This window comes from Vombatus ursinus, unplaced genomic scaffold (assembly GCF_900497805.2).
Source record: "Vombatus ursinus unplaced genomic scaffold, bare-nosed wombat genome assembly UNPS02014810.1, whole genome shotgun sequence".
NCBI classification, from domain to species: Eukaryota; Metazoa; Chordata; class Mammalia; order Diprotodontia; family Vombatidae; genus Vombatus; species Vombatus ursinus.
The window spans coordinates 14,949,278-15,021,366 of record NW_020954588.1 but is presented as its reverse complement, the minus strand read 5'-3'; the positions used below and the strand labels follow the sequence as shown (position 1 = coordinate 15,021,366).

At 39.7% G+C, this 72,089-nt stretch overlaps 2 protein-coding genes across 4 annotated transcripts in view; one reads left to right on the top strand and one right to left on the bottom strand.

Annotated features, from left to right (window-relative positions):
* Positions 1-2,227, bottom strand: part of RNF13 (ring finger protein 13) — a 96,069-nt gene extending 93,842 nt beyond the window's left edge. The window contains exon 1 of one of the 2 annotated variants that reach the window (XM_027875851.1): positions 2,053-2,227. The gene's annotated coding sequence lies outside the window, so the exon portion shown is untranslated. The remainder of the gene's footprint in view (positions 1-2,052) is intronic. The other variant, XM_027875848.1, reaches the window with a different exon arrangement.
* A 27,015-nt stretch (positions 2,228-29,242) lies between these two features.
* ANKUB1 (ankyrin repeat and ubiquitin domain containing 1) lies at positions 29,243-69,316 on the top strand. 2 transcript variants are annotated; one of them, XM_027875948.1, is made up of 6 exons: positions 29,243-29,332; positions 42,650-42,793; positions 51,903-52,119; positions 60,434-60,548; positions 63,090-64,028; positions 68,271-69,316. In XM_027875948.1, exons 1-6 carry the CDS (start codon positions 29,243-29,245, stop codon positions 68,371-68,373), a joined length of 1,608 nt encoding a protein of 535 aa, XP_027731749.1. In that variant the 3' UTR covers positions 68,374-69,316. The 2 variants fall into 2 exon arrangements, with proteins under 2 accessions (XP_027731749.1, XP_027731750.1); XM_027875949.1 differs by lacking the exon at positions 68,271-69,316 and adding an exon at positions 66,630-66,751.
* The last annotated feature ends 2,773 nt before the right edge of the window (positions 69,317-72,089 follow it).

Here is a 72,089-nt window from a genome sequence, read left to right as displayed (position 1 = left end):
CCTATTGAAGATTAGATTTTTTTTTTTAAGGCAACTGGGGTTAAGTGACTTGCCCAGGGTCTCACAGCTAGTGTTAAGTGTTTGGTCTGAGGCCACATTTGAACTTAGGTCCTCCTGCCTTCAGGGCCAGTGTTCTATTCACTCGAAGATTAGATTTTTGTTGGAACTTAAATGAAGCCAGGGAGGTCAGACTGGAGGACAGAGAGCATTCTAGGCAAGGGGGACAGCCAAAGAGAATCCCTAGAGCCAAGAGATGGAATGTCTTGTTCATGAAACAGCCAAGAGGCTGGTTCAGCTGGAAAAGAATAAGATGTGAAGACTAGAAAGGTAAGAGGGGAGTTTGGGCCCAGAATTTACACATAAAAAAGTCTAAGAATTTTTTTTCATTTAAAATGTAATCATTTTTAAGGGAAAAGTCACACAAAACATAGGAAATCCTTTTACCCTTTTTGTTTTCATTATTTATATAGGAAGCAACAAAAAGTTATGTTCAAACATATTTATACTAAGCTAATTGCATTACACTGTCATAGGAATACAGATTTAGTGCAAGAAGAGACATGAAATATTACTTCGCCCAATTTCCTCATTTTACAGTTGAGAAAACTGAGGCCAAAAACTTGCCCAAGGACACATAGGAAAGGACCAGGTCTGATTCTTTCCACTACACCATACTGCTTAAATGGATTCAAGGAAGAGCGTCCAAGGCATGCCAGTAACCCTAACATCAGCCTCCTGGCATCAATATTTCAAATACCTTTGATGAGCCAGTGTTTATGAAGTAAAGGCACATTAAAAACAGTCCATAATGGTTAGGTCCTATTAATTTTAAACAAGGACATTTGATGGCTCTCCCAGAATTCTCAGGTTTTAAATCTCATAAATTTGGAGCTAAACCACAAAGACCATCTAATCCAATCCTCTCATTTTAAAGATGGGGAAACTGAGCCTCGGAGAGGGCAAATGACTTGGCCAAGGTCATATAGTGTCAGGGGCGGGATGTGAAGCCAGGTCACCCTGATGGCTAATGCTAGCCATCGATCCACTACCCCACACTACCTCTCTGACCAAGAGCTTGTCTCTGAGTGGCCAGTCTGATTTTACTTAGTCACACAGCGGACCACACTGTACCTGACTAAAAAGGAAGCTCCAGAGATTATCTGCCCTTGGAGTGGGAACCACACACTTCACCAAGTTCCTTTAGGGGCTGCCGGGACAAGGCTTTGCCCTTAAGAAATCAGCAATTCGCCCGTTCAGTTTCAGCCGACCTCACCGTCACCGTGTGTAACCACTCACATTTCTAGACACGTCTCTGAAGTTTGCAAAGCGACTCCAGGCAGTTCTCGGACTGCTAGGCGTCGTCCTCCTCGCACGGAGGAGGGAGTCAGGCTTGGACCGTGAAGTGCTTCGGCTAGGGAAGCTCAGAAGCGGGGAGCCGGCGCTCTCGGAGGCGCACCCTCCCGTCCCCGGGCACCCCGCGTCTCCTGCACCTGCCAGAGCCAGGGGAAAGCTGACGGACCCGGCAGCTGCCCAGGGTCCTGAAGCGCAGAGGGGCAGCCCTCGCAAGGGGCCACTGTCCTCCCAATACCCCCCCAAGCCCCCACTTCCAGCCGGGGGCACCCCGTGCTCCCTCCTCTGTCCCCGCGGGGTCCCTCGCGGCACTGACCCGGCCGAGGGGCAGCCGACCCTTCCCCGGCCCGGCGGACACCGTCTGGCGGCCCCCTCCGGCCCTCCCTTGGGGGCCCCCAGCCCGGCTGGGGGCGGGGCAGAAGAAATCGAAACAAATGAAAACTTTACTACTCTCCCCGCCCTCAAAAAGGCGAGCGCGGGGGAGGGGCGGAGCGCGGTTCGGCTGACGGGTCACGGCAGGGGTCAATCCCCGCAAGGGCGCCCGCATCCGGCCCCGCCCCGGGGAGGGCGATCGAGGGAGCGGGGAGCCCCACTTCCCCAGGACGGACGGCAGGGCGGGCGGACGGACGGACGGACTGACGGACGGAGAGCGTAGGCCCCCGCCGAGGCGCGGCCACGGCGCCCCGCGCTGCCGGCTCTCACCTGAGGGAGGAGGGCCCAGGGGTGGGGGGGTGGACCCTCCTGGAGAAGAGCGAATTCGTCCGAGTCCTCCTCAGTGGCGTCAGGAGATCCTAAGCGGCGTCCATGACCCCGGAGCTCGCTCTGCGGGCCCAACGGCGGAGAAGCCAGAGAAGAGACGACAACACGGCGGGGAGGCGGAAATCCTGCCTTCCTGGCGCTCTCATTGGTGGAGGCGCGGAGGGAGAGGGAGGAGCTGGGGAAGAAGATTGGCCGGGCCGGCTGTCCGTTAAGAGAGCAGGGCGGTCTAACTCCTTTTCTCCGCCCCTTCTCCCCCTCCACCCCCCCCTTCCTCCGCCCCTGCTCTGCTGCTGCTCTGCTGCTCCTGCGGCTGCGGCTCCTCCTTCCTCCTTCTCAGCCTCCCTCCCTGCCGCAAGACCGCGCTCACGAGTGGACGGGCAGGAAGGAAGGCGGGGGAGAGGGAGGGGGAGGGGGAGGGGGAGGGGCGGGAAAGGAGAGGGAGAACGGGGTGGAGGCGGGGGGCTACTGCATAGGGGCGGCTGGGTGAGGCTGGGAGAGAGCGACCGCCCGCCCCGGGTGAGAGCGAGGTCGCAGGAGCCGTCGCAGCTCCTAAGCGCTCAACTAGACCCATTTTACAGATGCGGACTCTGGAGGCCTGGAGAGGGCCAGCGACTTGCTGAACCCAGCTAGGCGGGACCTGTCGGGTCCCCCTTTTTCGGTGCCCACGCCGTTGGCTGACTCCAGGCCACGGCCTGAGCAGGACTGGACCGGGCTGAGATGAGTGGGAGGCTGGGCCACAAGACTGCTCCCGGCCCCAGAGCTAGGGGAGGCGGCTTCTTTGTTGGCTTGTGTGGGTGGCGAGATCCCTGGAGCCTGCCTCTAAGAACCGGAGCCAAGATATGCCCGACGGCTGGGGTGGGTTAGGGTCTGTTTGGGCATCGGAGGCGGGGCGGCATGTAGGGAGGAATTTGGAGATCCGATCCCAAGACCTCGTTTTAGGAAACACAGAGTCCGGGAATCTCGAAAGTGCAAGAGATGTCCGAGCCCTCCAACCTATATCATACAATCTACCGCATAGATTGCAAAAGCCTTTTTGAAGATTTCCAGAGAGGGGGAACCCGCTATCAAATGAGACCATATTTGCAAACCGTTGAGCACTAAACTTTCAGAAATGAGGCCATCCATTCCACTTTAGGGTAGCTAATTGTCATGAGACATTTCTTCCAAGTGAAAAGTACTATTTCCACTTTCACCCATTGTACCTACTTCTGCTTTCCGGAGCCAAACAGAATGAGTCGAATTCTTTTTTTTTTTTTTCTCTGAGCCAAACATTCCTGCTCCTTCACCTTATCCTGATACCATACCCTCTCTGGGCTGTTCAGCACCTTGACGGACATTCTCCTGGCACAGCCTAGCTCACAAAACCTCTCTACAATGTTCCTCCTGGCTTCCTTCAAGTCACATTAAAATGCCACCTTCTGCAAAATCTTTCCCCAGACCTCCTTAATGCTAGCGTCTTACCTCCGAGGCTCCTCCCCGATTTAGCCTGCATATCTTGTTTGCTCTCAATTGTTTGCATATTGTCTGCCCCATCTAACTGGGAATTGCTTGACAGCTTGGACTAGTTTTTGCCTTTCTTTTTATCCCCAGGGTTTAGCACAGTGTCTGGCATATACATAGAAACTTACCCAATGCAAGTAGGGATTGTTTCATTCTTTGTGCTTGTATCCCCAAAGCCTAAAACGGGTTTGGTATGTAGTAGTCACTTAATGAATACTTGTTGATTTATTGATATTTCATTATCTTTCCTCAAAATAACTTACGCATTTAAAGCCATGATTTTTTGTGTGACCCTGATAGAAAACTAGTAAGATTCTCCCTTCCCCCCATTGTATAGATAGAAAAATATAAGGCACAAATGAGGTAAATTTCTTTAAATTTATTCAAATCAAATAAAGATATGAAAAAGTATCCAACATTTCTCATTCCAAATCTGGTATTCAGGAATATTATTTGACATAATTATGAACAGTCAATCAATAAGAATTTAATACATACCTATTGTGTGTTGGGCACTGTGCTAAGAGCTAGGGATACAAAAAATAAGGGCAAAAGTCAGTTCCTGCCCTTAAGGACCTTACAGTCTAATGGGGAATAATCTAATGAACAAGATGACATGCTGTTGTGCTTTCACAGCCTAATTATCCTCTACTTCTCAATGACATTAGTTAGAGGAAGAACAAAGGTCATCATAATATAAATTACTCTGCTTAACCAAATCAGTAAGGCTGAAAGGAGAGCAAAAAGGAGAGGTAGGAAAAATAGGTCTATAAAATGCAAAGAATTGAAATTACATAATTTGGAGAAGGACAAAGGAAACTCAACAATGGTCTTCAAGTATATGAAAGACCTCCACACCCTCAATCTGGTAATGAGCTTAGACTCATACCATATTGTTTATAATCACTTCCCTTCTCCCTTGGGTGTAAACCTAGATTTTATCAATGTAGAAAACTCCCTAGAATTCCTGGAAGACTTGAAGTAAGAGTATTTGGAGTTGTTTGTGTTTTCTTTTAAGAGCTGTCAAGATAAATCTTTGATTAAGGGAAACTGAGACACAAAAATCTGAGCATAATCTGTTTATTGGTAAGGCTAGCAATTACCAGTAATGGAGGTCAATAATCCCTCAGTGATCAAAGACTCACCCACACAGAATATCCTTTTATTCAGTGTGGTTGTGTAAATTCATTACATGATGTCAACTGGTGCCAACTAACCTAAGGCTGTGATTGGTCCATAATTACACTGACTTGCAAAAGGGGTCTTCCAGAGCCAATGGTAACAGGAACACAGAGTTAGTCAATATCCTTGGAAAGTCCCTAACCCCACACTTCTCTGTACCAAAGAAACCCAGTGCTAGGAAAAACATCCCATGACCATATTGAATCATTGTCCATTTGTCTTCTTTATCTCCTTCAAGAAGTAGGTTCACTCTCAGTGACATGCATAGTCTCATATCAAGTATTACACTGCTCAAAGATACACACATAGTTTTCTTTCAAGCACCACACTACCAAAGCCTATACAAAATAGTTCTAGATCTAAGCCTTTTAAAATTGATTGCAATGGTTATTGTTGTGATTAATAAAACTCTTAACTACTAATCAATCAATAATCTATTTCACAGTAAAAATATTTCTTTTATTTTTTTATTAATTTATTTTGAGTTATCAACAATCATTTCCATAAGCTTTTGAGTTATAAATTTTTCTCCCTCTTCCTCCCCAAGATGGCATACAATCTGATATAGGCTATACATATACATTCCTATTAAACATATTTTCACATTAGTCATGTTGTAAGGAATAATTAGAACCAATAGGAGGAACCACAAGAAAGAGGAAACAAAACAAAACAGAAGAAAAAAGTACAAATAGTATGCTTTGATCTGCATTCAAACTCCATAGTTCTTTCTTTGGATGTGGAGAGCAAAAAATGTTTCTCGTAAATAAAGTGAGGTCGTTAAAGAAAAAAATTGGAAAAGAAGTGAGAGCTATGGAAGATAAGAGTTGGAAAGGGAATTAGCAGCTTGGCACAACAAGGTTACAATTTTTTATTTATTTGTTTAGGCAATTGGAGTTAAGTGACTTGCCCAGAGTCACACAGCTAGTAAGTGTCAGAATACAGATTTGAACTCAGGTCCTCCTGACTCCTGGGCCAGTGCTCTATCCACTGTACCACCTAGCTGCCCCCAACAGGGTTACAACTTGACAAAGCAGAAAAACTCCCGGAAAATTTTTATTGTTGTTGTCTTGTTGAGTCATTTCAATCGTGTCCAACTCTTCAATTGTGTCCAACTTTTTGTGACTCCATTGGGGGTTTTCTTGGCAAAGATACTGGACTTGTTTGCCATTTCCTTCTTCAGTTCACTTTACAGATGAGAAACTGAGGCATATAGGGTTAAGTGACTTGCCCAGGGTCACCCAGATAGTTAGTATCGGAAGCTACATTTGAACTCATGAAGATGAGTCTTTCTAATTCCAAGCCCAGTGCTCTATCCACTGAAAATTAAAATGGACCAAATAGAAGCCAATGGTTCTATAAGAAAACATGAAATAGTAAGAACAAAATCAGAAGACTGGATAAAAATAGAAGAAAATGAAAGATATCACAGAAAAAACAACTAACCTGGGAAACAGATCATGGGGGTAAAATTTTAGAATCATTGGACTACCTGAGTGACATGACCAGAAAAAGAACTTACATATATTTCAAGAAATCTTAAAAGAAAACTGCCCAGATCAGTTAGAACCAAAAGGCAAAGTGGAAATAAAATCCAGTCACCTGCAGAAAGAAACATCAAAATAAAAACTCTCAGGAACAATGCCCAGAGCTTTCAAGTCAAAGAAAGAAAAAGACAAGCAGGCAGAAATGAAGAATTAATGTACTGAGGGGCCATAGTCAGGATCACACATGACTTAGTAGCTACCACTATAAAGAAGTAGGGAACTTGAAATATAATATTCCAGAAGACAAAATGTATAGAATTAAAACCAAGACTAACTTACCCAGCAAAACCGAGTATGATCCTATAGAGGAAAAATGGACCTGAATAGAGGATTGCTAAACATTCTTGATGAAAAAACTATAGATGTATAGACACTCTGAAGTTCAAATACAAATGTTAAGAACAGCATAAAAAAGTAAACTCAAATTAACAACCATAAAGGATTAAACAAGGAACAAATGCTTCCGTTCTAACATGAGGAAATGATACTTGTGTCCCTTCTGAACCCTAGCATCATCAAAGGTCATAGAAGGATTCTAATTTTAGACAAGGTCTGGGAGTGGTTCCATGATGTCTTGATGATCTTAAGAGAAGAATGGAAAGAAAGGAAGAAGAATATCCTGAGGATGAGAGGAAGGGAAAGGAAGATTAGGGAAAATTTTCCCACATGATTGGGGTTTGCAAATAGAAGTCTGTACAAACAACGAGGAAGGGATGGAAGAAGCAGCTGACACTTGAATAGTCACCCTCATCTGAACTGGTCAAAGAACACCCACATAGATTGGGAAATAGAAGGGAGAACTAGAGGAACAGTAGATTTAGGTAGGAAGTAATCCTATGGAAAACAAACTCTAATTAAAGATGTACAAAAATATTTATAGTTCTTTGTGATGTAATAAAGAGTGGGAATCTGAGTGGGTATCCATAAATTTGGGAAATGGGTGAACAAATTACAGTATCCACATGTGATATAATACTAATGTGCTATAAGAAATGAAGAAATGAATCATTTTCAGAGAAATATAGGAAGACTTATATGAACTGATGCATAGTAAAGTGAATAGAACCAGTAGAACAGTTTATCCAATAACAATAATACGGCAAAGACAACTTTGAAAGAATTAAGGGCTACTAACAATGTAATGACTAACCACCATTGCAAGGGACTAATGATGAAACATGCACATGCTCTTCCTCCTGATGAAGAAGTGAAAAACTCAGAGCATATGAGAAGGATTTTTTTGGACTTGGCCGATGTGAAATTGTTTTGCTTGACTATCCATATTTGTAAAAGGGTTTTTGTTTTTCTTTTTTTCTCAATGGGGAGGAGAGTTTTGGTGTGAAGGAGAGAAGGCAGATTTTTTTGCTAATAAAAAATATATATTTCTAAAAAATTAATTGGAAACTAAATTGCTTATTTTTAAAGAACAGTTGGGTCAAAAAGCAAAACAAACAATAGAAGAAAATAGCAACAATGAGACAAACATAACAACACTTTGGGGATGCCATCAAAGCAATTCTTAGAGGAAAATTTATATCACTAAACATTTGAGTCATTTAAAAAAAATAAATCAATGAATTGAGCAGGCAACTAAAAAAACACTAACCCAAAAAATTTAAACTCCAATAAACATCAAATTAGAAATTCTGAAAAAATCAAAGAAGAGATTAACAAAATTATACGCAGAAAACCATTGAAATTTTAAAAGCTTTTTAAAAAATGTAACTATTAGCTAATTTGATTTTTACAAAGAAAAAACATTACTAGTATCAAAAATGAAAAAGGAGAATTAACAAAATTTAAAAAAAGAAACTACAGTTTTAGAAACCCTTTTGCCCCATTACATGTGAATAAAACTGACAACTTAAGTGTGTATAAAACAATTTTGAGGTTCTGCCTCATACCCTTCAGAATGGTAAAGATAACAAAAAAAGGAAAATGACTGTTGGAGGGACTTCAGGAAAACAGGCACATCCACTGTGTTGGTCAAGCTTTGAATTGGTCCTGCCAGTCTGGAAATTGATTTGGAACTATGCCCCAAAAGGTATTAAACTTTACATCCCTTTTGACTCAATGATACCACTACTAGGCCTATACTGCAAAGAAATCAAAGAAAGAGGGGGGAAAGTATGTACAAAAATGCTCACTTACAGTAGGAATTGCCTGGAAATTCAAGGAGTTCCTATCAATTGGGGAATGGCTGGACCAGTTATGGTATATGAATGAAATGTAGCATTATTTCACCATGAGAAATGATGAAAGGGGCAGTTTCCAAGAAATCTTGGGAAAGTTGTATGAACTGATGTAGGGAGAAGTGACCAGAATCAGAACAATTTACTTAATAAGAACTATGATCAGTGCAATAATTGACCATAATTCTATAAACGTAGGTATGACTTATCTAATCCTTCTTCCATGTAATAGTCTTTAAATTCATGAAGAAGCACTATCCAGCTGTATCCAGGCCCAACATCTCTCTTCAAATCTAGTCTAACACTGTCAAGTCAACACATGCTGCCTTTTTAAATTCGAGTCCTTACCTAACTCTCAGGCTCAGGTCCCTTTCTTCTCCCCATCCAAGCGGTTACATTTCCCCACTCATGATTCTCAGCGTGCCCTTGAGGGATCAGTGATTCTCTCTAATGCCATCAGATCAACACTCATTCCAGTGGGTTCTTCCCACTCTTAACCACCAGGCATTAGTGCCCCAGTATCATTTAACCAACTTACTTCAATTAGCTATTACAACAAGATATTTCCTTAGAAATTATAACAAGAACAGAGGTATGAATACTTCCCTCCAACAAGTGGGGGCACACTCTCCTCTACACCACCTTGATCCCTGGACAAAGTGAGCTCAGATTTAAAATGACTGCTCTTCAAGTTCACTTCAAAGTGTGACACAGTCAATGATTTGCTCTTATATCCTCTTGGAGGCCTCTAATCCACTTCTGTGCCAGGTCAGACAGATTGCTCAGGACTTTGTTCCTCAGTGTCTGGGGAACAAATCTCTGGGAAGCTCACCCTCCTGAATTTTTTTTTTGCTTTTTGGTGTGGCAATCGGGGTTAAGTGACTTGCTCAGGGTCACACAGCTAGTAAGTATCAAGTGTCTGAGGTCACATTGGAACTCAGGTCCTCCTGACTCCAAGGCCCATCCACTGTGCCACCTAGCTCCTGACTTTTTAAGGCTCACAAGGTTGTAGCCTGGTCTGTTACTCTACCAATGCAAAGAAGCAAGAACAGAGGCCCATATTCATTGGCTACATTTCAGAAGCCAGGTAGGGAAATAAAGGTCCTCTCAACTCACACAGAGGTTTCCAGCATCTTATCTCCATGGCAGGCAGCAAAGAAAGAGAAAAGCTTTGGCTGATTAGTACCTTCTGAATACATTCTCACTTCTCATTCAACAGTCAAAAGACTTCTTTATGCATTAAAGGGACCACAAGCAGTCAGAACACCTGTGCATGTTCTAAATTGGGGAGCAGGGCCTTCTATTCTATATCATAATGCTTTTCCAGAAATAGGCTCCCCAGCCTCTTCTAAACAGGCTGGCAGCAGGGAGAACATGCTGTGCATGATGGAGCCTCCCACTGGCCAGGTTTCTATTATATACCCAAAACAGAATTCTTCATCTTTCCCCCTAAATTTGCCCCTTATTCAAATTTTCCTCTTTTTATTGAAGGCTTTCCATCTTTCCAGGTGCCCCACTGCCAGTTTATAACATCAGGCTCATCCTTGGTTCTTCCCTGGCTTTTTCCCCACCTCTCAACACACACACACACACACACACACACACACACATACACACACACACACATCCCTAACATGTTGTCAACTCTTATGTATTCTATTTCACCAGTATCTCTTACATCATCTCTTTTTCCTCCACTTACTAGGCTACTTATCTTATCACCTCTCACCTAGTCAATTATAATAGCCTCCTAATCTAACTCCTCACTTCCAATCAATCCTCCACACAGATGTCAAAATAACCTTCCTAAGACACAGACCTGACCAAGTCACTCTCCTTTTCAAGAGCCTTTAGTAATTCTCTGTTGACTATAAAATATAAACTTCTCCAAAAAGGATTCAATATCAATATGATGTTTTTCTACCTTTTCAGGCTTATTTCCTTTTACTCCTCTTCATACACTCTATAGGATCAAAAGAGAAGACATTTGTAAAGTAATCTGCAAACCTTAAAGCTCTATATAAGTGTTAGTTATGGTCGTTATTTTTCAGCCAAACTGAACTAGTAGCTATTTCCCAAAATCGACATTCCATCTCTAGCCTCTTGGTATTTTCACAATCCATCCCCAATGCCCAGAATTCACTTCCTACTCATCTCTGCCTCTAATGATCCTTATCTGCTTTTAAACCTAAGTGTCTGTGAAGTGGAATAAGGCTGGCCTTGTAGTCACATGACCTGGATTTGAATTCTATCTCTGCTACTTTCAACTTGAGCAAGTGTCTTAAGCCGTCTGCGCCTGTTTTCCTCATCTATACACAGAAAAGGCTGGAGAAGATACTCTCTAAGGCACCTTGCCACTCTAAATCTATGATCAAAGTTACTAATGCTTTTTTCCCTCCTCAAATTAATGTATGTACTTTACCTATGTGCTATCAAATACATCATAATAAATTGGCAAAGTGTCTTAACACATGAAATTGAGAGAAACGATTATTTATAACCAAAGATTCGAAGAGATCCAGAATTCCGCCTTTTTCTAAAGTCCTCATTTCAAAGTTCAGTCTCTTGAAGGATATTACTCATAATAAGATTGGATTAACTTTCTTAACAATCTTGCTCAGACCCCACCAAGGTTGGGAAGCTATTGTGCTCTACTCAAGTTTGGGTGGGGATGAATTCTTTGACTAGGTTGCCCAAGGCTGGGGGTAAGTGACATAATTAAAGCTGATTAGAATAGGTCCAGCCCCTCATTGTAATATTCATTCTCTCATTAATTGTTAACCAATCAGAGTTGATGACCACCCTCAGGAACACCCCTTTTCCAAAGGCATATAAGCCTGAAACCCTCAGCCATGATTGTCCTTGGCATTTGAGAGTGCCACTGACCTCTTATTAAAATGCTAGCATTAAGCTGTGATATATGTAATGGAATACTATTGTGCTATAAGAAATGATGAACAGGCTGACTTCAGAAAAACATGGAAAGACTTGTATGGTCTGATGCTGAGTGAAGTGAGCAGAACCAGGAGAACATTGTACACAGTAACAGCCATGTTGTGCGATGACTAATATTGATAAAGTTAACCATTCCCCAAAATACAAGGATCTAAGACATCTCCGAAGGCCTTGTGATGGAAAATGCTATCCACATCCAAGAAAAGAATTGTAGAGTTTGAATGCAGATCGAAGCATACGATTTGCTATTTTTTTTTCTTCTGTTAAGTTTTGTTTCCTCTTTCTGGTGGTTCCTCCTATTGGTTCTAATACTTACTTACAACATCACTAATGTGAAAATATGTTTAATTAGAGTGTATATATATATAGCCTACATCAGATCGGGCACCGTCTTGGAGAAGATGGTGAGGAGAAAGGGGGAGAAAAATTTTAAACTCAAAAGTAAATGGAAGTGATTGTTGATAAATCAAAATAAATTAATTAAAAAAATAAAAAATAAAAAATAAAATGCTAGCATTTACTAATAAAATGACTAATAATCCAGAAATTATATCTCTCAAACTTTTTAAATCCCACAAAATGAAATATAGAGCACCTTACCCTAAGCTAGCTACATAGAGATAAACACTTTCTTGGCAAAAAGGAGAAAAGGGATCAATAGACATTCCTAGAGCAAATGATAAATGTCTAAAAAATAACTATGCAAATATTTAGGGGGAAAGCAAATATTACTTCACTGGAGCCAGCTTAAACCATGGAGCTGATTGTTAAATTTTCAACTTAAGCATTTATACCTTTGAAATTGGCAAATGCTATAATTCTGAGTTTGATCTATTGTTTTGCTGATTGTCTGGACTTAAGAAAGTGATGGAGTAAAATGTTATTAATGAATGCAGATTAAGCGTAGTGTATACATTTCCTGTAGTAGTTGTTCAGTGTTTACCAGCATACTAACTATATGTCCCTAGGCAAGTCACTTAACCTCTGTTTGCCTCAGTTTCCTCAACTGTAAAATGAGGATAATAATAGCACCTACCTTGCATCATTGTTGTGAGGATCAAAGGAGATATTTGTAAAGCTCTTAGCATAGTGCCTGGCGCATAGTAGGCTCTATATAAATATTACCTATCATCATTATTATTAATATGGAGGAGAAGACATGGAATAGAGTAAGAGAAACAGCAGGCCACTTTTGTTCTAATTTTCCTGCTCAATATTGAATGAAGCTGTGGTCATTTGGAGTTGCAATTTCAACTCCAAACAATATTGGATTGATTAAAATATTGGATTGAGATCAATAATTTCAGCCGGCCTAGCGGTAACTTAAACATTAATTTAGCTAATCCAGTGTTTTGTCTAACTGTTGTTTTCCCAGATAATGCTTCTGTTTTCTTAATTGTACATTTTCTCCCCTTCTTGCTTGGTGTTTATTGTCTTTTTTGGCATTTCTTCCTGTCACACCCATGTTTTTTTCTTCCTAAAAAGGTTTTGTTCTGATGATGGTAGACCCACAATAGAAATTAGGAACCCTATAGTTAATGGTTGATAATGGCTTAATGTTTATACTGTCCGTGATATTTACTGTATAAAGGGCAAAAAGGGATGTACGTCATCTCCTGACTCCAGACTACAAGCCTTTGGACTCTGTCCTCCATTCCTGAAATTCTCTCCTCTCCTCTCCCCCTCCTCCTAGTTTTTCTGACTTCTTTTGAGACTCAGCTCAAATCCTACCTCTGGAAGAGGTCTCTCCTAGTCTTTACCCCTCCTGCCCTCTCCCTCACCATTCCCTCTGAGATTATTTTAATTTACAATGCATAGTATAGTTATTTACATGTTCTCTCCCCGTTAACATGAGGGTTCCCTTAAGGACAGGAACCATAATTTTGTCTTTCTTACTATCTCCAGTGCTTAGCACATAGTAAGTGTGGCACATAATAAGTAAATGCTTGTTAGCCGTCTGACTTCTCATAACCATGATGGCTTAGGCCAAAGGGGAATTTCCTTCACTTCTAAATTAAAATTTAATGTCTGACATCAGTGATTTTAAATAGCAAAAAACCCTGAAAGAAGCAAGTCTGTGAAAGCCTGAAGAAAAATTGAGGATATGGATTCTTGCAGCCTCATTGACCCTTCAAAGAATAATAATAGCTAGTATTTATGTAGCCCTTTAATATTTTCAAAATACTTTACAAATATTATCTCATTTTATACAACTTTTAAAAAAATTATTGTTTTATACAACAACTCTAGGAAGTAGGCATTATTATTATTATTATTATTATTATTATTCCCATTTTGTAGAGAAGGAAGCTGAGGCAGACAGCAGTTAAGTGACTTGCTCAAGGTCACACAGCTAGGAAATGTTTGAAACCAAATTTGAACTCAGATCTTCTGACTACAGGCTCAGAGCTCAATATTCACTGCACCTCACCCATAGTGATACAATGTCTCATCACAGAAGCAGCTTGGCAGGAACGTCTAGGGTGCTAGATTTTGAGTGAGGAAGACAGGTTTGATTCACCCCCTCCTAGACACTGACTTGCTTATAAATTACTTCTCCACCAGCAGCTTCAGTTTCATCTCTAAAATGGGGGAAGTAATAACATTTGTATCGCAAAGTTAGTGTTAAGGCTCAAATGAGATGTATGGGTGAACGAATGAATAAATATTAAGAACTTACTATGTGAAAAGAACTGAGATAACGTATGCAAAGTTCTATGCAAACCCTAAAGCACTGTGTGAACTTCAACTATTGTTTATTATCTGGCCCTGCTGGCAAAGCACTTCATTCTATTCAACATTTTTCCACTTAACAAAATGACTCAGAAATGAAGGTCACCAAAGACATTTCCCTCCTCCACATAAGACACTTCCTAGCTCTCCTCTGCCCTCAAGGCTTTTTTCCCCTTAGAATTAGTGCTAAGAAGAAAAAGTAAACATTGCCTTTTGAGAAATAATGTACACACTAAATGGGTTTCTCTCCTTCTTTATCCCCTTCTCTCTCCAACCTCTCCCTTTCCCCCTCCTCCCCTCTCTCTCTCATCCCTATCCCTTCCCTCCTGCTCTCTCCTTGCTTTCTTTATCCCTCCCTTTTCTTCCTCCATCATCTGTCTCTGTCTCTTTCCTTCATCCCTCCCCTTTCACGCTTTCTCTTCCCCTAACTTCTTTTCTCCTTCCCCCTTTTCTCTACCATCTTCCCTTTCTCTTTCCCCTATTTCCCCTTCCCTACTTTCCCCGCTTCATATCAGGAAAGGCTTCTAGAAAAAGGTGGCACTTGAAGGGAGCAAAGCTCTAAGTAAAGAGAAAGACCATTTCCACACATGGGGAACAGCCTGTAGAAAGCTTAATAATGTAAAATTAATGGAAATTTTAAACATGACTCTTCTTACAAATAAGATATTTGTAAAAAAAAAAAAAAGCATGTATCACAGTGCCTAGCACACAGTAGGTGCTATGTACATGTTTATTCCCTTCCCTCTTCTGCTTTGAGTGTTTATTGTCTAATATTGCATGCACTTAAACTACACCTTTGCTTTTCTTCCAAGGTCCTTTCCCAAAGGTCCTAACCTAGAATGCAAAGGCTATGGGAGGCTCTGATGGCTCAGCACACAAGTCTCCTCTTGCCTCCTTCTAACAGAATGTCATACCAGTTATAAATATTTTATTGTGCTGGCAGGCCTTCAGGTACTGGCTTACTTCTTCCATTGCCCAGAAGACCTTTGCTGGGGTGTTATTTCTACTTCATTCCATTATGTAACATGGACATTGTATGGTAGAAACAGATGGGGTAGGGTTTTTTCAAATATAAATTGCTTTGCAAAAGTAATCTGCTGGGTAATAATAACCTTTTGACATTATGGAACCACATCCAGATTGTTATGACAGAGCTGGTTGTAATCCCTGTTAAAGTCACAAACAGAATTTCATATATATATATGTGTGTGCGTGTATTATTCATATATACATACATATATACATATGTGTATGTGTATGTATATATATATATATATAGGTAAAGGATAAATTAATTGGACTTCCAGGAACTGGTTTGTTTTTATAATTGCCACACAAATGTCACATGTGTTGCTCTGTAGCATGACTCAGATATTTGAGACTACACTAAAAGCAGATAAATTGTACTACAATTAATCGACTCAGTTCTAATATCCATGATGAGTAAATTGTTTTTGTTCGTGGATTATGCTATGTTCATATTTGATGTTTATTCTAAGATTATAATGTTGCAGCACACCTTTATTTCAAATCAAGACTAGAACAAGAGGTAGCTAGGTGGTGCAGTGAATAGTGCACTGGCCCTGGAGTCAAGGGGACCTGAGTTCAAATCCAACCTCAGACACATAACACTTACCAGCTGTGTGACCCTGGGCAAGTCACTTAACCCCAATTGCCTCCAAAAAAAAAAAAGAATAGGACAGTGGTCTTGAAACAAATTATTCCAGTAGAATGTGAACACTTGGGGAATCGGGCCCATCTCACTTTTGCATTTGTACACCCAGCTCCCACCACAGTCTCTGGCACATAGAGGGCACCTAATAAATACTTATTGATTGATTAATGGAAATTGGAGTTTGCTGACAGGTAGAATTATAACTAGGAATGTTTGCACCTATGTTGAGGACTATGAATTGTACTTGGGGTAAAAGGCATGAAGAATATCTTTAATTAAGAAAAGGGGGTAAAATAAGGAGATAAAAACTCCCAATCACTGTGAAGAGAGTAGAAAGGACAGATTAGACAGGGAAGAAACTCACCCCAGCCTATTATCTGATGGTTTCCTGTTTTAACAAATTATTCTTGAGGTGCTAAAGGGCAGCTAGGTGGTGCAGTGGTTAGAGTGCTGGGCCTGGAATGGGCCTCAGGAATACCTGAGTTCAAATCTGCCTTAAGACATTTACTAGCTATGTGACCCTGGGCAAGTCACTACACCCTGTATGCCTCAGTGTCCTCATCTGCAAAATGAACTGGAGAAGGAAATGACAAGCCACTCCATTATCTTTGCCCCAGAAACCCCCAAATGGCATCACAAACAGTTGGACACGACTGAACGACAACAAAACTACGTGCTAAACTCTGTTTTTATACCGCTGAAGGACTACAAGTGCTACCAGTACTCTAAATTCAGTGCCCTAGGGCAAAGGTCTTATTGCCCTGCCCTAGTTATACCTCTGCTAAAAAGTGGTTATTTTTTACAGAAATACATTTTATAATTGAAGACTTCTCGTTCCCTTTCTGAATATTAATAGATTACTGTTTCATTGGTTCCTCTTCTTCTCTCTCTTACATGTTGATGTTAGCCAAGACTTCTCTTAAGCCCTCCCTTCTATTCTTTCTCCAAATTTTTCTTTGACAATTTCTATACTCCTCATAGTTTCAGTTATATCCTTGATATGCACAACTTCTACAAATATTTCAAGGCCTGGCCACTCTTCTTCTTCTTCTTCTTTTTTTTGCCTTTTGGTGAGGCAATTGAGGTTAAATGACTTGCCCAGGGTCATATAGCAAGTAAGTGTCAAGTGTCTGAGGGGCCAAATTTGAACTCAGGTCCTCCTGACTCCAACGCCGACCTCGATCTGCTGCGCCACCTAGCTGCCCTGACCACTCTTCTTAATTACAGACTGAATAAATTGGAATTACCTGCAGCATATCTCCACTTATATGTCCCAACAGCACCTTAAACTCAACATGGCTAAAATTAAACTCATGTCATTCCCTCAAAGGCTTTTCATTCCTTCTCTTGGTTTCCCTATGTCTGTTAATAGCATCACCAATCTCCCAAACTTGAAACCCTAGAGCCATCTTTGACTTTACCCACCTTTCTTCCCCCCATCCAATCATTTGCCAGATGTTATCCACCATAACTCCTTAGTATATCTTGCATCTATCCTGTAATTTCCACTGCAACCACCTTCTTTTAGGCTCTCATTACATCTCACCTGGATTATTTTAGTGGTTTTCTAACAGAACTCTTGGCCTCCAATCTCTTCTCCATTCTATTCCGTTCTACATATAGCTGTCAAAGTAATCTTATGACATTGTACAAACTTTGAGTTGGAAGGAATCTGAAACACTATCTAATCTAAATTCATAAGATCACATATAGGATGTCCAAACTGTCTAAATTAAGCTACTATAGCTTAAAGCTACACTAACATTTTGAAAGTAACCTGTATTTAGATCTGGAAGGGACCTCAAAGGCCAATGAGCCTACACTATCTCCTTTTTTCAGATGAGAAAACTGTATTATAGAGAGATTAGGAGATTTGCCTAGGGTCATACACTAGTAATTGTCTGAAGCAGTATTTGGGACCCGGTCCCGCTGACTTCAAGTCCAGTGTTCTATAGCACCATTCTGGCCCTCTTTATCCAGGAATCTTCCCTTCAACATTTCTGACGTATGAGGGGTAGGGAATGAGCCAAAGGAGACCAAGTGCTAATTTTCAGGAAGATGGCGAAGACCCAGCAAGAAATAGTGTTATGGAAACAAGGGAAGGAGAGAAACGTCCAGGTTTTTCCCTTTGCTCACATGATTCTCTCTATGACGTGCTCTTTCTATGATTTTTCCCACCCCACTTCCATTTCTAGTTAGTAGTCAATCAACATTTATTAGGTGCTTACTATTTATAAAGTGCCAGGCACTGTGCTAAGAGCTAGGGATACAAAAAAGAAAAAAAGAATACAGTCTCTGCCCTCAAGTAGCTTACAATCTGCTGGGGAAGACAATACACAGAAGAAAACTGAAAGAGAATGGGGGCATGGGAAGATATGTACCATGAGGGCGGATGATGTTTAAGTCAAAACAAAGCAGAAGAGCTGGTGGGAAATGAAGAGATAGTCAGAAAATCTGAGCCCTCTAAAAAGAGAGGCTTGGGAGGGGAGGGCGGAATTTTTTGCTCTACCCTCTAGTCCCCAATCAAAAGGTTATTGAACCATTGAAATTCTACCCATCTGATAAGGCCAGACCACCAGTCCTGCTTCCAGCCTAGAGGCTGCAACCACCATTGAGTGGAGCAACCCCATTAGAAAGCAGGCCCACCATCCCCACCACCACCACCAACCATCAACCAATTGCCACCAACGGGAAGGTGAGCCTATGAGCCCAAGTAAAGGCAATATCTTCTCAGACCATAGTTCCTATTTCCAGCCTGCCCCAGTCACAGTCTAGAGAAGCAACCCTTGTGGAGGTTCAAACCAAAGGTTCTCCTCACTGGAGTTCTTCAGACATAGACTGGATGTCAATTTATCAGGTACATAAATATATACACTGCAGAGAAGTTATGGAAGATATGTTGGAGTAGATGGCCTTTGAGCTCTCTCTCAACCCTGAGATTCTGTAAGTTATAAAATTTCATGCATTTTGGGCTATAGCTATTTGTACCCCACTTATCTCCCCTTCTAAATTGTAAGCTTCCTAAGGCCAAGGATTGTGGTTTCTTCATACTGGTACTTAAATCACTGAGTAGTGTAGCACCTTACAACTTGCAAGTGCTCGATAAATCTGTCGAATTGCAGATGACTCTTACTTTCTTTCTAAAAAAAAAATCTTAAAAACTACTAAATGGACCTTGGTTATTTCTTATCAGTTATCACTAGTCATCTAAATAAATTGTGTTTTAGCTCTATTTTACTGTTACTATTTTCAAACAAATCAGAAAATCTGGGCTCTTGTAAAACTATTTTTAGGGTGCTTTTCTGAAAAAAAATTTCTCCTATTTTCCTTCTCATTGAATAGGAAGACAGCTGTGCAAACTTAGATTTATGATGCACAGCTTCTAGTAATTAATTTTTTTTCTGCTTCCTGTAAACCACAACAAACACTCCCCACAATTTTCAATCTAGCTTGAAAACACAGCATCTATTTCACACTTTCATAGAAGGAAGAAACAAAATTCAATGGATCAAAATAAATGAAAAGTTGCAATAATTATAAAGAACATCATTCCTGATACTTGACTAGCTGTGTGACTCAGGACAAGTTCCCTAACCTCTCTAGACATCAGCTTTCTCCTGTACAAAATTGGAAGGGTTCGACTAAGTAATTTCTGAGGCCTCTTCCAGTTCTTTGAGCCAAAAACAGTCATTTGCACTTTTTTTTGTATTTTTCTTTTCATTCTAACAGTTCTGCAGTCAGTCAAGAAACATTTATTAAGGGCCTACTATGTGCTAAGAACTATGCCAAGTGTTGGGGATACAAAGAAAGGGAAAAGACAGTCCCTACCCTCAAAGAAGGCAGGTAGGTGGTGCCATAATGCATAGAGCACTAGGCTCAGAATGAGGAAGACTCATCTCCCTGAATTCGAATCCAGCCTCAGGCACTCACTAGCTGTATGACCCTGGGCAAGTCACTTAATGCTATTTGTCTCAATTTCTTCATCTGTAAAATGAGCTAGAGATGGAAATGGCAAACCACTTCAATATCTTTGCCAAGAAAACCCCAAATGGGGTCATGAAGAGTCAGATATGACTAGACTAAAAAAAGTCTGAACAACAACACCTCCAAGGAGCACGCAATCTAATGGAGGCAACTATAAGCAAACAATATGTACAAACAAATTAAAAACAGGATAAATTGGAAATAATCAACAGAGTGAAGGCACTAGAATTAAGAGAGGTAAGGAAAAGCTTCTTATAGAAGGTGATATTTTAGTAGTGACTTGAAGGAAGCCAGGGAAGCCATTGTGTGGAGATGAGGAAGGAGACCATTCCAAGCATGGGGGAGAACCAACAAAAATGACCAGGTTGAGAGATGAAGTGTCTTATGTGAGAGCAGCAAGGAACCCCTTGTACCACTAGTTGATAGAGTACATGGTGAGGGGATCGGTTGAAGGGTAGAGCAATGTAAGGTATAAGAAGACTGGAAATAGAACAAAGGGGACAGGTTATGAAGGGCTTTGAATGCCAGACAAAGGATTATACATTTGATTCTGGAGGTGATAAGGGAGCTGTGGAGTTTATTGAACAGGAATGCTGTGGTGAGATGTGAACATTGGGAAGATCACTTTTGGCAGCTAAATGAAGGATGGATGAACTGAAGTGGAGAGAGACTTGTGGCAGACACACTTGCCATGCCACAGTACTATAATGGAATAGTAGTAAAAATTCAATTTTAAAATGGTATAAAAATTCCATTTTGTTTCATTATTTTTTGGTGGAAACACACACGTTATGTATGTGTATATATGTATACATATATATGCATATATACATATTTCTTTTTTCAACTCTCTGCCTCCCTAGAAATACTCTGAAATCAATTTAAGGGGGCAATTTAACTTCAAAGGTAACCAAAGTTATTAGTTAATTTTAGTAAAAAAAAAAAAGTTACAGGTATTAATCATTGAGCTGAGCATCAAGTAGCTACAGTCTTGTCTCACTATCCCTGGGCTTGACGATCTTTCAATAAGCTCCTTTCTGCCTTAGTGGTTTTAGCTCTTCCTCTCATTCTATTAGTTGAACCAGTACTATATGTAGCAGCACCATTGACTACATGAGGAATATCAATATTTATGATAATATATTATATAATAGTATGTAATTGTGATATAGTACAAATGTAATAATAAATATTTCTGTTATGATATATAAAAAAGAAAAGAAAGCCAAAGGTAATGTCACCTCCAACCACCTTGAAAAGGGAACAGAGAAAATAAGAAAACTGCAGAATATGGTTATGTGGTTGCCTTTACTTTCCCAAAGGCAGGAATTTGCTAAAACCCTTTTTAGGGTTCAGTGATCTGAACTTGAGTCACCTTTGTAGCATTTTCTCAACAGAATGGAGTTCAGAAGGGAAGAGAGGCAAGTAAGGCAGAGTTAGCACAACCTCGTCAAATATATTCTATACTTAAAAATAATAAAAAGCTACATAGTAGCTTATATAGTTTCAGATACAGTCCTCTTTTTCTCTTCTCTATGGAAATATTTGTGTTTGTTGATGTTTGACAAATTCATAATAAAAAAAAGTAAGGTAAAAGAAAACACATTTCTGATTGCTTTGTGTTAATTTGTCTGGTGCTAAATGCTGAGGATTTGAATACAGTGGTCTGTGTTTTGGGTACAATCCTGCCTGAAACAATTTTAATTAATTTGACACTATTCCAAACTAAAGTATTTTTCTGCTTGGAAAGACATGTCCAAACTGGCAGAGTCCCCTCATGTCCTCCGACGTCTCTAACAGATATTTTTGAAGTAACATTTAGAGGATTTTTAAACAAAGAACAAGAAAAATCCCACAATATGTCACAGTTTAGATTTAACATTCTACTTCATCTAATAGAAAATAGTTCTTTGATCTCTCCAGAATATCTCTTGAGAATCATCCTCCCAAAACCACACATTCTTCCTTGACCATTCCTTTCAAAGATTCTCCTGCAGCTAGTTATAGATCGATAAGTGAGTCAACTAACATTTATTAAGTGCATATTATGGTGCCATACACTGTGCTAAGCCATAAGAATACTTAAAAAAAAAAAGACAAAGAATAGTCCTCCCTTTCAAGAAACTTACTATCTAATGGTGACATGAAGTGGTCAAAGAGATTTGCTGCTTTTGATCAATATCCCAGTTCCTTCAGGAAATGGACAAAGAGATGATTCATTACTCTCATCCCTTGAGGTGGGTCAGTCAAAGGCCCCTTGATTATTCTTGCTTGGCCACCATCCTAATTACATCAAGAGATGAATCCTTCATGTATTTGATTTGGAAAGAGGGGAGCAGGACATTGATTCAGAACTGATAGTTAAAGAGTAATAAAGGTTTCTTCTTCTGATTAGTCCAAGCCTTCAGACTAAGATAATTTTAAAGTGCTTGCTTAATATTTCTAAAAGGTGCAGTGAGGAACTTTGTCTGTTTCCACAGGATTTATGTGAGATTAAATTCCTTGTTTTGTAGGTATAATTGGTTATTTGTATTTCTGAATGGTTGCTAAGCTTATGACAAAAAAAAATTGTTAATGTACAAAACCTTTTTCCTTCTCCCATTTCAAAATATCTTTATTGCTATCTCCTTGTTGATTTTACTTTCTCTCTTTGGGGACAAGTCAACCAGGAAGAGATGACACATTTTAAAAAATTCTTTTCTGTTCTTTAAACACTTCATTAGGAAGAGCAGATTGTACATTAAAAATGAGGAAAGGAAGAATCTGCACATGTTATTCAGGGTGATGATAAAGGTTACCCCAAACAAAGAAATGTTCTTCCACTGGTTTATCCCTAGCCCTCAGATTCACAGCTGTTAGAAAATGTGTGAGTCCAGAGTAAAGAAAAAGAAGAAGCTATGAAAAACAAAAATTGTGTAAGACTGGAGTTCTTAACTTGGGGTCATGGGCCTAATTAGTTTTAGGGGGTCTGTGAACTTGAATAGGAAAAAAAATTATATCTCTCTTTTCATTAATCTTTAGATGAAATTTAGCATTTCCTTCCTTTTTTATTCTGAAAAGGAGTCCAAAGATTTCACTAGACTACCAAAGAAGTCCATGACCCACACAAGAAAGACCTGGCTTCATCGAACTAACTTGAGGGCAGAGTAGACTGGTCTGTGTGATAAACTTCTGCCAATGCATATGTTTCTCTATAGTTTGACTGAAATTTATTCAGCTTAAAGAGGCTTCCCTTTGAAAAGGACAAATATTGCAGGGAGAATTAACTCAACTCAATAATCATTTCTTAAGTAAAATTACAATCTACTCGGATGATACAATCCATGCACAAATAACTTAATAGAAATAAATAGTAAATGTATTAAGAAAGTTACAAAAATTTGCTTTGAGGTTGTGGGGAGGCATTGAATGGTGGCTTTTTACAAAGCCAAGATCTGCAGAGATAGAAGTCATAAGTTATTTTTGTTGTTGTTTGTCCTTTGTTCTCAAAGAGGACCATGACATCAGGAAGGTGATACCATGACTTCCAAGTGACTTAGATTTGAGTGAGAGACGGCTGTGCAAGGTCACCAGCCTCACTTTCTCCTCCAGAGTCATCTGGGTCCAGTGGCCAGATATAGATCAGGACGACTGGAGATGGCCCTCAGAAGAAGTTATAGGTAGAAGTTTAGGCAATGCACAGATCCTGGGCAGAGGCTCCTAAGGCTGCATCACAGTTGGGGCACCTCTCAGCCACCAAAGCTGTCATTTATTGCTTCCCCAAACCGTAATCAAATCAATACTATCAATGCTACTGGCAAGCTTCTGTCACCCTACTTCTCTATGACTCCACTAGTCATCTCTATAATTTCCCAAATGAAAATACTCTTCCCTGACCACCTTTCCCCTTCATATGTTGTCTCCCCTGATTAGAATATAAGTTCTTTGATGGTGGAGACTGTCTTCACTTTCACTCATGGCCACATAAAACACAAAAGAACAAACACAGACACAGAAAGGATGCTACCTGGGAAACCAGACTTCAAAGAGTGATGGTGTTTGGTCATAAAGAAATCTCACCTGACTTTCATTCCCCCTCACTCTTTCTACTATCCATACAATAAACTCTTTAGTGTAAGACCCAGTTTGGGAACTCCAGCCCAGAAATCTGTGCTAGCACTTTTATAAGTCCACTACAGGAAGTCTCAGAGGATAAGAAAAAATTGTTTCCTTATTGGGGATCATCTTTACTTTCATTTCCCCAGCACTTAACACAGTCTTTGGCACATAGTAAATGCTAAATAATATTGTTTCTTCCTTTATTTTTAATTTCATACTTTCCTCCAAGGAGCTATTGATATGATAGTCTGGGCTATTTTCTCCACTGAGCTTCCATTTGCTGCTTCTCTACTGAATGGTGACTAAGCTGTTTATTTAGCAAAAGCAAGTGTTTATTGTTCTTTTATGAGCCTGCCCATAGACTCAGTTATTTCAGCTTTCTTTTGGGGGGGGTGGCAGCGAGGCGATTGGCAAAAGTGTATTTCAGCTCTTTTGTGAGTCAGAGCCCAAAGTCACACTGTGCCAGTCCCTTAGGTTAAATCTACTTTTTTGACTTCTTCATTTCTTTTTCAATGGGAATTGTCCCAAGACCGATATTTAGTTTAACATGAATATATTCCTTTATGCTCCTATGAAATCTCAGGCTGTTAGTGCCAGGGATAAGCAAATTACCCTGATACTTTACTAGCTATCCTGAAGGGGAAGAGTAGCATTGGTTACTTTTGTCCTGAATTCTTGTAGCTATGCACAAATTGCTGCCATTCCTATATAATTTACAATGAATTTTAACTCATTTATAAATTTGCACAAAATAGTTCAATGGATTGGCTCTCCTGCTAACATGAAATAAGACAGCAGCACTGAGGGAGTGGGGGATTTGATTAGGGGAGCGATGTAATTTTGGAGTTTGAAGCAGCTTGGATATAACAATAATAATAATAATAACAATCCACTTACACAGCAAGACTATTCATATATATTATTAGGTAAGTGATTTTATCTCAATTTCATAAACAAATAAACTGATGCTCAAGGAAGTTAAGTAGCAGCATAGAGCTTGCCCTGGACTCCTCAGACTGAAAGATGAGTAACAGTCTAAACTTTAACATTTCAAAAGCCCAAAACTATAGCTGCCTCACTGAACTTAAGGGCACTGTTTCCTCATAAAATAAGGATGATAAGGATTAATAAGGATAATATAGAATAATATAGATAATAAATTTCTAGGACATTATAGATAATATAGATAATAAATATCTAGGATATTATAGGTAAAATAGAGAATAAATAGGTAATATAGGATAACATTATGCTGTATTATAGATAATAAAATGAGTATAATAATATGTGCTCTACTCTATGGGTTGCTGCAAAGACCTGCAAAAGTCCTATAACCTTTGACTGCAAAGGGTCTCAACGCTTCAGGTACAGGTATACCTGAAAAAAAAAATACAGAAGTACTCAAAAATATGTTTTTAAAAGATGCAGTTCTCTCTGATCTTGTGCCATAGCATTATTTCTGGTGAGTTGTATAGGTGTATGCTTTGCCTTAAGACACAAGCAGCTTGTAGTACCATCCATTGCCCAAGACTCTTCCCAGGGCCACACAAAACACAGAACAGACACAAAAAGGATGCCACCTAGGAAACCAGGCTTCCAAGGGAGATGGTGTTTAGCCATAAAGAAATCTCCTCTGACTCTTTCATTTCCCCTCATTCTTTCTACCATAAACTCTCTAGTATAAGAACCAGTATGGGAACACCAGACTGGAAACCTGTGCTAGTGATCAGGATGGGAGCTAGACCCCAAAAAGGAAAAATCCTGGACTTTCCCACTCAGCCTTATCTCTGGAGTTCCCCTGAGGCTGTAATCCCATCAAGTGGCCTTTCTTTGTGGCTACACTCACTCTCCCAATTCTCTGTACCCTTACCCTAGCCTAGACCTCCCTATGGTGTCCCCCCCCCCCACTTCCCACCCTTAATCCTATCTAGGCTCCATTGTCCCTTGACCACCCCTGTAGTTCTATTGCCTCATAGACTACTTGGCCACTCCTAGATCCGTCCCATAGTCTTTCTGTATATAAGGTCCATCTTGTTTCCAATAAGGTGCTTAGATTCCTAAAATCTAGCCACTTCTTAGATTCTTAAATCTAGCCACTGCTCAGATTTTTACAATCTAGCCAATTGCTCACAGATGCTCAGATTCCTTAAGACTCTGGCTAATACGGCGGATCTTCAATAAGCCTTGTTTTTTGGCTGAAAGAAAGCTTCGGTCAAATTCTTTCGGGCAGGACCCACATGTTGTGATTTTGGGATTCCAGCACCCCTAACCTCTAGACCTCATCACTAGCACTTTTATAAGTTAGCTACAGCAGTCTCAGAGAGCAAGAAAAGATTATTTCCTTATTGGTGGTAATGAGAATAGCTATTTCTTTCCTACCTCACAGATAATTGCCCTTCTTCCTGGTTCTGACAACATGAAAGCACCTTCAGCATGAGATGAATGAAAATCTTGACAGAGTTTCTGGGTAATTAATAATCAATTTACTAATTAGGCTAGCTGGCAATCAATAAATTGATGGTCAGTAATAACAAAAGAAGCCAAGGAAGGTCCTGAAATGCCTTAAAAATCCCTTTTGAAAGGGAACTTCCCTGTCTAGTGAAAATCAGCCCCGATTGGTGGACTTTTAATAAGGAGAAGGGCTAAAAAATCTTCAGCAATTCCTGTTTGATCTGGAGACTCAGCAGCTTCAAGGCATCTGGGCAAGCTGAAGCCGTCTCCATCCACACCTCTCTAACTAGTTTTCTCCTACAAGAGCTGAGTTACCCATAACTCTAATGCTGGCACTCAAGCACTTCCTCCAGGCAAAGGCTGGCCTAAACTTGAATTCTGTTTATACTCTAAGGAGAAATTAGGTATCCTACTTGGGTGGGGTCCCACCTATTAGCCTTGAGGTCTAGGAGCAATTTCACCACTCAGCCATGCCCTTCAGAGGCTGACTGACCTTTTCTGGAGGAAATAAGAGGAAAAAGGATGGATCACAAATTAATTATTAGTTACCAATATAATAATATAATATTAATTTCTTTCAAGCATTATATAAATGTAAGCTATTAAGTAACTCAAATGATATAGTATTGGTAAGGATTTGAGTACAGTCTCTAACACATTGTAAATGTCTAATAAATACTTATTCCCTTCTCTTCTCTTGCCCAATGTTATTGAATTAATAAATGCCAGAGCCTGGATTATAGCTCCTATGTACAATGAGGATAAGGAGAATTGTCTATTTCATATCTGAAGGACCTGCATGTGATTTTTAAAGAAAAGCAAAATGTTTTATATTTAGAATGCTGAAGGAAAATACCGGTTTGAGTTTTGATGTCAAAGCAGGCAAGATATATTTATGATCTATTCCTATGACCTATAGGAATAAAATGATTACCAAAATGTTGTATTCCCAATCATTAAAGAGATTTTTCTGTCTCCTTCCAATCTCTGTGTGATGTGGGAGAAAAAGAAAAACAAAAAGATTTTTTTAGAAGTATAAAGGTGCATAGATTGTGTCGTCTCCCCCCCCCCCCCCCCCAATAGAGTTTGTTCTAAGAAAGAGACAAATGGATTAGGGCATGTGTCCATGTTTTTATTTCTCTCAAACTGGCTTGATGTGTATGGTATGGGAGTTATAGTCCAGAGCTGCACCCTCCCAAGGGGGTCAGTTCAGAACTGGCTTAATTTGGGATTTGGGGGTACAGGGTTATATGCCCTTTGTAGAGTAGGTGTTCCCAAGAGATGCCAATCAATTCTGATTGATCAACACCCTGGGAGGTAGGCTATATTAAAATGAAGGTCTTGAGTACATGACTTAGGTCACTTAATCCTTAAAGCATTTACCTATGTATATAAGATTTTCATTCATCTCATGCTGAAGGTGCTTTCATGTTGTCAGAACCAGGAAGAAGGGCAATTATCTGTGAGGTAGGAAAGAAATAGCTATTCTCATTATCACCAATAAGGAAATAATCTTTTCTTGCTCTCTGAGACTGCCGTAGCTAACTTATAAAAGTGCTAGTGATGAGGTCTAGAGGTTGGGGTGCTGGAATCCCAAAATCACAACATGTGGGTCCTGCCCGAAAGAATTTGACCCAATAACCCACTTAAACCTTAATGATTTTATCCCCTTTACTGTGACTTTAAGACCCAGAGAGTGCAGTTTCTAGCTGTCAGTGAATGATTACCTATGTATATAATTCTTAATAGTAAATTCCCTGAAAATAATCAGCTGTCAGATAATTTAATATACATTGCTTATCTATTCCATGTGTTTTCCTTTGAAGGCCTACTCAAGAGTCTAACCTTCTTTCAATACTAAACCTTCCAGGTATGCAATAGGTCCAAGCATTAATTCTAACAAATAGCATTTATTTACTGTCTATAAGCCTGGGTAACTCCCTAGCTTTGCTTTGTTTCTTGGTTCTTTATACAATAGAGTTGAAAACACTTTCTATTAACATTACCGGAGGGTTCTGAAGATGAATGAGATAACAATGGTACAGTGTACTAAGTCTTATAAATACTGAACCATCCAGAAAAGTGCAGGAGGAAACACAGAGTAATATTGTTATTAAATGGCAGCTTCCATTGTGCAGAGATGGGCAGAGGAAACAATAGAATCATTGGCCCACACATTCATCTCCTTGGTGTAAGGCGTCACTGTTCTGCCCTCTGCAAAAAACAAGCTTAGAAATGTCATCCCGGAAAGAAGTGTGCAAAGTTGTTATGGAAACTAGAATGCTTTGGTTCAGAGTTATTTACAGAGTACTTTAAGGATTGCCCCAGTCAACAAAATCAACAGAGGATTATCCTGATGGCTGGCACATACCCTCCCATCTCCAAGGATTTGGTAATCAGCTTTCTGCTCTCCACCAGCAAGTAGGAAGCTAAGAACAAGTAGGTGTCACTTATAATATTGGTGAGATTTGAGCAGGCAGTCCTGGTATTTGTGTGCTAGAAGGTGGTTCAGACTTGCCTTCACCAGTGAGAATGTAGTTGTTTCTCTTAATCTGAGCACAGGATGGTTTTAGCCTACTCTCTTTGGTATACCCGAGCACAATGTAACTACTGTCTGCAGTCGCCTGGTACTGTGGGACTTTCCTTGGCAAATCAGTCCTTCTCCTGGAAGAGAAGCTAGGCTTTGTGGTGAGATATTTATAGCTGCAGCTGCCTATCATTTTTGCCCTCAATTGTGCAAAGGAAGACTTTTGCAAGTGTGTTTTGTTAGCTCAGCAAGATCTTTTGGATTTTTTTTTTAAACAGGCAATTATAAAATGAGGGTTTTCATCTCTTTTGAGGGATCTTTTGAACCTTTTGATGTTTTGGCAGAGGACACAGTAAGAGCTGTGAAGCTGATGATTAAGGTAAGTGCTTCATTGGTTAACCTATGAAATACTGATTCGTTTGCCATTGTCATTTAAGATTCACGAAATGTGGTATATGAATGGCATTTGGCATTCTCTTAAGAATAATGATTACTCATGTTTCTACAATACTTTAAAATTTGCAAAGTACTTTCCAAACATCATCTCATTTCAGTTTCTACACAACCCTTTGAGAGAAGTACTGTGAAGATAATCATGTGAAGAACCAGAAAGGCCCTTAGACACCTCTGAATCCAACTGTTCTCATTTTATACACGAGGAAACTGAGGCTAAGAATTTAAGTGATTTGCCCAGGGTCTCACAGCTCATGAAGTGCCTGAGACAGGATTTGAATTCAGGTCTTCCTGATTCAAACCTCAGCATTCTATGGCACCATCTAGTTGCCTTCTAAATTTTCCTTCCAAATAAACAGAAAGTTGAAAGTGTGAGAAATTCAAATACTCTATTTACCATATACCTATTTTTAAAAATCGTTTTATGTTTTATTGGTGCTCTTTTCTTATTCCACATCATTGTCACTTTTTAATCACTTCCCCTTCAACACACACACACAATGGAATCCTTTCTTATATAAATTAGCATGTTTAGAAACTCATTGGCTGTGTCTATGTGTGCTTCATTCCACACCTCTATTTGCTGAAGGGCTTGAGACGTGTTTTCTTATTAGCTCTCAAAAGCCATGCTTCTTGTGATGAATTGAGCAACTGACTTGCAGCTCAGGGTCAAAACTGAAACAGAATGAGATGCAGAAGGAACATCTGACCTGATGTTCAACAAAGGACAGAGCAGGGGAAAGATCCAGAACCAGCATTGATTCTATTGAGCCAACCTTCCCTGGCTTGGTGTTTCTTGTCCATGCTGGTCCTCCAGTCAGAAGCCGGAAAGAGGACTAGACCCTTGGCTTTTGTACTATACTATAATCTAGTCCTTTTGTCCTCTGGGCTTACTAAGTCTCAAAGACAGCTTCAATGTATTTTAATGAAAAGTGTGCCTAGCCTGATATGGGGTAGGGCCCTAGGACCTCTGACCACCCTTAGCCATCTAGCTTAGCCTGAGATGGGAGTCAGAGAGGTAACTGAACATACATAGGTCCTTTTGGACCAGAACAAAATTCAACTCACTAATTTTCTTTAGGAAGTATCTGAGTTGTGACTAGGTTTATCAGGATCAAACAAACCGTTCAGGGAAATGTAACAAGCAGAATAGGAGAAACAGGACTCAGTGTGATGTGAGATTGCCAGGCCTCAAAGAAATTCCTTGGTAAACAAGTAATTCACATGGTAACCTGGTGGTATATTTTCTGGGGGAAAGTATTCTTTTATAAAATTTGACTGCTTCTATACTATTGAAATAATGCATCTAAACTGCTACTGGAGATTTGATTAAGATTGTGAAGTTCTTGAAAGACAGGACCATCTTATTTTTTTGTTTTTTTGGGTTTTTTTGTAGTAGTTTTGTGAGGCAATTGGGGTTAAGTGACTTGCCCAGGGTCACACAGCTAGTAAGTGTCAAGCGTTTGGTCTGAGGCCATATTTGAACTCCCGTCCTCTTGACTTCAGGCCAGTGCTCTATCCATGACACCACCTAGCTGCCCCCATCTTAATTTTCCTTTAAAAGCACAGTACCTTATGCATAGAAGGTGCTAATTAAATGTTTGTTGGATTGCACAACCTGAACAGAGTGGCTCTTGGACCTACCCAGACTTCTCCCAAGACTTGTTTCTTGTCACTGCCATTGTCAAAACTGGGGCCCCTGCTAGGGTCTTGACTGACCTCAAGCACTTACGGCAGGCAAGTAAACTAACTGGGTTTGTGATTTATACAATGTTTATTCCAAACATTCTTTTTTTTTTAATTTAATGATTTGTTATTGTTGTTCAGTTATTTCAATCATGTACAACTCTTCATGACCCTATTTGGGGTTTTCTTGGCAAAGATACTGGAATAATTTGCCATTTCCTTCTGCAGCTCATTTTACAGATGAGGAATTGAGGCAAACAAGGTTAAGTGACTTGCACAGGGTACCACAGGTAGTAAATGTATGAGGCCAAATTTGAATTCAGGTCTTCCTGACTCTAGGCCTAGTACACTGTGCCACTTTAGCTGCCCTCAATTTAGTGATAGTAATGTTTAAATATTCAAATTGGGCAGCAGAGAAATTCCATCCAAGCATTTTCCTTTCTGCCACCTTGGCCCTACCTTGACTGGTCAGGTCCTACTGATGAGAGTTCAGTCACCTGAGGTGCCCTAATAAAGAGATTCACAAGCACACAATAAGCTGTGTCAACAAATAGGTGACCCAATATGGGAAATAACCAGTTTGGCATTCCCGTAGATACCAGGAGAACTATAAAAACAGCTTTACTAAAGCCAGGTGAAGCTGTCTGGCCAGCAATTGCAATGTCTGGCCTTGAATCCAATCCAGTCCAAAAGGGGTGGGGAATAGGAGAGATAGAATGTCATGAAAGGTTTGATGAAGGTCATTTTAGATCTCAGGATTAAGGAAGGCTCCAGGAAGGGGATGTGTAAGCTAAACTTGGAAGGACTTCAGCAGGCAGGGGATATGAGAGAAGTCTCATTTCCCATGTCAAAACAGAGACTGTAGAAGTAAATGTATATATTGGGACAGGGGTTACTGTTGTTGTTTATCCTTCGTTCTCCAAGAGGACCATGACATCAGGAAGGTGAAGCCATGACTTGCAAGTGAATTGGATTTCAATGACAGAGAGGGCTGTGGAAAGTCACCAGCATCACTTTCTCCTCAGGAGTCATCTGGGTCCTATGGCAAGATATAGATCAAAATGACTGGAGATGGCCCTTGGGGCAGGGGAAGGGGTAGTCAGAATGGGAATGTAACTAAGTTTGGCTGAAGCATAAAATTTATTAAAGGGTAGTGTTGTGAAATAAGGCTCCAGAAAGGTTGGAGAAAGAATGTGGAAGGCCTGGAAATGCCAGATTAAGGAGTTTTAATTTAATTCATTAGGTGGTTTTTGAGTCAAAAACTTTACTAGAAGTTTTTGAGTTGGGGAGTAAAAATTTCTATGGATTAGGAACGTTTTTTGGTAGCTATGTAAAGGATAAACAGAAGATAAGATGGAGTGAAGTCAAGGAAACCAATTAGGAGGCTGTTACAAGGGTCTCAGCCTTGGTCAAGGTCTCAGAACTTGATCTAGGGTGACTGCACTGGGAATTAATGGATATTTTTGCCAACATGATTTACTTATTATAGAAGTCTATTTTGGATATTGATTAAGAGTTTCACTTTGTCATTAAATCTAATCTTAAGCTTCAGAAAGGTGAACATTCACAGAGTTCTTAAGTCTTGCATGGCTAAATTCTTTCTTATTGTGGAAAATGTGGTTGGGGTTGTCGTTTCTGCATATCACTCAATCAGGGGTTGAATGCTTACGTGACAGCAGTTGAGTCAGTTTGGACTGTGGGAGGGAGTGTGGGAAATGGCTGATTTTTGTTTCCACAGGGGTAAAATCTGGAGGCTAGATGGAAGTTGAACAAAGGTTACTTTAAGAAGCCATAAAGTGGAATTGGTTGGTGAATGGACTGACCAACAAAAATGGTTCTGAGGTTAGGTACAGATTAACATCAAAAGGGGTGTTCCCAAATAAGAGCCTGGTAGCTGAATTGTGTGGAGTGAGAGATGTAATTGGAAAGTGGGCACTTCAGATAGGCTGAATTTCTATGGTACCCAACCAATGGGGAAACAGGGGAAGGAAATTCGAATGGGGAATAGGGAATAAAAAGGTGTGAATCTGTCAACACATGTGCTGTCACACATGTGCTCACACACATGAGGGATGCCCGACCTTTCATGGAATTCATGATAATGATAACAATATCAATCAATCAGTAAGCAATTTATTAAATCCCTACTATGTGCCAGGCACTATATAGGCACTGGAGATACAAAGATAAATATGAAAGAATACCTGCCCTCAGGAAGTTTATATTTGACCAGGGAGAAAACATATGTAATTATATATAAAATAAACCAAAGCACAGGCAGTTCTGCTATGACACTTGTTTAGAAAATTTGTTCCAACCTGATTGATGTATTAAAGGACAGTTTATTCATAAAAAGAATTTTGTATTTGCTTCTGTGCATTTTTGTCATCCTGTTGGCGAGACACGCATAGGGGTGGGGGTGGGGCTGCCATTCCCCTCCTGTAGAGGTCACCCCCATCTTCTCTACCCAGAATGAATTGAGAGCTATTGGGGGTGGGGGGAAGGGTGGGACATAACACTTAAGGGAAGGAAAGATGGGGTTCTGGAGAAGCAGGTAAGGAAGGAAAGACAGGAAGCTGCTAATATGCCAGCCTACCCCAGAACAGGTACCACAATGACCCAACCTCTTTGGCTCCCATGCCAGAGATTCATTTCCCCAGATTCAAAACCCCAGCCAGAGTTGGTTAGGGCACATAGCCTCAGTGAAAATGGGCCCAGAACTGTGGGGGGTGAGGGGAAGATGGTCCCCCAGGTCACCTCACAGAAGAGAGGTCTTCTGTCCCTGGTCATAGGATGATCCCACACATGCCCCTTATGGGGCAGCTATGTTGTCACTTAGCAGGATTCCACTGTAGAGGTTCCCCGTGCCAAAGCTGTGGTGACTTCCCCAGGACTGAATTAGAATGCCCCTGACCCTATTTCCCCCATAAGCCCTGTGAATTTTATTGTGCAATGTGGCATAATAAGGTGATTTTTAGGAACAAGTATGTCATGTCTGTTAAGGCAGAACTGCCTCTAATTTTGAAGGGAAGAGATATTTGCTGCTGGAAGGGCTCATGAAAGGCTTCATTGAGAAGGTTGGGCTTGAGATAAACTCTGAAGAAAGCTAGAGATTCTAAAAAGGCAGAGAGGAGAAGGGAGTGCATTCCATTTGCCTGAAAGAATGTAATAGAATAGGTGCATATGTTCATTCCCTCACTGACATTACCCTCCTGATTCTCTTCTTACCCGCCTGAATGTTCTTTCTAAATTTCCATGGCTGCCTCTATTGGCTTAAGCATCATCTCTATGCAGATGACCCCTCATTTGCAGATCCAGATCTCATCTCTCTCACATCATCAACTTCCTGTTGGGTATCTAGACCAAGATGCTCCATAGGCACCTCAAACTCAAAATATTCAAAAGAGAATTCATTAACTTTGATCCTAAACCCAGCCTTCTTCTTCTATTCCTATAAAGGCACCATTATTCTTCTAGTTATCCATGTTGCAAACATGGAGTCATTTATGACCCTTCCTTCTCCCTGACCTCCATTTACAACTTTTTTGGAGGCAATTGGGGTTAAGTAACTCGCCCAGAGTCACACAGCTAGTAAGTATCTGAGGCTAGATTTGAACTCAGGTCCTCCTGACTCTAGGGCTGGTGCTCTATTGTCACTTCCTCTTTTCCAACATCTCTTCCATCCATTCCTGTCTTTCCACTCTGACAAACCACCTGAATCTGAGGCCCTTATCACTTCTCATCTAAACTATTGCAACTGTCTCCTAAATGGTCTTACTGAATCTAACCTCTCCTATCTCCTATACATCCTTCAGGCAGCTAAAACATTGATTGGTATTCCTAAAGCACAGGTGAGACCATATTAATGCCCTGGTCAGGGACCTTTGATGGCTTCCTATTTAGCTTCCTCCCTTCCTCTGTCTCCTCTCTTTCCCTGATCTCCCTCTATCCACAAAGGGAATCATTGCCTTACCTGCGGGTGCTCTGCCCAAAGGAATATTAATTTTGTGCTGAAACCTCGCAAGATATCTTGGAGTTTACAAGCTAGGTTTCTCTTTTAAGGACTAAGCCTTAAACCTAAACCACTCTGACTCTCACTGATTGGCCAACAATAGATCCCAGCCCAAGCCTCACCTGGTCATCGTTTGGGTTCAGACGGCTCAGATCGAAAGTAAATAGCAATTGTTTCTGTTTTGGCCAGAAACTCTGAGGGTCTTCCCCTCCCAGATGGATTTTTTTTTTGACTAGGTAAAAGAGGCCATTTTTTGCCTCATTTCTTACTTAATCTCAGTCACTGAATGGGCATTGCCTCAGACAAACTGAGACCTGGGAAAGACCACTGTATCGGGAGCCATCCACAGTTGTCCTTATCTATATCTTGCCACTGGACTCAGATGGCTCCAAAGGAGAGGGGGAGGCTAGTGATTTTGCACAGTCCTACCTCACTTAAATCCGATTCACTTGCAGGTGATAATATCACCTTCCCAGATGTCATGGTCCTCTTAGAGAACAAAGGACAAACTAGAACATTTAGCTTCTGGTATAAAACATCAACTCCTGTATTTGACATTTAAAACCCATCTCAAACTGCCTTCAGCTTCTCTTTCCGGAAAGGTTTCGTGTCCTCATGTTCTCAACTTTCCCAAGCTTACTTGTTGTTCCCTGTAATTAACATTTCCTCTCCTGCCTCCCACACCTTTGGAAAAGCTGTCTTACATTCCAGGTGTGTTTTTCCTTCACTGCTACACCTTAAAACCTATAACTTTTTTCAGGCATTAACTCCAGTGCCACTTTTGTACCTGAGACTTTCCCTGATCCCCATCCACCAGCGGCCTCCAAAATTTAGCGCTGTTTCCTATCCACTCGGCTGCTTTGATGGGTCTGCGAACTCAGTGAACCATCACATCATGGAATCATAGGATCTCTGAGTTGCAAAGAGCCTCAGAGACCAACCAGTCCAACCTGCACCTCGATAACAATCCTCTCTACCACGTATTCAACAAACATTCCTCCACACTTTTCTGGAAGCCTTCTTGTGAGGGTTTACTAACTCGAATTTTGGGGAATAATTTTGCTCTATCAAACCAAAATCCTCCTCTCTGCACCTACTGCTTATTGCTCCTAGTTACCCTCCCTACCAAGCAAAACAGAGCTTATTCCTTACGCTTCTGTTAATGCAGCCCAAGATGACATTAGCTTTTGGGGCACCATGTCGCAGAGCTGACTCATATTGAGATTATGATCCAAAAAACTCCCCAAATATTTTTTATACTGTAATACAGGTTAGAGAACTAACTAGAATTCTAGAGTTCAAAGGGTCAAGTATTTCTCCTTAGCCCTGAGAGGGATTTGGACTATGGTGATATTTGAGCCGGGAGGTGGATTTGAGTCATATCCCAGAACTTTGAAAAAGGGAATTTAGTCTGAAGGAAGGTGATACTGTGAAGACTAAAGAATACTGTGGGACTAAATGGGATAAGCAGAAGAGACAGTGAGGGAGACACTGTTTTTAGCCCCCTGCCAGTTATCTAAGGAGCTGAGCTAAAGAGAAAGATGATAGTGGAGGAGCTATGAGTGATCAAATAGAAAGAGAAGACATTCATTATGATACAATGGATTCACATAAGTGATGTGAGTATGTTTCAACATTAGGAAAATAATCAACATAATCTTATTAAAATCAAAAACATTCAATACTATATGATTATCTCAATAGATGCATTAAAAAACTTTGATAAAGTGCAACACCCACTTGTGCTTTAAAAAAAAACAACCTTTAAAATTTAGCTATAGGAGGGATTTTTAAAATATTTTTATTAATTTGTTTTTAGTTTTCAACAATCACTTCAATACGCTTTTGAATTTTAAATTTTTCTCCCTCTCCCTCCCCAAGATGGTGTGCAATCTGATACAGGCTATAGATACACATTCCTATTAAACGTATTTTCACATTAGTCATGTTGTAAGGAAGAATTAGAACCAGTAGGAGGACCACAAGAAAGAAGAAACAAAACAAAATGGAAGGAAAAAAAAAAGCAAATGGTATGCTTCAATCTGCATTCAAACTCCATAGGTCTTTCTCTGGAGGTGGATAGCATTTTCCATCATGAGACTTTTGGAGATGTCTTAGATCTTTTGCTGAGAAGGGCTAAGTCTTTCGAAATTAGTCATCCCACAATGTGGCTGTTACTGTGTATAACATTCTCTTGGTTCTGCTCACTTCACTCAGTATCAGTCCATACAAGTCTTTCCAGGTTTTTCTGAAGTCAGCCTGCTCATCATTTCTTATAGCACAATAGTATTCCATTACATTCACACACCACAACTTGTTTAGCCATTCCCTAATTGACGGGCATCCCCTCAATTTCCAATTCTTGGCCACCACAGAAAGAGCTGCTATAAATATTTTTGTACATGTAGATCTTTTTCCCATTTTTATGATCTCTTTAGGATACAGCCCTAGAAGTGCTTTTTCTGGGTCAAAGGGCATGCACATTTTTATAGCCCTTTGGGCATAGTTCCAAATTGCTCTACAAAATGGTTGGATCACTTCATAACTCCCCCAACAATGCATTAGTGTTCCAATTTTCCCACATCTCCAGCATTTATCATTTTCCTGTTTTGTTATGTTGGCCAATCTGATAGGTGTGATATGGTACCTCAGAGTTGTTTTAATTTGCATTTCTAATCAATAGTGATTTAGAGCATTTTTTCATATGACTACAGATAGCTTTAATTTCTTCATCTGAAAACTGTCTGTTCATTTCCTTTGACCATTTATCAATTGGGGAATGACTTGTATTCTTATAAATTTGACTTAGTTCTCTACACAGTTTAGAAATGAGGCTCTTATTAGAGACACTGATTGTAAAAATTCTTTCCCAGTTTTCTGCTTTCCTAGGAGAGATTTTTTTTTTTTAATCATTAAAAAGTCTCTAAGAGAAAGAGGGGAAAATTGAGCTATGGCAATGAGAGAAGAGCTCACAGTGTGTGCTTGGCTTTGTGAAGGTCCCTTGGAATGAAGGATTAGGACTGAAACTTCTGATAATAAATAAATAAATAATATTAATAAGTGTTTATTAATAATAACATAGCAATCTTAATAAGTACTTAATAAATACCTATTCCCTTCCCTTATAATCATCTCTTCAAGCATATCTATCCTTTCCCTGCTTCCCTTCTCCACGTCTATCTGATAATAGGAGCTGTTATTAGATTTTTTTTCTCCTTACTTTTTATCTAAAAGCTGTTTCCTTTACATTGTCTTTGTTTCATGAACAGTCATGCAGGCTTGCATTATGTGTCTAGATACTTAATATGATAATTTTTGTAAAGCACTTTGCATAGTACTTGGTACATAGTAGGCACTATATAAATACTTATTCCTCCCTCCTCTGCCCCCTCTGCTGCCCCCTTCCCTCAAGTCTGTGCTAAGAAAGGAATGGAGGAAGCCAGGGGTTAGTTGGAAACACATGCAATTTAAGTATTAGGTCAGAATGTAGGAATTATCCTAACTGAGGGCTTCACAGTCTTATGATTTCATTCATCATTTTTTCATCGAATAGCAAAGAAAGGAGTCCTATGGACATGAGAGCCATTATATTGCCCCTAGATTAAAATCAAACGAATTATTGTAAATGGTGTGGTTGATTAAATCTCCAACCTTGAACTTGAAAGGGGGATTGGGAAGAAAAGGTGGTGCCCAAAGAGATAGTCACATCCTGAACTGGCCCTGGTCTGGAAAAGAGATAAGAAAGGTCTGGGGAGTATTGCTCCAGCTCCTTCCAAAAGGGAGGGAGGGAGTAGAAAGGCACAAGTACCAGTTGGCCAACTTGACTATTCACAGCAACGCCTATTGGTTATAATATGAAATGCTATCTAGCCCTAAATCCTACACAATTTTGTGCTCATGGAAAGCATAAGATTACACTTCTTCCAGAGAGGCAGCATGTTATACTTAGCATATTGTCTGGCACATAGTAGGCACTTAATAGATGTTTATTGTATTATGTTGTATGATGGAAATAACAAGGGACTTGAAGTAAGGAGACCTGGGTAATAATCACATCTCTGACACTTGGTAACCTTGTGATCATGGCCAAGTAATTTGACGTATTTGAACCTCAATTTTTGAATCTGTAAAAAAAGGGATAATGATATTTGTATAGTTAATCTCATAGGATTATTGTGAGCAAAGCACTTTACAAACCAGAGAGTGCTATATAAATATGAGTTACAGTACTATATGAATGATTATTATTTATTATATCCATTAGAATAAATCTTATTAGAGAACAGAGATCCAAAAGAAAATGAAATAATGATTTCTGGGAGAAATGCATTATTGAATTCAACGAGTCTCTTTTCTTCATCATGCGCTTTTTCTATCAGCTAATAGTAGCTATGTGGTGCAGTTAGATAGAGATATAGGGCAGAAGTCAGGAAGACCTGAGTAGTAACAGCATTACTGGGTCAAAAGGTATGTAGTTTGATACCTTTTTAGCCATAGTTCTAAATCATTCTCTAAAATGGTTGGACCAGTTCACAACTCCACCAACAGTGCCTTAGTGTTCCTATTTTTCAACATCCCCTCTAGAATTTGTTATTTTCATTTTCTGTCATATTAGCCAATCTGATAGGTGTGAAGTGGTACTGCTGAGTTGTTTCAATTTGCATTTCTCTAATTAAGAGTGACTTAGAACATTTTTATATGACCATAGATAGCTTTGATTTCTTCCTTTGAAAACTGCCTGTTCATATTTTTGATCATTTATCAATTGGAGAATGGCTCTTATTTTTATAAATTTGACTCAGTTATTTGAGAAATGAGGCCTTTATCAGATTAAATTAACCTCAATTGCCTCACCAAAAAAAAAAAAATTAGATTGCAGGCAGCTAGGTGGTGCTAGGTGAATAGAGTGCCAAGTCAGGAGTCAGGAAGACTCATCTTCCTGAGTTCAAATCTGTACTCAGACACTCATTAGCTGTGTGACCCTGGGCAAGTCACTTAATTCTATTTGCCTCAGTTTCTTCATGTGTAAAATGAGCTACAGAAGGAAATGGCAAACCACTCCAGTATCTCTGCCAAGAAAATCCCAAATAGGGTCACAATGAGTCAGACACGACTGAAAAATGACTGAACAACAACAGATTATTATGGTCGTTTACTGCTGTGTATTGTGTACCTAATCTATTCTACTGATTTACCACTCTATTTCTTAGCCAGTAGCAGATTGTTTTTGATGATTACCTCTTTGTGATATATTGTGAAATCTGATACTGTTAGGCTACATTTCTTCACGTTTTAAAAAACTGATTTCCTCAATATGCTTGACCTTTTGTTCCCCCAAATAAATTTTGGCATTATTTTTTCTAGCTACATAAAATAATTCTTTGGTAGTTTGATTGGAATGACACTGAATAGGTAAATTAATTTTGATAGAATTGTCATTTTTATTATATTGGCTCCACCTACCCACAAGCAATTAATATGTTTCCAGATGTTTAGATCTTTCTTTGGTTGAAAAGTATTTTATAATTGTTTATATAATTCCTGGATTTGTCTTGGCAGGTAGACTCCAAAGTATTCTACTGTCTATAGTTATCTTAAATAGAATTTCTCTTTCTATCTCTTCCTGCTGGGTTTTATTGGTAACTTATAGAAATGCTGATGATTTATGTAGGTTTATTTTATATCCTGCAACTTTGCTGAAGGTTGTTACTTATTTGAACTAATTTTTAATTTGATTCTCTAGGTTTCTTTAAGTACACCATCATATCATCTGCAAAGTGGTAGTTTTGTTTTCTCTTTGCCTATTCTCATTCTTTCAATTTCTTTTTCTTGTCTTTCAAAAAGTATTTCTGAAGTGCATAGGATGTGCCTGGACTAGTAACTCCTTTATTTAGCTTTCTTAGTTCTATACAATCTGGCCCCAAGCTATTTTTCATCCTTATTGGACGTTACTCTCCCTCCCACACTTTGCAATCTAGCCAAACTGGCTTTTTCTTTGTTCCTTACTCACAACACTTCATCTCTGAGTTTTTGCACTGGCCATCCCCCATGCCTGGAATGCCCTCCCTCCTTCTCTCACCTCCTTTTCTCAAAGTTCCTCACTTCCTTTAAGATGCAGCTTAGCCACCATCTTCCATATGAAACCTTCCCTACTCACCATAACTGCTAGAGGCCTCCTTCCCAAACCACCTTGTATTTAACTGTTGTATGTGCATATATGTCTGTGTGTACATTTATATATCTATATTTAAACTATCAAAACTAATTCTCCTTGAAATTCTCTCATAATTTTAATACAAGTATTCTGTTATTCTTGGGTGGATGTGAGTCACAGAGTACCAGAGACGTTAAAGAACTGAAAATGAGTTTCATACACAGGAGAAAGGAGGAGGTGCCTGACAATTGTAAGCAGGACATAACACATTCTAAACTAGGAATTATGAAAGAAAACCAGAGTAAAGGATGTTGTCAAGAACACATCTGAGTACTTTACTGGTACTGGGTTATGCATCCATCATTCAGTTTCAGAAGCCAAGACCTTTGTCCCTTTTCACCAAAAGGAATTTGGCTCCCATTTGTTGAAAACCCTTAAACTTTTAGATTCCTTATAGACTCCCCTTATCTCCCTTCCAAAGCCTTAGCCTTGCCTTTTGATCTTATTCAGATGGGCCTTCCTCCCTAGCCCTAAAAAGAACCTGGCTCCTGTTTGTCTATGATTCCCAGAAAAACCTTAAACTTTTAGATTCCCTTCAAATGGAATTCTCACCTAGACCCTTTTTTTCAAACCCCCTCCCTTCCTCTGGCCACCCAAAGGTACTTTAAGTGTATAAAAGATCCACTCTAACACCCATTTAGACACTGAGAATCTCTCACGCCTAGAGGCTGAGAATTTCTCATGCCCAAAAGGCTGAGACTGTCATGCCCGCTCATCCCTACAAGCGATACTGATGTTTGGGTTCCTTGGGAGTCTGGCCTATATGCTTTATCTCTAATAAACTTTTTCTCTGGCTGGAAGAAGATTTGAGTTGAATTCTTTCAGGCAGGGCTCAGTGCCATGATCTTGGGGTGCCTCTGTGCATCTAGGAGCACCCCAAAACCTCTAGACCTCTTCAGTACCTTCCCAATGCCAAGAGAAAGTGAGGAAAGCCCTCAGCACAATGAGTGACTTCCTTTTGTCCAACTTATGGGAAGACATGGACAAGTCACATAGGACAAATGGTCATGGATGGGTTGCAATCTGATTCACTGAAGGGAATATACACATGGATGAGATCCCAGATACATTAGAGTATTTGAGTCTTAAGTATTAATGCAGGGACAATACACCTGCTACACCACAGTGTAGACAGATTTTACCATAACCATCTCGAATTTTGTTTTTCCTAGATATGAACTATCTGAATATTTTTAAAAAAATGCATCTCTATTCTGTTTAAGGCTTTTTCTTTTTCTTTTTCATTTTAATGGCTATTTTTGATTTGAGGTTTTATTAGAAATTTCTTGGAAATGTCCTTTTTTTCACCATTTTTTATTATCCATTTAAAGGATTACTTCCATATTCCACTATCTGAGGATAAACAAGGCAAGATGTACCTACAACTGATGTATGCTGGAGCTGTGCTAAATGATGACTGGAGTCTTGCTGATATAGGAATATCACTTGGTGCAAATCTCAAGTGCTTGGTCAAGGTATGATCAGAGCGATAGTTATTGAAGTTGTCTATATCATGGTTCCACTAAGTCATAGTTAGTTTGCCTAAACTTAACATTACTATTATTACCTAAATCTCCACACATAAGAGGTACCTAATCATTAGAAAGAATAACAAGGTCATTTAAAAGAAAGTCAATGAGTAGAAAAGGTCTTTGAAGAGTTCTTTTTGCAAGATAATTGCAAAGTAGAAGGATCTCTTGCTTGTGCCCTAATTGAATTTGGGTGGTTCTTAGCTTAGGAACAACTTTATAAGTGATGGTTAGTTTTACAGGCCAGCCCATAAAAACCTTTTTAACCAATACACACTTCAATATTTCAGCAATCTGCCTTTGTCTTTGATGTGAGCATTCTTTCTGCCCATTAAGACTAAAAGCCTTTATGACTTAGTAGATGTTCTTTAAGAATTGATATGGCTGAAAAATTCATTACCCCATAACCAACCTGGGTGATGAGTCTTTCCAGACTTGAATAAGTTACATATAATATGTCACGGAACCATACTCAAGTTCTTTCACTCTTGGGAGGGCCTGCCAGTGTTTGGGATCTACTGGTATAGCTTTTAAGAACCCAGGGCCAACCTCCAACAAAAGGAAGAAATATCAGAACTTCAGGGAAAGATTTAACCAATAATGAACTTGAAATACAGTATTAGTGATGATATAGAACCTAATCAACATTGATATCAGTGGTTCTCCACCACCTGAGCCTCTTCTCCACACATGTGGATGTTCAGAAAAGCTATTCCAAGTTTGAGACACCCTGTGAATCAGGACTCACTAGAAACCTTAGCTCATGAACCCTCAGTATTGCATTTACTTTTATTAGCCAGCCAGAAGATGCATTAATTCAAAACAAGCCATCTCATCAAACATCACAGCAAATGAGGTGAAAAGCAAAGATAGCCCATGAACACATAGGACAGACTCTTACCACACCACTAGTGGAGAGAGGCATAGAGAACATGCATTCCCTATTCACAGGAATTCACAGACATCTAGAACATATGTGGCCAAGGAACATATGTTGCCAAGGCATGTTAGAACTCCAGTGCTGCATAGCTGCTCATGTACTCTGATGAAATAATTTTGTTGCTCCTTACTGACTCTGGTTAAATACTGTATCTCTACTCCCCAGCACATCATCTCCACCGAGAATCACTGTTAGTCTGTTACCAAGCTATTCTCTGATGCCATCTGCTACTTCAGTTCCTCAAGATCATCTATTGCTCTCTGCTCCCAGGTGCTGAATTTAAATGGTTGGAAAATCTCTTCTTTATGAAGGCAGACTGATGATCTTTTAGGGAAGGGTTCTCATACCCAGCTAGGAAGTTAATAAAAGACAGCAGAATACTCCAGGCAAAGATTAAATCTATTCTTTTAACTTTCTTTTTCTGATGCTGATTAGGGTCCATAGCCCCTAACAACTGTCTGACTTGAGGTTAGAAAATTCCTTAAAAATTCCTATTATATCACTGAATCTGAGCTTTTGGAGGGAAATCTTTCCCCTAGAAAACCCCAAGAGTTTTTGTGGGAGCCTGGGTAACAAGATTGACTTTACTTCAAAGGTTCTCTTGACATATAAATGAAGTTAGGGGCCAGAACAAAAACTAGAATAAGTAGGCGGGTTCCATATCTCAGTCTTCATTATAAATATCTGCTACATTTATCCTATCCTCTCTGACTCCCTCATTGTGTGACATTGACTTTTAAACTCTCTGGGCCTCTTATTTGTCATCTATAAAATAAGGAAGGTGAACTAGAACAGGGGTTTTTCCCCTTCTTTGGATGCTGTTATCAATTCAGTGAAGCCAATGGTCCCCTTTTTAGAACAATATTTTGTTGCCTACATTTATAATTGAAGGAAATGATCATTTCAGTTAGAAGTTAGTGAAAATGAAAATTTTCTTTTTTTCCATCTAAGTTCATGGACCCCTGAAATCTATCCATGAATCCTTTGGAGTCTCAGTCTAGAAAGTCTCTGAGGAGTCCCTTTCTATCTCTAAATCCTATGATCACCTAAGAGATGGTAGGACTCCATGATCTCTAGAGCCACTTATAGCCAGGAACTGCTGGACTTGATCAGTAAAGTCCCTTCCAGTTCTAAATCTCTGATAGGCAGGCCACAATGGAAGTCAAGAGTGCAGCAGCAGCATCAGCAGTAAAGAGAGCTGAGGGCGCATTCTAGCCTCCAGGGATGGAATCTTGCCAAGACACTGGATTCAATGAATACACCTAATATTTCATGAATTTTTTGCTGATCTCAATCATCACCCTTCTGTAGAGCTACCCTAACACCATTTCTGGTCACCGGGTTCATGCAGGACAATGCTGCACTGTCTGAGAAATCAGCTGCCATCCAACTCACAAACACTGGCCAGTGCCAGCTTCAGTCTTGACTGAGCCCTGGCTGAGGTTCTGTAATAACACAAGCCGATGGTATAAAGCAGAAAAATCTCACATATATATGGCAACAATCCAAGATGAGCAAACAGAAGCTATTTCTTCAATAAAAGGACCACGCAAATACATTGTAAGATTCAAAGAATGCTGTTCCACCAGCTGTATACTTCTTAATCTATCTCAGGTGACTGAAGGCATGTCACACGTCAAGGCATAGTCTTGCATTGCACAATTGCATATACAAACATAACTAGCAACCTAGGTACTACTTACCCAGTCAGACAGAAGCTTTCCCAGGAAGCTGGTCACACCTAGATTCTAAAGAATTCTTCTGAGAATTTAGGGAAGCAAGAGCCACTTTACTGGTTTTTTGGCAGGGCCAGGAAAACATTAGTTAACCTATGAATAAAATATCCTTCAAAGTGCCCCAAATGCTTATGGGTAAGAACCTGTCCTTAGTACTTTCCTCAAACGCTGCATACAGGCAGCTATTAAGTAGTAAGATATACTGGGAAAATATTCAATTTTTTTTTGGTTGTCTTTGTTTTTATGTTGTGATTGTGTGAAGAGCTAGTTTGCCTTTTGACGATTTTTAAAAAATAGGCAGTGCCTTTACCAGTTTTGGTTTAAGATTTTTTTGGTGAGGCAATCAGGGTTAAGTGACTTGCCCAAGATCACACAGCTAATAAGTTTCAGGTGTTTGTGAGGCTGAATTTGAACTCAAATCCTCCTGACTCCAAGGCCGGGGCTCTATCTACTGCATCACCTAGCTGCCTCTCCTTTACCAGTTGTACAGGATTGTTCTACCCCTAAAAGTATCACATGAACAATTTGAAATGTCCTTGTGGAAGGTATTTTGTAAATATGTTAGGCCTTTGCAAGGGCTTTTTTTCTTGTGCACTTCTTTTGAAAAGTATTAGATTTTTAAAGAAAAGAATCATAGATCCAGAAAATACTTCACAGACAATCTAATTCAACACCCTCATTTTTTATAAATAATGAAAGTGAGGTTAGGTGACTTGCCTCAGGTTACACAGGCAGAAGAAAGTGTCTGAGGGAAGATTTGAACCCAAGTCCTCTGATGCCCAGAGCAGCACACTTTCCACAATACCACATTGTCTGTTATAACAAATGTCCGTTAACAATGAAGGGACCCTGTGGAAGAAAAATAATAGAAACAAAGGAAAAATGAATATGATTGTTTTGGGTAGGGAAATGGGGAATGAGATAGTTTGGGGAACCTGCGGCCTCAAGGCCACATGTGGCTCTCCAGGTCCTCAAGTGCAACTCTTTGACTGAATCCAGACTTCACAGAACGAATCTCCTTAATAAAAGGGTTTGTTCTGTAAAACCTGGACTTAATCAAAAGGTCACATGTGACCTTGAGGCCGCAGGTTCCCCACCCCTGGTTTGAGCTATCACCTTCCAGCTAGAAGAGGGCTGTACTACATGAGAATGAGGGAAACCCTTGTGAACCATATTTTTAAATCCACGCTTGTACTAACCTATGGTTGAGTGGATAGATAGCCAGTCTTGGAGTCAGGAAAATCTGCTTCTGACACATACTTTGGGTTTGTTTGTTTTTTAATTCCATCTTTCTCAATTTGTTATTTATTTATTCATTATCTATTTATTTATAACATTAATTTTTTTTTAATTTTGATTTCCAAATTCTTTTCCTCCCTCACTCATTAAGAAGGCCAACAATATGATACCCATTATCCATGTGACACATACTTTGAAAAGTCATATGATACAGTGGAAAGAATACTGGATTTGGAATCAGAGGTCCAGGCCAGAGGTTCCCAAAGTTATTTGGCCTACTGCCCGTTTTTAAAAAAAAAAAAATTAGGGACAGCTAAGTGGCACAGTGAATAGAGAATCAGCCCTGGAGTCAGAAGGACCTGAGTTCAAATGTGGCCTCAAACATTTGACACTTAATAGCTGTGTGACCCTGGGCAAGTCACTTAACCCTGATTGCCTCACCAAAAAAAAAAAAATTTATTCAGCACCCACCTGGAAATCTACTTTCTTTAACCCTTTAATGGTTTTTTGAAATTTGCATCATTTCAAAAAAATATAAAAATTTTTTAAAAGACTCATCTTAAATTTAATAATTTATTGTAAATTTGTGGGTTTTTTCCTGCATTGAAATTTTGATGACACAGTATTACGTCATGTAACTGTATAATATCATATTGTAAATAAGTCATTACATGCACATATTCCTGCTGATGCATACTGGACTTCCCAACAATGTGCCACACGCTCGACTGCCAACACTTGCTTTTTAAGACCTGTCAGCAGACTTGACCACTGATGGGTTATAACTCACATTTTGTGTGTTTATTTGGAAAATAATGTAATCACTAGGATTTTATCTCTGTTACACAACAGATGAAACAAGTATGAACAGTTTTTCAAAATTTTTCTTCTCTTCTTTCCTTATGCTTCCATACCCCCCCCCATTTTTATTCAACTCCCCCCAATTATACCCGAGACTACTACTGCTTCTCTAGATCATTCCAGCACCCTCTATGGGGGCAGTATTGCCCACTTTGGGAATCTATGGTCCAGGCTTTAAACACTGCTTCTACTATTCTCTGTATAGGAAGGAAGAACCACAAAAGGGAGTGCTGGCCAGGGAATTGATTCAGTTCAACAAACATTAACTGAATTGTTTGTTGAACTGAACTGACAGGCAAACAGTGAGATAGGCCATTACTTATGGGAACTATGTAAAGGCAGTCAGTCTGCAGCAACCCAGCAGCATTAGCTTTTCCCCCAGGACGTGTGGAGGAAGAGGTTGATTACTTCATCTTTCTGCTTCAGGAAAGGGGCTTAGGTGACCCAAAAGAAGAAACTGTTGCCACATACAGTGGAAAGAATGAATCCTCTGGGGTCAGAGGTCTTTTTTTGGGGGGGGGGGTCAGAGGTCTAATATTCAAATCTCGCGTCTGCCACTATCTGGGTGACATTGGGCCGGAAAGGCTTGTGTCAAAAAAAAATTCTTCATTTTTGGCTTTTGCCCTGATTAAGGAAGCAAAACTCAGGACAAAGAGAATTAATTTTTTATTAATTTATTTTTATTTAATTATTTTTATATTTATTAATTTATTTTAATTTATCAACAATCACTTCCATAAGCTTTTGAGTTTAAAATTTTTCTCCCCCTCCCTTCCTGTCTCCCTCTCCAAGATGGCACGCAATCTGATATAGGCTATACATATACATTACTATTAAACATATTTTCATATTAGTGATGTTGTAAGGAAGAATTAGAACCAGAAAGAGGAAATAAAACACAACAGAAGGAAAAAAAAGAGCAAATAGTATGCTTTGATCTGCATTCAAACTCCATAGTCCTTTCTTTAGATGTGGATAGCATTTTCCATCATGAGAATTTTGGAGATATCTTAGATTCTTGCATTGCTGAGAAGGGCTAAGTCTATCAACATCAGTTATCACACAACATGACTGCTACTTTTGATACCTTTCATAATGAGACAGACAATTGGGATAGATCCAGGTCAGCAAAAGGGGATGGGCCATTGCACTTCATTACCTCCCCAAATACCAGTAATTGAGGGTTAACAGGTAGCTCCTAAGTGATATACAACAGGTGAAACATCAGTTCTCTCTCTGGAGAAGGATAGCATTTTTTATCATAAATCCTTCAAAATTGTCTTGCATCATTGTATTGCTGAGAACAGCTAGGTCATTCATAGCTGATCATCAAACAATATTGCTGTTCTGTATATAATGTTCTCCTGGTTCTGTTCATTTTACTCTGCATCAGTTCATGTAAGTGTTTCCAGCTTTTTCTGAGAGCATCCTCCTCATCATTTCTTATAGTATGATAGTATTCCATCACAATCATAGACAACAACTTGTTCAGCCATTCCCCAACTAATGGGCAGTCCCTCAATTTCCACTTCTTTGGCACCACTAAAAGAGCCGCTATAAATATTTTTGTATGGATGGGTCCTTTTCCTTTTTGTTTTTTTTATCTCGTTGGGATGTAGTCCTAATAGTGGTATTGCTTGGTCACAGGGTATGCACAGTTTTATAACCCTTTGGGTACAGTACCAAATTGTTCTACAGAATGGTTGAAGCAGTATACAACTTCACCGACAGTGTATAAATATCTAAATTTTCCCACATCCCCTCCAACATTTGTCACTTTCCTTTTCTGTCATATTAGCCAATCTGAAAGGCACAGGTGGTAACTCAGAGTTGCTTTAATTTGCATTTCTCTAATCAATAGTGATTTAGAACATTTTTTCATATGACTATAGATAGCTTTGATTACTTTGTCTGAGAACTGCTTGTTCATATCCTCTGACCACTTATTAATTGAGGAATGGCCCTTATTTCTATAAATTTGACTCAATTCTCTATATATTTGAGAATTGAGGCCTTTATCAGAAAAACTTTATAGCAGGTGATACAAAGGCTGCAGACTGAGTAAAGGCTTCCCCAGTACTGATTTACAAACAGGCATGAGAACAATAGGTCACTGAGTCAGCATAACTTCCAACCATTGGACTAGATGTCCTTGAGGCCCCTTCCAGCTTCAGGGCTATGATACCATTCTGTGATCTAGAGCATAAACTTATTGATCTGTGGGGGCAGAAAAATGGCATTAGCTTGCTGCCATAGCCTCAATGAAAGGACTTGCCTATTAGATGTCAATTGCAGAGCTGATTATGTCGCACTCTGCGTGCATGTGTGTCTGTGCTAAGCCACCTCTAAGGACAGCTCTGCTCTTGACTGTGCTACGAGCTGCCCGGGGTCTTGGGAACATTGCTCATGGAAGGATTTGACAATGAAGACTCTGTTACCAAGTCAGGAGCAGCTGTTCCTTGAACAACACCTTCTAAGCCTTTTCCTCTTCTCAGAGATATGCCTATATCAGAGTTATAAGACCCTCCTGATCAGAGGTCACAGGACCTTAACAAGCACAATCTTGGTTCTCCTGAAAGCATCCCCCAACCAAAAATATTTTCCTGAGACTTACAACTTTTTATCATTACTATACTTTAATGGCATCTTAATTGGACTAAGGCAATGGGTTTTATTGTTGTTGTTTTGCTATTGCTGAAGGGTAAGAATTAGGTAGGTATCATTGTAATCAGGGATTTTTTTTTTAAGGAAATTGGGGTTAAGTGACTTGCCCAAGGTCACACAGCTAGTAAGTGTCTAGTGTTTGGTCTGAGGCCGGATTTGAACTCAGGTCCTCCTGACTTCAGGGCCAGTGCTCTATCCACTACGCCACCTAGCTGCCCCCAGGGATTATTTTTTCTAATTAATCTACTGCTACTCACTTGTCCCATGCCTGAAATCTAGACTATGTGATACAAAAGAGAGATAAATTTTTTATATAGAAGAAAAAGGTCTTTAGCATGGAGATGGGGAAGTGGAGAGATGGGGAGATTCTCAGTACCTGAGAACAGCATGAGGACATGGGCTGCCTTAGGAAGTAGATTGTAAAGGAGAGATTCTGAAAGGAAGTATATATTTGGAGGACAAACTTTACCTATCTCAAAATTTTGCCTGAAAAATTTTTCCTTCAAAGTACAACTCAGGTGTTACCTACAGATTTAGTGTTCTGCTGCAAACCATCATCACTTGAAATAACCTGATATTTATTCCATATATATTTTGTATTTAATTATCCACACATACATTGTTTTCTCCCTAGGAGAATGTAAGCTCCTTGAGGGCAGGTTTTTGTTTCAGGTTTTGTTTTTGTATCCCCTATTCCTAACACAGTGTTTCAAACATAAAAATACTTGTTGAATTGAAGTAAATTAAACTGAAATTGACTCATATGATTAGGAAACTACTTACTGTACTGCCTTGATGAGGGTAGAACATCTAGTTTTGAGAATTTTGAAGAACTTGGCATGGGTTTCCCTTTTTTCAGAAAACTGAAACTCAATAGCTCGTTGCTTATTAACTTTTGGAATTTATAAGGGTGTGTGTGTGTGTGTGTGTATGTGTTTTATGAACAGAAAGACTGGGGTAGTTTGTTCCCAATTGTACAATTTTCCAGTAACCTTTTTCTGTACAAGAGCCTTAGCTACACTCTTTTTTCTTGCATCATCTACAAAACAATAGGAAACAAAGATAGAAGTTTTTACGAAACTAAATGAAGGACTAGGTGTAAACATTTCCAATCAAACTAGAAAAAAGTAGGGCCATTTCCCAAACAAAATTACTCAACATTATTTAAACTCCTTATCCCCTTAGTTTGTGGACTCAGCAGCAAGTGAAACTGAATTACTCTTAATCCTAAGTGAATCAGTTAGATGACATAGTGGATGGAACATTGGATTTGACGTCAGGAAGACCTTGGTTCAGATCATTTCTTAGTCACTAGCTTAACTCTGGGCAAGTCACCTAACTCTTCTCAGCCTTACCTGAAATGGCAAGATAGCACCTAGCTCCCTGAGTTGTTGTTAAGATCAAATGAGATAACATACAAGGGGCTTTGCAAACCTTAAAGCACTATGTAAATATTAGCTATTTTCATTATTAAAATCAAAAGGACAAACATCTCAATTGCAGAGAAGTAGACTAGAGTTCAGTGGTCTTTGAAACTGAATCTTTTCTTCCCATTCCTGCTTTTTGGACAGCAGGGCTAACTTATACCTCTCTTTGCTTTTTTCCCCCCACTTAGAAAGAAAACAAACCAACCCTCTACATCTACAATGCAGTAACTCAAAAAACAATGCCAATAATGGGGAGCATTTACCTTCTTGGTAAAAAAGTGTCGTATCTGAAAACACTGATAACCCTGAGATGTGGCTTTCCAGTGAGTATCTTCTGTCTCCGGACTCCTCAAGGAAGGGAGATGTATGACTGTAATACACTGATTGATTACCAAACAGATATAGGTACAGTATATGGTTTTTTACTTTGGAAACTCTTTCTAAAACTTGTCCATTGCAGGTCAATTTCCAATACAACAAACTCCAAGGTTCTGTCTGCATTTTTCTTTTGTACAGAAATTTGGCTTGAAATTAATATTAAAAAATAATAATTTAATGTTTATATAGTATAGGTTATATAGTTTGGTATAGGTATATTATCCCTGTTTTACAGATGAGCAAAATGGCTTAGAGAAGCAATATTGAATATTGCTCGAAGTAAATGATTTGAGGATTGGAAAAAGGGAAAGGCTGGCGAGGAAAGACTTTTAGTTTACTTTTATAACTTTTAGTTATACTATACTACTATACTATGTGCTTGTTATAATGAGATTGGATTTGTGCTATGGGTACTGCACAAGTGGGCAGTTCTTTGCTTTGGCTTTTCCTATAGAGTTCATATAGTAATAACATAATAAAAATACTGAGCATTTTTGTGCTTAAGATATGCAAAGTGCTTTACAAATACAATCTCATTTTATCCTTACAATAATCCTGGGGAGGTGGATGCTATAATTTCCTTCATTTTACAAGAGAGGAAACTGAGGAGGAGAGTGGTTAAGTGATTTGCCTGAGCTCACATAGCTAGCTAGTATTTGAGACCAGATTTGATTTTCTCACTCTAAGTCTAGCCATTGCACCACGTAGCTGCCCCCTGTCTAATGAAATCTTTGTCAAACAATTATGAAGACTTAACATTTCTCCTTTCTATAACTTATTGTTTCAGGACCTCAAAGCCCTTTGAGATTTATTCATCTAAGCTCACCAAACATCACAAAACTCTAACAAAATTTTGTCCCCTTTTTGCAACAGGGCAACTGAAAGCCAGAGAAATTACATGATTTACCCCTTTTCCCTTGACGTATGGCATAGCTTTTCTTTACACAGCACTGTACTAAACATTGGGGAGGATTAGAAAAGTCATCCAGTTCACCATTCCTTGTGCTAAAGGAACTCTCAAGCTGCTTTCTTATACAAACATCAGAGCATCCATGACAGCTGAGAATAGACCCTGCCTTGCTTTGCTTTCAGGTGATCCTGCTGAGAGTTTAATATGACAAACCCTCTCTGTACCTATACAGCAATCATTCAACCAATATACTTTCATTGAATGACTTCCGTAATGATTGTTTTTGTTATGTGGTTGGGAGACATGGAACACTAGTCTCCAAAGGATTGAAAACAATCAGAGGCAAGGAAGAGATCTTTGTGGTCATGAGCAGGCTGAAATTTGTTAAAAATAAGGAATTATTAAGAAATAAAGCACAGATTATTAGGAGGCAACTAGGTAGCTCAGTGGACAGAATGCTGGGCTGGAGTCAGGAAGACCTGAGTTCAAATCCAGCCCCAGATATTTACTAACTGTGTGACCCTATGCAGGTCACTTAACCTCTGTTTGCCTTAATCTACTGGAGAAGGAAATGGCAAACCACTCCAGTATCTTTGCCAAGAAAACTTCATGAACAGTATGGTCCACATGGTCATGAAGAGTTGGACATGACTCAACAACAGTAACAACAGATTATTAACAAAAAAAATTTAAGAGCAAAAGAGATCTGATGTACATGTGGCAAGAACAGATGATAACTGGTGGAAAACCTGTGTACTCATTTGGTATCCAAGAGAAGTCACTACAAAGTGAAGAAGGCACTAACACATTGGGGTAGATCCCCTGTGAAGAACTTAGGGGTGAATGTGGATAAGAATTGCATAGGAATTGTAGGACTCCTCCATCCTGTAAGGCAATGTTATAGTAGATTGAGTGCTGCTTTCTACCGGGCATCACATCTTTGGGTGTGTCCCTCCATTGTTCTTGTGGTAAGTGTTTCTCTCAGCTTTTGGGCCCTATCTCTTCAGGATCTTCTGATTATCTCTGATGTAATGACTAGAAAGCCTCTGTCTGATGAGGGCAGGTTAACCATTCTTTTAGTACCTAAGGTTAACCAGAAGAAGAAAAAAAAAAAAGCCACAGCATGGCAATTTCCTCAACTGTAAAATGGAGATAATAATAGCCCCTACCTCTCAGGGTTGCTAAAGGATCAAATGAGATAATATTTGTAAAGCACTAAGCATAGGGCTCAATAAATGTTTGTTCCCTTCCCCCCGTGGTCACACAGCTAATAAGTATCAGAGGCTGAGTCTGAGTTGAGAACTCTATCCATTGTACTATGCTACCTCTCTTTTGCAGTGGGAAGCAAAGCGGCTTATTTGCTTTTCTTTTCAAACAAGAATGAGTAGAAGCCATAGAATCTTAGAGGGAAAAAGGACACTGCAAGCCATCTGTTCTAAATTAGTAGCCAACCTGGGAATTCCCTTTATGTCTTCCCTGATAGGAGATGATCATAGACTTTGTTTCTTGAAGATCTCCTTATGTACTGATATTTTCTAATGAGACAGTCATCCTAGCTTACAAAGTGCCTCATTCTGTTTCTGATCACTCAATGGTTATTATACTCTTTATGGTATGAGGGTTGTCCCATACACCTAAATCCCAATTAATGTAACTAACCAGATACTCCAGCCTTGATACCTTTTGACTGAAAACTCCTCTTTAATTGAATTGCAGAATCAATAAACCAAAAGGGTAAATGAGGTGTGAATAATTCCTGAATAACTTTATTGACTCAATCAATCAATCAATCAATTCATCAACTAAAGGTATAAACTAGGTATGACTTGAATAAAAGCAGATGAGTCACATAGGAAACATCTTGTGGTTGGTTGAAGAGAATGAGTCAACCTGTAGGGCTTGGATAAAATGACAAGCCATTTTGGAATCTGGTAATCCAATAGCAGGTCAGTCAAGTTCCTAAGAGGGAATCATTTGGGAGGGAGAAGAGAGTCTTTGTCTCCTCCCCACCTCCTTTGACAAGAAGATGAACCTGTGAATTTTGAAAGGTCAGAAAATTTAGATTTCCCATGAGGTGTTGGTAGCACTATCCATGAAATGGCAGCAGCTGACAGCAGCCTGAATTGGCAGCTAAAGGACAAACTGAACCCACAGAAGAAAACAGATGCCTCTACAAGAGCATCAACTTTCAGAACCCAGCAGAGAGCTACAAACACTAGAAGAGGTGTTCATGAAGATTCTACAAGATGAGAAAAAGACTTCCAGAAATCAGGTACTCTGAGTCACACCTTTGTCACATATGGCTTCTAAGCTTGAGTCCAACTCTCCTCAGGGATCTTACATGTGCCAGGAGAGAATGTATTCTCATTTTGGGAGGATGTTTTATACCAACTTCTCTTATTATACCACCTTGGGAAATTCCTTATTTTAAAAGTTAATTCAGTCTGTCTGGATGGTAATCAAAGGAGCAAACACCATATGCGGGTTTGTGAACAACAGTACTAAACAAACAAACAGACATATTAGAACCCTGAGGGGAGAAGTAGCTAGCCACTTTCTGGGATCCCAAGCTGATAATTGGTAGAGTTAGTCCACAGGAAGTACTATATTTATAGCAAGCTGAAAATCTATCTTGCATTGATCTGAGGTCAGAACACAAGAGCTACATGATAATTTTGGAAACAAAGGTGGAAACCTTAAGTGTGTGTTTTAGAAATTTACTTTGAAACCTGAGAAATGTCAGTTAGTCCATATACCTCTGAAAGTCCCTTTGCCCATTATCTTCCTTCCTATCTAAATGATCAGCACTGAAGATGGCGGAGGGAAAGCAGTGACTTGCTAGAGCTCTCCCCCAAACCCCTCCAAATACCTATAAAAAATGGCTCTAAACAAGTTCTAAAGCAACAGAACCCACAAAAAAAACAGAGTAAAACAAATTTCCAGCCCAAGACAACCTGGATGGCTGATTGGAAAGGTATATCGCACCAGGCTGGGAGAGGAGTGCAGTTTGGCACGGGCCCGCAGGCCGCAGCGATCTTGGAGCAGGCCTCAGAGGACTGAATAGCGGGCAGCTGTGGTGGTTTCCAGACTTCTCAACCCAGGAATGCCAAAGACAACTTGGAAGGTCAGTGGGAAAAGTCTATGACTGCAATGAGAGAAAAAGCTAGGTCTTAGCCGCCCCGAGGGCAGCGGCTATTTCCTGAGCTTCTGGCCCACAGACTGAGGGGAAATAGAGTGGCTGATCAGAGGGGGATTGCAAGGATCTCTTTGCCAGTGCTGAGGCAGGAATCTCTGGCTTTGCCCATGTTTGGATTGGGGTCACAGTTCTGAGGGGCAGTCCTGGGGCGAGGAGGAGCGCTGGCAGTGGAGCTTGTTGTGGTGTTTGAGAGGAAACACCTCGCCCCTTATCATAGCACCTTGGAAGAACTGACACTTTTCAGGTCCCTAGAAGTATCTCTGAAAACAGCTATACAAACCCCCAAAGCTTGGGACAGTACATTCTCCACATTGGAAACAGACTCTTACCTTAACAAAGAGTTTAAAACTCAAGTAATTGTTTGGGATCATGAGCGAGCAGCGCAAAAAGAGTCAGACTATATTATCTTACTTTGGTGACAAAGAAGACCAAAACATACAACCAGAAGAAGAAAACAAAGTCAAAGCTCCTACATCCAAAACCTCCAAGAAAAATATGAATCAGTCCCAGGCCTTGGAAGAGCTCAAAAGGGATTTTGAGAAGCAAGTAAAACTCCTAGGAATATTGTAGCCAAATTCCAGAGTTCCCAGGTCAAGGAGAAAATATTACAAGCAGCCAGAAAGAAACAACTCAAGTATTGTGGAAACACAATCAGGATAACACAAGATTTAGCAGCTTCTACATTAAGGGACCACAGGGCATGGAATATAATATTCCGGAGGGCAAAGGAGATAGGATTACAACCAAAAATCACCTACCCAGCAAAACTGAGTATAATTCTTCAGGGGAAAAAATGGCCATTCAGTGAAATAGAGGACTTTCAAGCATTCTTGATGAAAAGACCAGAGCTGAATAGAAAATTTGACTTTCCAATACAAGACTCAAGTGGAACATGAAGAGGTAAACAGGAAAGAGAAATCATAAGAGACTTATTAAGGTTGAACTGTTTACATTCCTGCATGGAAAGATGATATTTGTAACTCATGAGACCTTTGTCAGTATTAGGGTAGTTGGAGGGAAAAAATTATATGTATGTATATAGATGGATAGATAGAGGGCACAGGGTGAGTTGGGGTCATATCTGGAGAATAAAATTAAGGGGTGAGAGAGGATTATACTAGGAGAAGGAGAAAGAGAAAGGCAGAACAGGGTAAATTATCTCACAAAAAATAACATGAAAGAAAAGGCTCTTACAGTGGAGGGGAAACGGGAGAAGGTGAGAAGGAATGAGTGAATCTTATTCTCATAGGATTTGACTTAAGGAAGGAATAATATACACACTCAATTGGGTATGGAAATCTGTCTTACCCTACAGGAAAAAAGGAGGGGAAGGGGATAAGAGAGTAGGGGGATGATAGACAGGAGGGCAGATTGGGAAAGGGGGTAATCAGAAGCAAATACTTCTGAGGAGGGACAGGGTCAAAAGAAAGAATAGAATAAATGGGGGGGCAGGATAGGATTAAGGGAAAAAGAGTTAGTTTTTCACAGCATGTCTACTATGGAAGTGTTTTGCATAACTGCACATGTATAGCCTATATTTAGTTGCTTGCCTTATCAATGAGGGTGGGTGAGGAGGGAGGAAGGGAGAAAATTTGGAACCCAAAGTTTTAAAAACACATGTTTAAAAAAAAAGTTTTCACATGCAACTGGGAAATAAGAAATACAGGAAATGGGGTACAGAAATCTATCCTGCCCTACAGGAAAATAGAAGGGGAAGGTGGGGAGAGATAGCAGGGAAAGCAGACTAGGGGAAGGGCTATTCAGAATGCATGCCATCTTGGGGTGGGGAGAGGGGCGAGTTGGGGTGAAAATTTGGAACTCAAAATCTTGTGGAAGTAAATGTTGAAAACTAAAAATTAAAATTAAAAAAAAAAAAGATCAGGGCTGACTCATTATATTGGGAGTAGCCCGGAAAGCAGGATCACCTCTTATGCTTGCCTTTGGCCAGAGGGAGGTACAGTCCCAGATTCAGTTCTTGAGTAGAGATGTCAGAGAGTGAAAAAAGATAATAATAAACAAACACCTTGAAGGGAAGGAACATCTTCCTTTGTTCCCTCTTTCTCACTGGTACATGGGAGAAATTATTCTTTCAATTCCACCTATCTCCTCATTCAGATATATTCAAGGTCCTTCCAGTGGGCCAGACACATAGGTCACAATAACAGAATGAAAGTTTGGCTCCTTAGTGTCTTAGAAGTGACTGCTTCTAATTCTTTTAAATTCCTGCTCATAATTTCCAAAAAGACCATTTTAATGGCTCATAATGAATCCCTCACTTAGAGAAAGATTCTTTAACAGTGGACCAGAGATTGGGGTTCCCAGCCAGAAGTCCAGAAGAAAAAGCCTCCCAGTCAGTCCTTTCTGTGTGACTAAAACTAGAAGACCTATCCTGGCTTCCCTTGCATGTTCAGATGACAAACAAAGGAATGTAAGGAAATGAACATGTCTAGGTCACCCACAAATATTAATGAGAAGTAAAACTGCATTTATGAAATACAACTTTTATTGGAATAGCTGAACAGTCTCAGATCTGGGTTCCAGCTGCATTGAGCCAAAGTAGGACAATGGGAGGGGAGTGAGGACCATCAGATGTTCCTATCCATTGCCCACGATGCACCTGTTTTTTTAATGGGGTTGCAGCCACCCTAGTAAGAAGCTACAGTCTTGTACCTTGTCATTTACCACTTTAGCTTTCCCTTCCCCCATGGGCTTGGGCAGCAACCACTGCATGGCAGTCACAACACTACTGTTGCTGCTACACTCTAGGAGGATGTCTTCTACTCCTTCTCAGTTTTTCCTCTTCTTTGTCGGCTCTCAAGTTTCACTCCCTTCCCAATACCATGTGATATTTCCTTGCACAGGAAAAAGATGAGTGAAAATTCAAAATCCCAGGCAATCTCTGTGGGCCTGGGCCATTCCTCCCCCTTACAGAGGAGTTATTACACATAGGGAGGGAATAGGATCGAAATACGTGTAATCTCACAATAAATTGGCATTTTGTAGATAATTAAGTACCAGTAAATGAAATAATTGAATTTAGAATGGGCTGTTAACACTCTTTGCCTTCTCATGCCTATCTCTAGGGAAATTAAACATCTTACTAGAAAAAAATTAAGAGGATAGGTGCCCTTTAATAAATCAACTTTGAATTTCCAATTATGGAGTCTTTGATAAGTAGTTTAATCAAAGCGTCACTAAAGAACTGTTGTGAAACTACACTCTCCTAGATATGAAATCACCATATTTGCCCGGGGACCTTCCTACCATGGTAGAGCTAATCTGAGTGAGAGTCAGGTTATAGCAAATTGGGACAGGAAACCCAAGATCAGTAACTGTAAGGAGATAAATACAGCAAATAAGAAGGAAGGTCAAGAACACACGATGTCTAAATTAGGTTTGAAGCCAAGGAAGACTGTGGTAGATAGTCAAGTTCTGCTAAGCCAACATCAAGACCACTGGGGAGCAGGACCAAAAGGGTTAGGTTCAGTCACATGGTCTGGAACATGGTAGAGCTTGGACAAGCATGTTGGATCTAGCAGGGTCCCATACTTGCTTACACATTAAGCCCTACATGTCCAGTTGCACATTTTCTTTTGAAAAGGGGAGTAAAAGGTAAATAATAAAGAATGGGGGAGAGAGAAATAACAATGGCAAAAAGAGAGAGAGGAAAGGCAAAAGAAAAGAAAAGAAAAGAAAATAGAGAATGGAAGATATTAAGTCAAATGAAAGGTCTCATATAAACTAAAATAATTATAGCTGCACTTTTTGTGGTTTATATGCTACCAAGCATTCTTAGTCTCTAAGATCAAAAGGGGTCCAAAAGACCATTTTAAAAAAATATGGATGTTTATAGTACACAATTTTCTTTTCTTTTGAAAGTTGTTAGCTGTGTGACCTTGGGCAAGTCACTTAACCCCTACTGCCTCACTAAAAAAAAAAAAAAAAAGTTGTTTATGTCCTTTGGCCATGTACATGTATAGGAAATTTAATCAATATTATAGATGAGGAAATAGAAGCACTCTGAAGTCAGGGTGGCATTTCCAAGGGAATGACTAAGCAGAAAGCAGAATCCTCCAGACTAATATAGATGTTAGTTCTGCTTTCCTGGCAGAAACACACATTCCATCACAACCACAGTAGCAAGTCACCTTCATTTTGGTCAAGCAAACTTTGTGAATTACAAATCACAGTCAAAGACAAGGATGACAAAATATTCATTATTCGTCTTCACCTAGGAACAACACTTCGCTTAGATGTATGGGACGGGTGGAAAGAATTTCTGACTGGCTGTCTCCAAGGACAAAAGCTTAAAGTCCAACAGTATCTATCAGAAGAGGAACCAGTACTCAAGTATGGTTGCTAAAAATAAATGTTAACTATATTAACAAAGCGTATTTTTCCCTATAAGCAATACTCACAATAACAGTTATTCCTAATAATCCTTGACACAGATCTGCAATGCTACAGTATATATGTTTGTATGTATATATATGTATATGTACATATGTATATGTATAAGTATATGAACAGACTTATATATATATACAAGACACACTATATATACACATATACATACACACATGTGTATGTATATGTGTATAGATGTGTATGTACACACACATATATATACATGGGCATATATGTACACACATATATTGTATATGGTATAATATTATATTATATATGATATGATATTATATATAATATAATATTATATATATTATGTGTGTGCGTGTATGTGTGTATATACATACTATAGTAGCCCTACTATACTCCATAAAATGATAGGAACCTGGCAGGAAAAGCGAATGATATTCAGGCTCAACAGTCTAGGTTGGCTTCATCTCTTTCCAACCAGCCACTGGACTCCTCCGCTACACTACTGCCCTCTGCTGGAGCTGTCTTCCATTGCTAGGGCTTCCTCCTTAAAGCTATGGTGGTTATATTTTTAGTCATGTCCATTGCCACGCCCAACCAGAACAGAAAAGAATCTCCCAGGTCAATATCCTTTTGACTACCTCACCTCCTTACTGCAGAAACTCTCCCAATCTGCTTGTCACCTAAGTTGCAGTGAGAAAATTCTTCTCAACTCCCATCATGCCCTTGGCAGATAGAGTGGCTGGGATATGGGAAGCTAGGTGGCACAGCAGATACAGTGCAAGACTTGGAGTCAGAAAGAGCCATCTTCATGAGTTCAAATCTGACCTCAGAGACTTATGGGTTGTATGACCCTGGGAGAGTCACTTAACCCTGTGTGCCCCAGTTCCCTCATCCGTAAAATGAGCCGGAGAAGGGAATGGCAAGTCACGTCAGTATCTTTGCCAAGAAAACCCTGAAATAGGGTCATGAAGAGTTGGACACAACTGAACAACAACAGAGGTATGTAAATTATCCTGGAGCTGCACTTAGCAGCATTGAAGGGATGAGATGGCATTGGCACTGAATTCTTGCACCTTCACTCAGGTCTAAGGTTCTCACCACATTCATATGGCATGTGGAAGCCTACATGACTTGGGGGCATCAAGTCCAGTACACTCCTATTGCCTCAGCCCACCTCAAAGAAACAACTAGGACTGTCCACTTTGATGGGCAAAGGTATCTTTTTTTTTTTGGCTAAGCAATGGGGTTAAGTGACTTGCCCAGGGTCACACAGCTAGTAAGTAAGTGCCAAGTCTGAGGCTGGATTTGAACTCAGATCCTCCTGACTCCAGGGCTCTATCCACTATATCACCTAGGTGCCCCAAGGCAAAGGTGTCTTGATAGAACTTTCTCTTCCCATAAAACCCCTTATTGACCAGGTGCTCCAACAACAACATTTCTAATTGCTGAGTTTGAACTTCCCAATCACTGAGTACTATAGGTGCCAGTTTTGATGGACCCTAGGACCTTGGAGGAATTTAATGAACTTAGTCCTTATTTAGCAAGAGCAAGTATCCCTAAAATCTCATGCCTATAGTGTTGGTTGAAAGTCAATGAGTGCTCCCTTCTCTCTGGATCAGTGGCCTGAACAAGCAAAAGCCTGTCAGTGTGGTGGGAAGATATTAAATCAGCATGAATTGCTCCGTCTGAATATCATCCGCTCTTTCCCTGGCTTCCTTCAAAACTCATCTGGCTTAGTGGCTTCTTTCAAGATTCAGCTCAAATCTCACCTTCTACAGGAGAACTTTCCCATTCCTCCCTCCTCTATCACCTTTCCATTTATAAAGTAATATGTCTTGTAAATATCTTGTGTGTATGTAGTGATTTATATGTTATCCCTCCTATTGGAATGTTAGCTCCTTGAGGGCAGGGACCTTGTTTCATCTTTCTATCCCCAGTGCTTAGCACAGTGCCCGGCATACAGTAAGTGCTTCATAAATGCTTGTTGACTTCTGACTTCTTCCTTTTCCCAGTTGTTCTTAGATTCCTGCCAAGGTTTTACCTAACTTGGATATCATAGGAAGCTGACACCCTACTCCCACACTGCTGAAGGCACTACCTACATATAGGGTATATCACATCTAGCTATAGCCCCATATTGAACCTCAAGCCAGAGCTTCCTCCCCTAGACAGGAATACAGGAGCATATTTAGTGTAGTCAATGCACAAGCAGGATTGTCACTCATGTCTTACAAATGTATATATATATACACATATGTATGTATGTATACATATACATGTATATGTATATATTAATAAATAATATAGTATAATATTTACAAATAGGACCTGTGTGAGTCAAAGGACATATTACTACTCACTTAACCAAAAGTTATAATATTTAATAGAAATATTTTTGGCATACTTCTATCTAGTAAAAAATAAACTGCAATAGAATATTTAATAATTGCTGGGTACCTATTTTTATCAGCTTTTTTAGATTAACTTTCCTATTTTGTTACATTCCCACAGGTACCAGAAGAGGGTAGCACTTTATATGGCTGCATTTTATGGATATATTGAGCTCACAGAGTGGACCCTACAGCAAGGGGCAAGGCCCAATGAAGCAGTTGGCGTACATCCCTACCGAGAATGGTGTCATGAAACTTATCATCCAGATACTGTCAAATGTCCCGTTCATGCAGCTGCAGAAACAGGCCAATTATTGGTACTTAAGGCCTTTATCAATTACAATGTCTTGTGCCTGGACTGTAAAAATGCAGTGGGACAAATCCCACTGATGATTGCCCTCAAACACAAGCATAAAGACTGTGTACTATATTTGGTGGCTAAGATGTGGTCCATGGTTTCTTATTCTAAAATTTCTATCCCCATGAGGATCTATATTAAAATAAAACAATGGCTTCTCAGAGCTCAGCATCACATCCTTCAGAGAAGACACCACAATGGGACTCAGGTGTTCAGAACTCGAGTTGGAGATTTTGTCATGGTGGATGGCTTCACCCAACCAAAAATGACCTCCAAAGAATGGAGTAAAGCTGGGAACAAGGGCATAAAAAGCAATGTTCCCAAACTGCCAAGTTGCCATGAAAAAACCCAAAGCAGGAAAACCTCAGATCCTTTGACAGTTCCACAGCAGCAGCAAAGTGTGGGAAGCGTAAAATTGCCTCCAATAAAAGAAACAAATGAGTTCTCAAGATTACAAGAATGTTACTCAAACAACCAGAAAAAAAAGATGGCTACATCTAGAAAAAATGAAGTGATGACAACGAATCTGTACTCAGCCCAAGTTCCTCTTCCTTCACTTGCAACTAGGGGCTATTCACACCCTCCTTTTTACTATGTGACACCTAAGGCAGCCCGTTTCCTAACTTCATCCCTTGAATCTTTCTTGGAACACAGTGGGAAGACTGCAAGAGAGAACGCAATCTACTGCTTAGCTACTGCAAGGTATTTTTCTTCTTTAACCATTCATGTTGGCCAATATTTAAAATTGTGCATCCTAGGTAAAAAATTATCATCATCATCATCATCATCAGTAGCACCTACTCTGAGGCACTTATCCCAACTCTCCTTTTCTTTCATGAGTCAGGATCCCAGAGCTTAGGAATGTAGCCTTACAGTCAAGAAAACTTGGAATCAAGTCTTGTCCCCTACCTTACGGTTTAAAACCATATCCACTGCCTCAATGGAAACGACAGAGGTATTGGCTCATGAACAGTAGAACCGTGAGGAAGAGGAGTGAGTAGTCAGCTGCCCTCTGGGGACCCTACCTGTAAGTATGAGTACCCAGTTGGGAAATGAGCCCAGAGTTGGTGCTAAATTTGTATTATAGCTCATCTTATCATAGGTCCCCCACACACCCTATACTCCTTGTAGTATTTTACTAATGATTATCTGGTTCCAATAGAATTCTAAGAAAGGTTTTTAGAACAAAATAGAGTTGTGAGGGCCTCATGCTTATTTAGTATACCATATTTCCAACTGAGTTGAATGTGAATTAGAAACTCTCCAAGTCCATCAAATAAGGTCATGTGAGATTCTGCCAAATTCTAGTTTAGGTTCTCAGTATAGTATTACGTAAGTAAAAGATGGAGTCCTTTCCTCTCAATGAATTTTCATAAGTGTTACGGAATTTCCCAGTGAAGAGTTAAATGTTAAATCACAAGGTCCCTTGTGTTTTGGTTTTTTTTTTTAAGACAAATAGGGAATTATCAGTTCCACACATTATGATTAAGAGTGTTTCTGTAAGTGAGAACAGAAAAAAGAATTTGAAAAATAGGGGAAAGAAAATGTATTTGGAAAGCATAGGTCTGGAGTCAGCTAACTATAACCCTGGGTCAAATAATCCAGAAGCTGCCTGCTTTTGTATAGCCTGAAAACTAGGAAGTTTTTACATTTTTAAATAAAGTTTTTATTGTATTTTAAAATGTAAAAACTATACTTAGCTTAAAGAGCCGTATAAAACAAGGTATAAAGGGCTGTGGTTTGTCAACTCCTGGAATAAGTAATTGGACAATGATGAAACTGGAAGTAAATAGGTAAGTAATTGAGTAATAAAGTGAGCCAAAATGAATTAAGCAAAATAGTGAGGTGAAGCTCTTGGAGATAAAGATGGGACAGGATGAGAAAACTGGATGGAAGTGATAGTATCTGGCAATAAGCAAACTTATTTGAACCAGATGCTTCTGACTCATTCATTATCATAAACACCTACACCCATTGGTGACACCCCATGATTCTGTCTTTCCCATGTCATGTAACTATCATGCTATAACATTCTGTGCACCAATTTTATCACAAACATTTTATTTTTTGAGCACCTGCTCATTTCTTACTATTTGTCAGGTTGCTGCCACCTAGTGGTGGTGATTTGGATATGTACTGGAGAAAGTTTGGAGTCAACCTAGTGACATTAGCAATTCATTGGGTCACAAGTTTCAGAGTTGAAAGGATTTTAAAGATGATCTTCTACTCCAGACCTTTATTTTACAGATGAGAAAACTGATGCTCAAAGACATTTCAGTGACTTATCCTGGGCCATGCAACTAAGTAGCACAAGCAGTATTCAAACCTAGGGATGCCAATTTAATTCAATTCAATTCAATAAGAATCAATCAAATGTGCAGGCAAGCACTGTGAGAGGTGCTGGTGATACAAAGACAGAAAATAAAAACATTTCCTGATCCAAATCTAGTGCTCTTGCTGTAGGTAGCCTACATCTTTGTACCCTATTGAGGTATCTGTGAGTAGAATTTTTTTTAAACGACCTTTTAGGACACTAAACAAAAAACTGTAACAACAGTTGGATAATGAATTTTAAAATTATTTATCCTGAGATTCACAATGAAAAACAAGAAATAAAATATGATTATTTTACCAATAGATATCTGCAGGGGGAGATCCCAGCCCTGTACTAGGAAGGGTCACTCTCTTTGTGACTCCCAGAACTTTCCCAAGCCTTCATGCTGCTCATGACATTAGGAAACAAAAAAACAGGACCAATCACAGGTATTTATGAAAAATAACGTTAGATCCACCAAATTCAGTCTTTAACAATTTTTTTTAAATGACACAATTAGAAACAGGTGCCAGCTATACCCAGATGAAGTAAAACAGTGTTGAGGTCAGATTTGGGAGAGCAGTATGAGTGTGCAGAATTCACTTAAAGCACACGTGGACCTTTTACTGTAGCTGCAGGGTTGAATAAAAAGGTACTGATATTGGGGGGTGCCTAGGCTAATGTAGACAAAAAGCTTTACAACCTACAGATTTTTAGGGTCTTATAATGGTTAAAGATTAAGGACAGGAAGGTTTTTAGGGTTTTATGATTGATTAAAGGTCAAGGATAAGGGGGGACACGGGACAACGAAGACAAAGGCAATTCTTTTGGTACAGGTTAAGGATATGATATTTATGATATTTCAAGATAAGGGGAAAAGGACTTTAAGATGCTCTCAAGTTACAGAATGAGGTACAAAATGACTCCCCCCAGGAGGGGCTTCACAAAGTACTAGAAAAACAACTCTTAATATTCTTTTAACTCCTCAGGTACTGAAGAGGTCTAGAGGTTTGCGGGTGCTCGAACGGACCCCTCAAGATCATGGTGCCGGGTCTGCCTGAATGAATGCAACCCAAATCTTCTTCCAGCCAGAGAAATAGTGTATTAGAGATAAAGCACATAGGCCAGACTCCCAAGAAACCCAAACATCAGTAATGCCCCCCCCCCCATAGGGACGAGCGGCACGAGACTCTCAGCCTCTAGGAGTGAGAGGTTCTTAGCTTCTAAATGGGAATGCCAGGTGACGCCCATAAGGACGAGCGGGCATGAGACAGTCTCATCCTTTTGGGCGTTAGATTCTCAGTGTCTGAATGGGGGCTAAGGTGGATCTTAAGTACAGAAAGACTGTGGGAGGGATCTAGGACTGGCCAAGTAGTTTGGGGTGACGGGAGGAAGGGCCTAAGGAGGTCTGGATGGGAGGGGCTGGTAAGCTGGGGTGAACAGAACTCCTGGGACCTGGACCTCATGGGGCCTAGCTAGGATTAAGGGTGGGAAATGGCCAGGGGGCATAGGAAGGTAAAACAGTGGAGAGGAGATTGGGTGTAGCCACAATGAAAGGCCAGTTGACACTAAAGTAATTTTGGGTGGCCAGAGGAAGGGGGAGGTGGTTGGGAGTTGGTGAGAATTACATTTGGAAGGTCTTAGAGATTGAACAGACAATGAGAATAGATAATGAAGGGATAAAGAGAGCTTTCAAAGGTCAATAAAGGCAGTTTATAAGGAATTTAAAACTCTAAGGTGTTTCTGGGAATCTGCAGACAAACAGGAGCCAGGCTCTTTTTAGGGCTAGGGAGGAAGGTGCATCTGAATAAGATCAAAAGGTGAGGCTGAGGCTTTGGAAGGGCAAAGGTCTCCACTTCTGAAAGTGAATGAAACCTCCTCAGTACCATTTGTATATGCATCAGCAGGGTTAAGGACTGTCAGTTTTTCATGTCTAATTTTCCTTTCAGTGCTCCACTGAGAGCAAGAGAATAAATGCCTGCCAAGAATAAAAATAAAAAATATAGTCACATGCCTCTCTGCTTGTCCTTCTAGCGGTCACCTCTCAAGGTCTTCCATATGGAGGGTTGGGTTTGAAGAAACGGACAGCAAAGGCTGCTACCACTGGTCATGCTGCTGCTCCATGTATTGGGGCTCCCTCTCACCTCAATCTTCTCTCCTCTCTTTTCTCTCAAGAGGCCTTCAAAACTCCCACTGTACAGGGAGAAATCTTGCCTTCTAGTACTTATCTCAAATTAGCTTTCTTTCTTTTCAAGCTGAGGAAAAATATGACTTCCCAAGGTCAGCAAAGACAGTTATACATGTGTTCCTGTTGAGTTAAATGAAAATGAGAGAACATGAACAGTTTTAACTGTTGAAGATTCCGCCTTCTACTGAATTGGTATCTTTCCCCAGATTTGAGTTCTGAGTAGTGGTATTGCCATTATTCGCACCTGTCTCACATAAGAGCTACATATTTATGAATTTAACAACTGATATGAGAAAGATCCCAGGTTCTTCACAGACTTGTGTGCAGATCAAAGTTAGACTAACGGACATCTAAAACTACAGACTGAGGGGTGTCCCTCATATCCACATCTAAACAGTGAAAGATTAGGTTTCATGATAAATTGTTTGTTATTTTTTTGCAGTGCGTTTAAAGAAAAACGATGGCTTCAGCAGTTAGAAATTGCAAAGACCATGGCAAAGAAGAGTATTTATAATCTAACTACTGAAGGCCCAACTTCCAAATGAAGATCTGCAGGAGGCTTTCCTTTGAAAAGGGAAAACCCCATTCATTTGTGTCTCTACAGTGTAGACATAATTCCTCATTTCTAATGCCAACAAACCTCATGCAGCAGCAGGGGGGAAGGGCTCATAAACAGCTAAAGAGTCTCTGACATTCAATACTGTGACCTCTGAATGTTGGCGACTTGAATCACCAAATCACTGATGCTCCTAGTTGGAAGGGGCATCAGAAACCATGCAGTTCAATCATGTCTGAACAAAAATCCCTGGTACCACCAGACAGGGTTTTGCTCAGTCTGAAGAATCCCAGAAACTCCCTAGCCCCTCAGGTGGTCAATTTTACTTTTAGAGAGTTCTTATTAACAAGTTTTTCCTTATATTGAGCCCAAATCTGCCTCTTTACTCATTCAATTAATTTTATCAGTTCTGACTTCTGAAGCAAAGTAGAGAAAATCTAGTCCGTCTCCCATTTTATTGTTTTAATACTTGGAGATAGCTGTCATCCCTCCAAAATCTTCTTTTCAACCAATTGTTGAATGCTGCTGGCTTTGCTTGACCCTGGAGCTATGAATTGGCTGAGGACAATTGAAACTAGTTAAAAGAGGACTATCAGACCAGTTTAGATAAGAATGTTGAATGCAGACATCAGAAGGGGCTACCTGACTTTGATCCCAGCTGACCCCACAATTGGAGCAGGTCCAAACTGGTTTACCCTATTGCTACACAGGGAGCCTGAGCCTGCAATTCTGGCCAGATGTCACCCCTCCCACCAGCTTTCCTGGCCTTCTCTATGGACTTTTGATTGTTATGCAAAACAACTTATGTAACAGCTTCTTAAGGCTGTGCCTCCTATGAGACTCCCTCCCAGTTGAAATGTATTTAACCCTGTACCCCCTGCCCCTCTTGGGCACTCCAGTTCCCTGGTGCCCTGTGGTAATCCTGAATTGCAATTGCCTTGTCTCCAATAAAGATCCTAGTTTTTGCTACTTTGGTAGTCTTCTTTATTTCAGGTTGACATATCTGCTATCAGGAAGCAGAGTTTGAAGACTCCTGCCCAGGTGGCTGCTGTTTTCAACCTCAGAAATCTGGTACTAGCAGGGACCCTTTGTGTTCCAGTCTGGGTTTGACTCGGCAGTTTGGTCTGGGTGGGTCTCTCAAATTTCCTGAACTCCTGTCTCTTTTTGGTTGATTTCTTCACTCTTTAATCAAAGGTTTGTTAAAAAGACCCATGGGAGGTGGCGGGATAGGAAAGGAGGAAGAAAAATGTTTTTTTATAAAAAGTATATAGCAGAGAACAAAAGAAAACCTAGAGCGTGTCAACATTCAGTGTTTGGTCTAAAAAGAGACAAACAAAATTAGGTTGTATATGTGCTGTTTATTTTCTATAAGCTAGCAGAATCATGCATGGATGGGAGCTCAAGTAGGATGAACTCAAAGAAAGTTTAGTTGAAGGAGGTTATATACCCACAGAGTAAGGAAGAGCTGACTCAGGATGCCTGTGTCAGCCAAAATTAAATTTTCCATAGAACAAGAGAGTACCTTCAGGATGTCTGGTTTCTGTCAGCCATAAACAAGAGGATGTCATAAAATATGACAGCATCATAACAAGAAAGGGCCATAAAACAAGATAACAGGAATGCCATTAATCTCGATAGTGTCCAGTTCAAGGTGCCTGGTCTTTATCAGTCATAAATAGAAGAATGTTCCCAGTGAGCTTCATCCAGTCTGGTGATTGCTGACATAGCGAGGGAACCTGGGGTTCACTCAGAAAGCATGGTAAGGTGCTGTTGGCACGTTAACTTGGAGGGAGCCAAAATGTCTTTTTCTGAATGGCCAGTCTATGTTTTCAGCCCTCTTTGGGTGATGAGGGACTTAAGTAGGTCTCACAAAGGAAACACAGAAAATCTAGCTAGCTTTGAAAACAATGCGTAGGATTTATTACATAAGTTTTTGTGAAATGGAGATTTATTGTTTTATACTGAATCCTCTCTTATGTTCTGCTGTATATATGGAAAAGTCATTTTTTTCTTTTCTTGTTTTATATTTAAGTTTAAAATGAATTTTTAAAAATTAAAAGGAAAAATTTCAAAACAAAATAAAAAAAAGAACCATGGGCAATTCGGGGTCCCTTCCAACAGATCTCCCTAAAAAGGGAAAGTTGCTGGATTTGTAATTATGGACCATATGTGGTGACTCTGGCACATCCCTCTAAAAGGATAGCTGCTGGGTTTATGTTTTGTACTTTTGTCTATCTTTGTGGAATACCAAGTGTGCCATTGTGCATTTATATGTGTGTGTCTTTCGAGTAAAAAGCAAGCCTAATTTTTTCTTCTCTTTGTGGTTGGAGCACCAGAGGAGAGACAGGATGTGGTAATAGCTGTTCACTTGCCCTTGGTTCTGCTGTAGTAAAAACTGAAAGGTTTAAGCCTAGGTTACCTTTAAGAATTTTTATAGGGGGCAGCTAGGTGGTACAGTGGATAGAGCACTGGCCCTGGATTCAGGAGGACCTGAGTTCAAATCTTACCTCAGATACATAACACTTACTAGCTGTGTGACCTTGGGTGAGTCACTTAACCACATTGCCTGGCCAAAAAAATCTGTTTTTACAGATAACGGGAACCAAAAGTAGCAAAAATAACAATGAGAAAGAAACAGTTTGAGACGAGCACTCAATGGCTTTTTCTCTAAATGCTCCCTTTATCCTCTCCAACCAATTAATTTGAGTAAGTCCCTTTCCTTTGAATCGCTCTGCCATACAATCCAGAATTGTTAGAAAGGTAATATTGGCAGAGAGGCAGTTAGAGGGTAACTACAGTTTGATTTTTTTTTTTGTTTTCTTTTTTAGGCAGTTGGGGTTAAGTGACTTGCTCAGGGTTACATAGCTACTAAGTGTGTCAAGTGTTTGGTCTGAGGCTGGATTTGAACTCAGGTCCTCCTGACTTCAGGGCCAGTGCTCTATCCACTGCACCACCTAGCTGTCCCTTTGCACAGTTTGATTTTTTTTTAACTGCTTTTAAGTAATTTGTTTCTAACTAACTCAAACCTTAACTGGGAATTGAATATTAGAAATTGCAAATCCAACTTTAATTGAACCCCTAATTAAGGTTGTTGATTATGTTCAATTTGAATCTGGGGAACTGTCTGACTTCTTGGTCATTAAACTGAGTTTTAAGTATTAACTCATGAAAAAGAGAAAAGTTCATGTGAATGGGAACCAACCAAAAGGTAAATAGGATCTGATTAAAAAATCTAATTGGATACTTAAGAGTAGAAATCAATTTAGAAATAATTTTTGAGAGGTGGCTTGGTGGTGAAGTGGATAGAACACTGGCCTTGGAGTCAGGAGGACCTGAGTTCAAATTCGGCCTCAGACACTTGACACATCCTAGCTGTGTGACCTTGGGCAAGTCACTTAACCCCCACTGCCTCACCAAAAAAAAAAAAAAGAGAGAGAAAAATAACTTTTGAATTGGTGTGTTTTCAACTTAGAAATTTTGCTATAAATTATATGAGACTCTTACTCACTTTTATAATAGCTTATGTATTTGAATTTTTGAGGATTGGTTTGCTTCTTGCCCACAAAAAGAAAAGCTTATTTAAGAAAGCAAATTGAAATTTACATGGAATTTATTTGGATAATTGCTTTAAGTTACTTCTCTGAATAATATGCCAGAACGTAATTGTTATTTGAATAGGCCAAGTTTTTGCAAGCTGTTAAAGTT

Coding starts and splice junctions, on each gene's coding strand:
- ANKUB1 (XM_027875948.1), top strand. CDS start 29,243: ATGAGGGTTTTCATCTCTTTTGAGGGATCTTTTGAACCTTTTGATGTT. Junction 29,333..42,649: donor CTGTGAAGCTGATGATTAAG/GTAAGTGCTTCA, acceptor ATCCATTTAAAG/GATTACTTCCATATTCCACT. Junction 42,794..51,902: donor ATCTCAAGTGCTTGGTCAAG/GTATGATCAGAG, acceptor CCCCCCACTTAG/AAAGAAAACAAACCAACCCT.